This window comes from Mercenaria mercenaria, chromosome 2 (genome assembly GCF_021730395.1).
Source record: "Mercenaria mercenaria strain notata chromosome 2, MADL_Memer_1, whole genome shotgun sequence".
Taxonomy (NCBI): Eukaryota; Metazoa; Mollusca; class Bivalvia; order Venerida; family Veneridae; genus Mercenaria; species Mercenaria mercenaria.
This window is the reverse complement of record NC_069362.1, coordinates 120,285,902-120,357,990: the sequence shown is the minus strand read 5'-3', so window position 1 is coordinate 120,357,990 and position 72,089 is coordinate 120,285,902. Positions and strand designations below refer to the sequence as shown.

General features: G+C 34.3%; 2 long non-coding RNA genes across 2 annotated transcripts; one reads left to right on the top strand and one right to left on the bottom strand.

Annotated features, from left to right (window-relative positions):
* Nucleotides 1-15,196: 15,196 nt before the first annotated feature.
* Nucleotides 15,197-62,112, top strand: LOC123564805 (uncharacterized). Its single transcript, XR_008370046.1, has 7 exons — nt 15,197-15,330; nt 29,798-29,871; nt 44,172-44,252; nt 44,646-44,678; nt 46,531-46,632; nt 47,085-47,125; nt 58,638-62,112. It is a non-coding gene; the product is annotated as an uncharacterized LOC123564805 (long non-coding RNA).
* A 6,673-nt stretch (nt 62,113-68,785) lies between these two features.
* On the bottom strand, nt 68,786-69,662 carry LOC123562949 (uncharacterized). The gene is made up of 2 exons (XR_008367243.1): nt 69,570-69,662; nt 68,786-69,191 (listed from the first exon to the last, which is right to left on the bottom strand). It is a non-coding gene; the product is annotated as an uncharacterized LOC123562949 (long non-coding RNA).
* Nucleotides 69,663-72,089: the final 2,427 nt, after the last annotated feature.

Genomic DNA, 72,089 nt, shown 5'->3' with positions numbered 1-72,089 from the left:
ATTCGCATTGCATTGTTGGACTATTTACCGTTACTAAGCAACACAAATTATCGTTGTCATCTACAAAGATGTTTAAATCACTTGAACATGTTAGAGTTAACCCAGTGGTGCATATTTTGATGTTATTTTCATGTAAACATTTCATAAAATCGCCATTTTTATGATACGGCAGTATTCAGCATAGAATTTAACGTTTTAGGTCACTGTGACCGTTCGGTCACTGTGACCCGTCGGTCACTAACCATTTGGTCAATTTACCCAAAGTAACCCATTTTTACTGTTTTGGTAACCTTTTTTGGGGTCACTTTCTCTGGAAAACTATAAAAGGGCCCGATTTTGGCCATCTGCAATCACTTCAGCTCAAGCTTTCAGACCTAAAACCACGTTTGGCTTGTTTCAATAGCTTATTCAAGTGCCAGAGGTGAGCTTCAAAGCCATGTGGATCTTAACCCATAAATGAAGTAAAATTAGGCAGGCCAATGGTAACAAGTCAGAGGGAGTAAGCGTAAACTAGCACAGCAATGGTTGAGAAAACAAACGATTATAGCGGAAGTCTGACGTACTTAAGATTTCCACTGAAGAAGGAGCAGAACAGAAGAAGGCGCTGACTGGTTGAGAGAGTACATAACCAACATGATGAGCGGGACTGACTTGACTCGATGGCAATGAAGTCTTCCCTTTCAAACACATAGTGGTGCAGCGCGACATTTAGCTGTTATAACTGGGGAACTTACAGTAATCCGATGCCATGTCAAGCCCTACACTACAGAGGGTAGTAACTGGTCCTTTCTATTTCGGGCACACCTTGGGAGACAACAGGTCCTGGTGTCTAAGAGACATTCCATTTTGAAGGTTTGGTAATCAGGAACATAGAGCGATCAAAAGGGCATGAAACCAGTACATACCAATACTAGACGGACGATTGAAATGGTACAAAACCAGTACCAAAGGGCATAGATAACATCTGAAGTCAAAACAGTTGTGACATAACTTTTTGAAGGGCAGAACAAAGGAACTTGACAAATCGATGTCGATCATTTTAATAAAGCATCAAACTTCAACTTCACCTGAAATGCGCAGAACTGCAAATGTAGATCATTTTAGGACTATTTAGTACTGAGGTGCATTTAAGGGCAGGACTACTAATATCAGATATCCGAACTTTGACATACAGTGTGACATTATTTAAATATCGCGTTAATATGTAAAGTAGTTTGGTAAGGCAATCGGAGTTTTGCCTTAAAAAGAAGGGAGTATTGTAACGACTCAAACAATGGGGACTTACCATTTTCATGTTTTATAAAATAAGTCATCGATCTTGGCTGTGATCTGAACTGTTTTAGAGACATTCCCTCGCAAGCTGACAGTAACGAAACACAGAATTGTACACATATGTGTTGATCTACATAATATGACAGACCAAACTCATATTATACACCTCCATGTTCGTTTTAATCTTATCCGAACTCTGTTTACATTTACCGAGAGACATCCGTTTCGGCTGTTGCACATTTAATCCAGATTTTGTAACATTTTCCTACATGTGAATCATTATAGACTTTGCACAATTAATCTACAGTACTTAATTGTTTGTTAAAGATAAGTGTCATCCTTTTGTACAGTCTGAATTTTGCATAAATCACAATATTTTCATGATAACTCTCTGAATTTGTCACATTTCCTGACAGGATATGCATCCTTATTCGCATTGCATTGTTGGACTATTTACCGTTACTAAGCAACACAAATTATCGTTGTCATCTACAAAGATGTTTAAATCACTTGAACATGTTAGAGTTAACCCAGTGGTGCATATTTTGATGTTATTTTCATGTAAACATTTAATAAAATCGCCTTTTTTATGATACGGCAGTATTCAGCATAGAATTTAACGTTTTAGGTCACTGTGACCGTTCGGTCACTGTGACCCGTCGGTCACTAACCATTTGGTCAATTTACCCAAAGTAACCCATTTTTACTGTTTTGGTAACCTTTTTTGGGGTCACTTTCTCTGGAAAACTATAAAAGGGCCCGATTTTGGCCATCTGCAATCACTTCAGCTCAAGCTTTCAGACCTAAAACCACGTTTGGCTTGTTTCAATAGATTTTCATTAAAATGAACACTATGCTGAACATAGATGTAAGAAAGTTGCTGTGCAATCAGAATTTATATTAATTAAAAGCCATAGGTCCATAAAAGCCCCTTTTGATATAACATTTAGTAACATTTCTATGAGTTTTATTTGCACAGATGTATTTCATATTCGTTGCTTATTTAAAGTAAAGTAAATTAATGGATTTGTCTAAAGTACTGAGGATATAAGTGACTATATTTTTATAGAAGGAATTTCTATTGCTGAACAGTGTCTTTGAATCCGCATCAATATTTACAAGTTATGGAACGCCAGATCAGTCATAAATAGATTAATCTAAAAAGAGATATATATTAAATCTTGCATTTTGTACCTGTAAAAGTGCTCAGTATTGATTTGTAAAACATTTTTAAAGTTCATTGAAACTCGCTTCGCTACCTGTAAACTATGGAAAGCTGGAACAGTCTTAATCTCATTTGACAAGTTTGCACTTATACTGGCAGAATTTAACCATCAATATATGAATACATTTATTATCAAGAAGAATTTGTGACTACTTTTGTTATCAGTTAGATGTGCTTGTTTAATGTGTTGACTTCACCTGTATTTCCTGGAGTATGATATATCAACATTAATAAATTTCATTAACTGTTAACCTGAGTCTTATTAGTCTCTCTGGTTTAGTTAGTTTTACGGTACTCTGAGTCAACCTGGCTATACCCTAATTGCCTTTCCGACTACTTGAGTGAAGTTTACCAAGAGTTTTTCAGTACGCCTAGCCTACCCATCTCCGCAACACCCCTGAGTCGTAACAATATTGGTTGTCCATATTAAAAATATCATCAAGATACCTTGAGATTCCATTAAAAGCTTAAAAGCTTCAATAATTTCAAATTGTGTCTCAGTGGATAAACTAAGCATGAAATCTTGTTCATAACAGTATAAAAATAAATCAGCAATGAAGTGTGTGTGTGGGGGGAGGGGGAGGGTGGGGGGGGGGGGGGAGGGGGGGGGCAGTTGGTTCCCATCGGGATACCAATTACTTGCCTGTAAATTTTATTGCCAAATTTGATAAATATATTATCTAGTAGAAACTTTAGAGCTTCACAAACATGATCACATCTCCATAAGTTGTATCCCTTAAATGCACTTTTAGAAAAGAATGCTCTAGTTTCATTGCCAGCCAGATAATTAACGTATTGTCTTGCAAATGTTTTCTCAATTAAAGCTACTAGTCTGTTTTTAATAAGATTATGTGGTAAATTAGTATAAAGAGTAGAAAAATCATGAGTACTTATCATCGAACATTTGAAGTGTTTGTTTTTTAACTTCTTAATAACATCTCCAGATTTCTTGATGGACCAAACATATTAACACCAGAGTTCTCATAAACCTTGGAGCAATACTTCTGTACGTGGTCTTTAATTGTAGCAAGACAGGAAGTCAAAAGTACAGAAATTTTTTTTGTAGTGCATAAGGTTGAATTTGCAATGAATCGAGCTTTATATGGAGTTTTGTGAAGTTTAGGTATCCAATAAAGAGTAGGGAGCTTCATTTGACTGTCGTCAAGTGCGACATTAAAATTTATACAATGATTTGCAATAGTTTCCTCATCTAGTTGTGATAACTGGTAAGTTTTGACTAGCATTTGGCAATTGGAGTAAAATGGCTTCCGGGACAGGGTGCGGTCATGAATGTTTGTTTAAATTATGTTATTATTATTATTATTATTATTATGAGTGTAATTTTTATTAGATGACCTTTTGTTTAAATTATATTATTATCATCATAATTATTATTAAAATTATTACTATTATCATTATTATTGTTATTATTATTATTATTATTATTATCATTATGTACAACGCTATTGAATATGTAATTGTATAAAAATATGCGTTTAATCAAATTATTATGTTTCAGTTTAGGGCGGGCGACGTTTGTAGAGGCGACATAACGACGTTCGACGGGGCGACATTCGGCGGGGCGACGTTTGGTGGGGCGAGGTTCAGCAGGGCCCCACAACGACGTTTGTTGTCTTGTCGCTGCGACAGATCGAAACAACGAAATGGCACAAATCAGCCACCATAATTAAGACTTAACCATGTACACACAATATATATAGACAAATAATATTCTTTCTGGAAATATCATTTTAACTGACACAAAGAACTAAACACCGTCATATCCCTGGTTTTGCTCTACAAGTTTTGAGTATTGTGAATATCTCCAAAAGGTAGTTATTATTGAAAGTGAAAGTAGAATATGTATTATTCGGTTTATAAGTAATGATAGAAAATTACTATTTGATATATTGATTCTAAAACAGTGTTTCTCGAAATATAATATTGTCTGATAGGGACAAAATACAAACTATTCACCGTCTGCATAATATGTATATGTACTGGGTACGTTTTGCATTTTATGGTAAATTGATAGAAAACAAATTTTTTTTTCAAATAAAAAGCATGAATCAAAAGGCTTGTACATGAAGAAAAAATTAAAAAATGATAGCAGTATGTTACTTGTTTGCTAACTATGATATACGGAAATAATTTAAAGAATTCACTGATTAATAATTACAAACTTGTGTTCAAAAATGTAAATAGTGTCAAAAGAAACGATTGAACTTTTACAAATATACCATGAATATAATAATATGTCAATTACATATCGCACACTGTTCCCAGTGGCTGGGATTGATGACGTTCGTAAATGCCTTGTAAGGTTTGCCTAAATAGATAAGGCATCTGTGCTGTAGCAGCAAGCTATTGTACACGTTATCATTAATTGGCCATTTAACGAATCCGTTTGCGCTCATACACGAATATAGTTTTATAAACATTTTTATCCGGAACGTATTGAACTAGGATCGGTAGACAAGTTGCAAAACATGCATATACTAGTATCAAGGGCTTTCGCAAACCTGCAGTAGATTAAATGACGACAATATTTACTACACGTCAAATCAAGTTTTAAAATCTAGTTTACTACATGTGAAACCTCATGTCTAATATTTTTAAAATCCGATTTAATAATTTTAAAGCATTTTCTTTTATTTGCTTTATCCTGTCATGTGGAATATTGCCAACGGGTGCTAAATCGATATGCTTGTTTCAATAAAGAATGAATTATCTGATACAATAAGAATGATTTATTTTGGATTACCTTTAAAACATAATTAAATACAAACCCCGCTGTGAATATTGGAGATAATGGAAAGCATTCAAGTTTAGGATCAGATAGTAATTTAGTGTAAATATCTATTCTTTTTGAACATTGTCAAAGTATATATGATACGTTTTGGTCCATAAATTTGACATGTTAAAAACATTCTTCAATTCAATTCATTATTATTATTACACAGGTATTTAAGAAATGCCGATGGTAACTCCTACACAGACAATGATCTATAATAAACTTTTTAAATGATTTTCTAGTTTTAAATTGAGTCATTAACGAACTTGCAAGCTTTGGTTCGTTGTCACTAAAAGTATACGTTTCAATATAACTACGAAAAATACTACAAGTTTACTCTTTTTCTGGCTTTGTATGACAGAAGAGAACTAATATTTTGTTGCTAATTAGTTTCTTCCATATCCCTTTTGACGCATGTTATCTGTACCAAAATGCGCTACTGGATAAAAACTTTAAGCATCAACTAGTGGTAGAATTCAATGTAAACTTTTAAGGTATAAATTTACCTTTCCTAAAAACGGAATTTCCCGATTGGTCTGGAAGTATCCGCAAGTACTAGACCTTAAAAAAAGTGTTTTATGTTATGAATGAACTCTTTATTATTTATTAATATATATAAACGCTTTAAAATGTGCAATCAATTTAAAAGAACAACTAAAATAGTTTTGGATATTTGAAGTAACAGTTTCGTTAAACCTACTACGTATAACTTAATAATTCATGCATAAAAACGAACTTGACTAATTTAGCTGTAATATCATGACTCCACATATAAATGTTAAAACTGTTGGAGTGATTAAAATAGTTGTAGAATTTTAAAAGTACCATATTCCTAACGGTTGATTTACATGTTAAGTTTGAAAACAATAAATAGTTGCCAGTAGTTTTAAGGTTATCGTTCTATCGCTACGAGGTATGCAAGATGTCATGGCAATCCGACGGTACGATGTTGATGACACAACAGTATAATGGCATTTTGGTGATTTTTAGTGATGGTACGATGGTGATGGAGCGAATGCACGATGTTGATATGGTAGAAGGCGGCGTTACTTTGCCTTTTCAGCAACCTCATACATCACCAGCGTGTTATCGAAATGAGGCGGTATCGCGTATACTGGGTGAAATCGCGAAAAGTTTTTATCACGTCCCCTCATCATCGTGTTGTTGTGTGATCACTGCATCAGCATCACCATCGTCTCATATTACTAACATTGCTTGGCATCGCTTCGTATCAAATATACAATCCGATGACACCAAGATAGCTCAGTGATGTTGGTACAATATTACGATGGTGATGGAACGAAGTCGCAATGACAAAGACGCTAATTATCACGTCTTCGTAATCGTGTTGTCGTAGCATCAATCTATCGCACTCGTGCCAACAGGGTATTGTGTCTTCGCCATCGTTCCTTCCCTCCATCACCAAACCTTATATAATGATAATAATAATAATAATAATAATAATAATAATAATAATAATAATAATAATAATAATATTATATGGTGATTGAATACATTCAAGAACTTTAAAAACTCCTCGTCCATCTTTGCCAATAATTTCATTCTTGCAACTTATAAACAAGTAATTTGATATTCGTTTATTATTATTCATTAGAACTGATTTAATATGGTTTCTTTTGTGACACATGAAACGTGACCGCTGTAACATGTGTGCATGAGGAGCAGGAGTTGTACTTTATTTTCATTACTTGAAAACGTCGATTACAAACTCAGCAACAATTAAACGCCATTCAATTTTTTTTATATGGTCGACTCAACGAAAATATATTGGACATGCTAATATCTTTAGTCCACGTTCGATAATTTAACACAACATAAACGTTTTACGTTACTGGTCCAGTGCCTAAATCCGGAAGGTGCTTAATAATTCGGACACCGTTAAAAACACTTTACGATCATGATTTTTTACTGAAATGAATAGGATCGACGTTAAAAAACGCTTTGATGACCAGTTGTCAACAAAAGAGTATGAATGAAAGTATTTCCAGAGAAAATTACCTTCAAACATCCGTTCCATTAAAAGTAAATGTCGCAGGGGATGACGTCATACAGCGCGCGCCAGTTATTTGAGGTGCGACGAGGTACTGATTAAATAAGAAAAATATTCTTCCTTTTGCAGACGTCTCTTTTTCTTACTTGATCAAAACTGATGTAAAAACATATTGTAGAATTCTGTACTGCTCTCAATATTTATCTAAGAAATTTAACGAATTTCTGTTATATAATAATTAATTCAATAGAGAAGAAAATGCCGAGATAAAATCTGCGCGGCGTCATTATAGTGATCCTCGTAGTTGTGTCAAAAAGTATAACGACAGCGACAGAATCTGCATGTATGTAAAAATAGTTGTAAACATTAATTTTCGCTCAGATAGATTTTATTGCGTATTATATTATTGTAATGTTTGGCAGTGACACATTAAATTAGAAACTACTCCAAATGATCACATGATTAACAGGTAATAAAACTTCAATCAAACGGAGTTGTCTGCATATTTTTACAGGGCTGAATATGACTGCTTTATTTCAAACAAAGTCGTGTTCATTGTTATTTGTTAGTGCATTGATTCATTGCATTTCCTACCCAAATAGTGTCCGAATATTTAAGCACTCTGAAGGTCGATTTTGTATGGTGGCTGATTTCTGCCATTTCGCGTTTTCGCCCCGCGACCCCGCCGAGCGAAAACACGAGAATTAACAAGTTAAAATGGCGGGGGCGCGGGGCGAAAACTCGCTATTTAGCGTGGGCGCGGAGCGAAAAGTCGCTGTTTAGCGGGGTCGCGGGGCGAGATTTAGTAACTGGTATGTCGGGGGCGCGAGACGAAAACACGATAATTAGCGCTGCTTAAACGTCGAGTTTTCGCACCGCGCCCCGACATCCAGTTACTAAATCTCGCCCCGCGCCCCCGCTAATTATCGTGTTTTCGCTTCGCGCCCCCGCTAAATAGCGAGTTTTCGCCTGGCGCCCCCGCCATTTTATCTTGTTAATTTTCGTGTTTTGGCTCGGTGGGGTCGCGGGGCGAAAATTCGCTATTTAGTAGGGGCGCGAAGCGAAAACACGATAATTAGCGGTGTCGAGGGGCGAGATTTAGGAACTGGAATGTCGGGGGTGCGGTGCGAAAACTCGGCGTTTAAGCAGCGCTAATTATCGTGTTTTCGCCACGCGCCCCCGACATACCAGTTACTAACTCTCGCCCCGCGACCCCGCTAATTATCGTGTTTTCGCTCCGCACCCCCGCTAAATAGCGAGTTTTCGCCCCGCGCCCCCGCCATTTTAACTTGTTAATTCTCGTGTTTTCGCTCGGCGGGGTCGCGGGGCGAAAACGCGAAATGGCAGAAATCAGCCACCATAATTTTGACAGCTTTTACTGGCCCACTTTGGATGACATTTTTATGTTGTTTTGCATAAAGATTTAAAAAGAACCTAAAATTATACATTTGAAATTCGATGCCCGTGTGGTTTCAGAATGCAAAGTTATCGTCAAAAAACACCAAAAGTGTCCTGATTTAGGCAATGGACCAGTATGTCAATGTTTTCTCCACACTTGCGTAAATTTTATAATATTGTGAATAGAATTTCCTTGCCGAAGTTAAAATACTACGATGAGGTGTCGAAGTTCGGTCACAACCTGTACGCTCATCAGTCCACGTAGACTCAGCTCATGCGGACATTTGATTAAGGTCAGTCACTTGCAGTTAATATGTACAGGTTAAATAAAATAGGTGGGCATTTTTTGTCCAATTTTTTTGTCTTAAAATATAGTGTTCTGAAACCGATAATTTATCTATTAACAACTGATTTGGCAGACTTAAAAATGCATACGATAAGGCGCTAGGTATGATCAGATCATTGGTCGTACTTATCCCTGAAAATCATCAAGACTAGTTTTTATGATTTTTCTTGCACTAGCATTAACACGTTATTAAGTAAGTTTAAACTTACTGTCACCTGCCACCCCATCATTCAAAGTAGTCAAAATAAAAATTCAAGAAATCATACATGCTTTCACATAGGTTACGAAGGGGTATGCAATTATGAAACGCGCATCTATTGTTACGCTTCAGCTCAGACGCTATATCTGTATTCCTTGCGACATTGTATCACTCGTTTAAGTTTATGATACATTTTCCACCCGATACAAATTTTACTTATCTTTTTATCAAAAAAACTGGATTGCCAGTCGAGTTGTGTTTATAAAAAGTTTAAGCTAAAATAGAGAAAGTTAATCACTTCCAAACTGATAAAATGCAGTTGTAACACACTCAACGGATCCACACGTAGCGACACGGTGCAATATAACAGCGAATATATGTGACGCGGTCGTTGTATGTAATAACTTACCTCAAGCGGGTGCAAGAAATGACAGGTGCCAGATATCCTGTTCCCTATCATTCAGTAAGTTCTATCAATGATAGATACATTGTAATTGCGTATAGGTGTGAATAGCGTAAATTTGTGTCGCCATTGTTGACCTTTGTTTCCAGTTAAATTTACCAGCCAATATGCTAGAAGTTTCATCGGAAGAATCCGGTGTTAAAATATGTTTTTGCAACTGTTTATAGAAACGCACATAATATGTAATGTAAATATAGGGCTTACCTTTTAATGTTTTTCCCTGCGTTTCCAACTCTCCCACTCTCTCTTTATCTCCATCATAGTTCCAGCGTTGATGTCTACTGGCGACAATGCATTTGTTTGGATGTTGCCCTAGTTAATCAAACAGAGCAGCCATTCAACAAAACATACTGTGCCAATGATTTCGTCTCTACTTCCATTTAGGACTCCAAATAAGAATGTTCCTTTTCAATGTCTGCTTCCTCCTCATCTTTGGAAGTCAATAAGATATATTAATATTTGTCATGCGGCAAGCTGTTTTGATGTGGCGTCTGAATCATCAAAGTACACTTTTAAATCAATGTGCATGTATTCATCACATATACATGTAAAGCTTTCCTCAAGTTCGAATCTAAATAGGACTATTGGAAGGATAAGCAGTCACTAGCAAATTTGTCCTCCTTCATTCTTAATCGTTTTAATGCCAGCAATTTGTCTATAACGTTTACAACACAAGAACTTGTAAACGGTACACAATGTATTACTTCTAGATCTATCTGCGAGACCTAGGCAATCAGTAAATAAATGTCTTAAAGGCCAGATCTACTACTATATTATATGTGTCCCCCCTTCCAATTCCAGTAAACAATTCCCATCTTATCTGCTGCCTTTCAGCGATTATGTATGGAGGGCAATTAGCACAGCAGGGTTCCATACTAAACCATGAAGATGTGTGCCGTTATAGTAATAATAAACACAGATATAGTGAAAACTCAGTAATTTCTTTGTATTGACAAACAATATCTGCCAGTAATAATGAAAAAGTTCATACTTGTGAAAGTGATCTTACCATTATATTTATTTACAATAATTACAAAAAGAATGGGAAAAATATTTTCTCTTACCTGTAGTCACCAGTATTGGAATATATGACAGAATAAAATTATATAATATTTTGTTTATACTGAATTTTCAATTTCAATGATAAGTTATAGTGGACCTTTTTCATGCTTGACTTTTTAACGCTGAAATGCATATAAGTTTTGGAATCTTAGAAAAATGTCCAATACAGTATTCAGAAAGCAGTAAAATATTTTAGATGAGTGAATCCCCCATTTTTTAAATACATGTATTAAAATTTGTATCACTTTTAAAAGTGTGCACAATTTCCTTAAAACATAATGACATTTGTAATATATTCCTAAGTAAGTTTCTTATCATTGTAATATTATTGAACAAAGAACTTTTTTTTTTCAATAAAAATACCAAACAAAAGGGCCAAGATGGTTCTAGGCCAAAACCGCCAGAGTAACACACCATTACAGTGTAAATATATTTGACCTAGTGACCCAGTTATTGACACCATATGACCCAGTTTCAAACTTGTCCGAGTTTTCAATGAGATAAACTTTCTGACTTAGTGTGAAAATCTTCCAGTTGAAAACAGACTATACGCTTTAGTTAGCCAAAACCTGTTATTTGGTGTTACAGTTGAGAAACAATTTTCTCTACCCACAGGTTTGACAAATGTTTTATGGTCTTACTGTCAATATTGTAAAACTTGAAGTTTTATTGTAACACAATAATCTGCTGTAGAAAATAGATATTTTTAGCCAACTTTTCGAAGAAAAAAGTAGAGCTATTGCACTCATCCCGGTGTCGGCGTCGCCATTGGTTAAAGTTTTTGATAAAGTCAAATATCTCTGTTACTATCAAAGTTATTGACTTGAAACTTAAAACAGTAATTTACTATCAAGTATACAACAAGGAAAATAGTCCCCATATATGTGATTAGAATTAGACAGAGTTATGCCCCTTTTGAACTTTGAATGTTTTGGTTAAAGGTTTTGATAACATACATATGTTTGTGTAATACAATCTGACATTTATAAAATACACGCTTTTGAGTTTATTTAGGGTTCAAGCCTTTGACATCTGCACATTCATCTATTCCAAAAGTTATGTAGAGCCAGAGGCATCAAATATTTTATGCTTGTCCTACTGTTTACCCTTGTAACTTGTAAGAAATAAAGCATTGTTGACATAACTTTGATTTTAAGGAATGGTATATTCTTCTATCGGTTATGTAAAATGAACACAATTTTCCGGCGGAGAAGGGGTACGCACATGGAACTTAGTTAGGGCAAAAGAATCCTAAGAGCTTACAAACTCTCAATCCAAGAAAAAAATGCATTAAAGGCTTACCTTTTATTATTTTCAAGTAGAGTTGAAATACAAGAATATTATATCACTGTTTATATATCATTTTTTTTCTGATTTGTTTAATGTTTGTCATCAGATGAAACTGAACGTAGTAATGCGTTTATTGTTATGACTTACCTTATCAAAAATATGTCTTTCCTTATGTGCCAAAGTTAAATGTTAAACCAAAGGGCAACATAAACTGCAAAATTAGTCATTGAATTAACAAATGAATTGGGCCATCAGTGGATGATGGATTTCCTGGCATCTGGCGAAATTGCATTGAAAGTTATAAAGACACTTTAATATATAGATCATGGGTACCTAATGTACTGGTGAGGCGATTGCAGTATATATATATATAGCACAGCAATAAAAGAAGTGTGCTGCTCTTTGGTGATACAGATGTGATGTTTTATTGTCAAAACAACGGTACTGATGAATTTGAACAAATTGAGGAAGGACCTCAATATGATTAATGATTATGACGAACATAAATTGCCCATACATACAGTATTCCAGACATCATAATAGTAGCTGTGACATGAGCATGCATAAATTGTTCAGATTGCAGGAAAAGTGGGATTTCATGCTGCAAGTATTGTACATGCAGAAACTACCTGGAAATGTTTGTAAACATCCAAATGTCATCTTTTTATACCTAGGCTACTAGACTAAATTCACATAACATGAGCATCTTAATATATAACAAGAGGGCAATAATGGGTCTAGATCCCTGAGTTTCAGAGCTTAAACACGTCGTTTAAAGATATTTCTGTCTTAAGCTCTAGTGCTGGCCACTTAATTAAAAAGAAACTAGTTTAAAATCAAACATTGTCATTAGATCTATTATTTCTGACTGAGTTATATTCTTTAGTATTTTGTTGTTGTGTTTCTTGTGTATTTACAATGTATTTTATTGTTTTAGTTTTTCTCTTTGCCTTGACTGAAATGTACTGACAGTTTCCCATGGGCATAGAAGAAAATAATAAATAAATAAATAAATAAATAAACAAATAAATAAATAAATAAAAATGTATTGCTTTATATATTGTTATATATATTTCATCCACTGTAGTTAAAAACAGAAACTAGGTAAAGATGTAGAAGATATCGCAAGAATACTCAACTTGAGGGAAGTTATTAAGTAATTACAGAAGATGGTGCTGATATGTTTGCATGTGAGAACCATTAATTTCACTGACAGTCAAATGCCTGTGATAAGAAGGACACAAGCAGATATTTTCAATAATATGTTTTGATATAACAGATATTTAAATAAGGAGCATAAGGGAGAAGTGCAATAGTACATCATCAAACAAATACACACAGAATGCCTCCAAATTGCGCGAAATGGCGCACATGATTTCAAAATTGTCCTACTCCATGCCCTTTTTAGACTGCCCCATGCCCTTCTCCCCTAAAAGGGTCCAAGCTTCCGCAATTGTACAAGTATGTGGTAGGACCTTATAATTATGCTACACATCAAGTTTGATCAAGATCCACCATGCGGTTCATGAAAAGAAATGTTTTACATGTATTTTTATTTTTAGCTCTAGCAAACCCTAAAGGGACCAAGTGAATTCATTTGCTGCAGATCAACTCTGATGAATATCCATTCAGCGATTCATCCTGTTTTAGCTCTAGTGGCCCCTACTGAACAAAGTTGGTAGTGGACCTTATGCTAATGCTACAGACCAAGTTTAATGAAAATCCAAAGTGGTTCATGAGAAGAAATCATCAAGTTTTTTTCTATTTATCAGCTCTGTCGGCGCCTACAATAGACCAAGCTGAAACATTTGAACAAACCTGATAGAGGGCCATGCCAGAATGGAACTGACCAGGTTTAGTGTAGTTTCAGAGGATATGTCATCCGAAGAAAGTTTGGACGGACGGATGACGTACGGTGAGTGATCCAAATGATAATAGGTATGCTGCTCAAAAATAAGTAGAGCATGGAACATTAGAATGTCTTTACTATGTATTGTAGTGTTTACTTCTTAATTAACAGCGATTGGGTAATCTTTAAGAATGTTGTTTAAGGTCGTCTAAAATATAATACATGTAATTTAGTTACATATCTTGTCATTGAAAAATATGTAAGCACCAATTATAAAGAAAGAACGTAATTATCTCACTGTAAATTGGTTTTCAAATGCTCGTTTATCGTAAGACTTTGTATTGGTGGCATTACTCTCAGGATTTAAATAGGTGTATTTTTTATTTCTTTTGAATTTTATTTTCTACAACCTTGTGGCAATTGTAAGATATATCTATGAAAACTGAAAATAACGTAATAATCATTAAGCGAGAAAACTTACGTGATATCGGCAAAATGTCCTATTCAAAACATTTTGGCTTAAGAATGCAACTTTGCTGATTTTCTCAACCAACACTTGATCAATTTTTGACATTATATTGTAATTGTATTGTAGAAATTTGCATTTTTAAACCATTTGAATAGACGGCGTATGATTTTAATGATGTAATGTTCACATGTTCAGGATTATTCATCAAGCGGAAAGTAAGCGACATTGTCGGTTACCACACATAGTCACTAGAAATATTCTCTAGTGTGAAAAATTATCTCCAAGTGCAGACTGCTCGTCAAAACGTTAAACATAAATGACATTGAAACAAATGCATCTTGTGTAAATGGCTTGCAATGAAGCCATAAGCAATTTATTCCTCTGCTGGTGTCCTTAGAGTCTTACTTATATACAAAAATGCAGTGCCTTATCAAGCAACAGATTCTTTGTTTAGAAAGTCATGAAGACGATTGAATCTTAAATTCAAATTCCCTATCGCGAAGAATTTTCATAACACGTAGTTTGCAAGATGTAATAACATATATGAAACTCATAAGACAACAATGTTTCTCTTCGTAGGTATTGTTTTCCTTAAATTTGCATTTTCAAAAGTATTTCTTATTATCGAAGTTTCATGAAAAAATATGAAAAAGGGGTGCTGACTGTACCAATCAAAATTGAATAAATTGCCATTTAAATATGCTTGACACATTTTTGACTTCTTTTTAAATATACTTAATAATATTATATGCTTTTACATAAGAGCTTCTAAAATACGTTTATTGTCGGAAACGGAAGTAGCGCGTTAACCCGAATCGTTAAACGTAAATACTTTAGAGTAAAAAAAATCTTTGTAAAGTGCCAGTGTTCATGAAAAAAGTTGTGGAAATGGATAAGAAATAATAATAATAATAATAAACCACTTTGCTACACTTTGTCTATTTAATTATAGGTAAGAAGTAGTTAAAGATATATTTTGACATTGGTTAAAACTTCCAAAAATTAGATAGTACGCTAATCTGTCAAAGTTGAGAAATCTTAGTGATTCACTTTAATTTATTGTATTTTGTTTTCTGTACAGAAATGATTCTCTGGGGCGTCCGTGGCCGAGTGGTTAATGTCGCTGACTTCAAATCACTTGCCCCTCATCGATGTTGGTTCGAGCCTCACTCGGGGCGTTTAATTCTTCATGTGAGGAAGCCATCCAGCTGGCTTACGGAAGGTCGGTGGTTCTACCCAGGTGCCCGCTCGTGATGAAATAATGCACGGGGGGGGGGGGCACCTGGGGTCTTCCTTCACCATTAAAGCTGGAAAGTCGCCATATGACCTATCATGTGTCGGTTAAATCCAAAAAAAAAAAAAAAAAAGAAAGAAAAAAAAAAAAAGAAATGATTCTAAACTGTTTCCTGAGAACAGAAACGTTTTAAGTAACTCTTTAATTAAAAATAGAATTGTGCAGTAACAAAAATTGCAATTTGTAGAGTTGTATTTTATTGTCGTGAAAACGACAATTTATTGCAATAAGTGTTGTAAATATAGTTTGAATATATGATAGAATTCGAAGTTCCTTTGACTAATACTTTCACGTGTTTTGTAAATTTAGAAAAAGAGAAAGATTTTAATAGGTAGTAGATTTCATTATCAGGTAAAGCTACGAAAAACTCAAATAGGACGACTATCTTTCATGAGATTAACATGAGTTACAGTATGTTGTAAATTTAATTTATTAAAGAATCAGACAGTAACGTGAGTGAAAATGGCGGACTTAATATTCCACTGTCTAACAGACCTGCGTCAGTTTTAATTCACATGAGATGTTTTGAACATGTATTATATAAAATGTAACTGTTCTGTTAAAAGCTTATTTTAATGATGGTGCCTCTCGGGATGCTTTGTCTTTTGCAATGGCATCGAACACATGTGTTTTAGTTCTTAAGACTTGCTCTTTATACCATTCTCGCAAACCAGATGTCTACCACGGTACCCCGGTAGTCTCGGGTACCATGTCGAACATCTGATGAATGAGAATGTCTTTATACAAGAGCAATGCCATTTAAAATGTTACCATTGCGCAAGTTAGGGATTATACTGGCAGTGATAAATTTTATTTATACTGTGCCTTGACTTTGGAACATGTTTTTGGTTAAACGCATAAACCGGCATGGCGGTGCCCTATTGTTTTCCTTTAACTGATTTTTGTGTGATTTTCATTATTTTAATGAACTGTGTAAAATTTAAAAATACACATAAATAATAAAGAAACGCAAGTTAATTTGGCGTGTGTAATGTTCAAATTGTAGTCATGGAGATATTACAAGAATAGTCGCATGAAAGGTTCACATTAATTTCAAAGTGAATCAAAAGGTACCTAACAAAACTTACTGTTTTGTTTTATAAAACATAATACAGAAAGATTTTTTTCAGACAAGTAGTCAATTTCAGTCTGTTTATATTACGCACAACAAAGGACAAGTGAAACGTTTGAAACTTTTCTCATATTTAAATGTTTCTATTTCTGAGTATATCTTAATTCTAACAATTGCTAGAAATATAACCTAATTCATTTTTGTTACATTGTCAAACTAAGAGACAAAACATGGTGTTTAGATATATCTACTCTACGAGACGATATTTTAAATTTGATACAGGTTATTTGAAATTAATGGCAAAATATTGCATCTTGCGTTCTCATACTTTCAGTATAATAACATGAATCAATGTTATGAAAAATTACATTTGCACTTCACAGATCATTTAGCGTTACACTTACCCTTAAGCCAATTTCTAAAAAAAAACTGAATGTATATTTCTGAAATTCCCCATGCTTTAAGAACAATTTTTATTTTTAATATCTATATTTATATTTTTCTTCAAAACTATATCATCGACTGATCCCCAATAATAACGCGATTCCTGCGCAAACGCGAGGACGCGTACATTTCCTGATAACTGATGAAATGATAATTGGTATTGTTTGTACATTCATTGACATGCAAATATCAGTGTTTGTTTCATTTTAAATGTACAATTCGTATACTACATTTTTTTTTCTGATACTAAACCTTTCTTATCTGTCATATCGGCTTCAGATATTTCTCTGTCGCTGTGTCTTTGAGAAAACGTTCAATAAAAAAAAAAAAAAAAAAAAAAAAAAAGCAATCAAAATTAACTATCCTGTCGTCGCAACCCACACGGCAAAATATGTGTTGAACATACACAGTACGCTTTACCTCTGAGCTAATTTGCTATTTAGACGAAAATTAGAAATATAACGACTTTGACAAGTTACAAAAATGTTGAATTCTCTATGCTTCATTTAAATCTATTTATACGTCATGTTTGTAAACATCACGTTATCATTGGGGAATAGTATGTCATTTAATAGTCTGCTTGACGATCGGTATTCAAACTAGACAAAAGGCTTACTGATACACAACGTTGAATAATAGTACTTAACTTCTTGGTGTATAAACGTACATAAAGACCTAATTTTAACAATTAACCTTTACCCTGCTAAAGGGTTTCTAAATTGGATTCAATTTGGTCCATCATTCAATTTGGACAGTACCACTTCTTTATCAAAGGGGTATTCACTGAATAGCATACTATGAAGATCATGGTCAAAATGCACGGATGTTGGTCTACACTAGTCGCAAGGGCAGAAACACTTGCCGCCAGCAGGCTAAAGGTTAAAGTCTAATTCAACCGTTTATCTTATGTCATTTTGCTTTCACATCTCTTTCAAAGAATTTCTTGCAAGTTAGGAACTATCGCAATTAAGGGGAGATAATGCGAAAAGTGCTACGAATATGACTTGCATGTTGATTCATCTTTGTTTATTGATAGTAGTTTACCAACTCTTTTAGGCCAAATAATGGTTAGTTATTATAAAATATAAACAAAGAATCATCGAATGGCTAATATAATGCCTGCTTTATATGAATAAAAAAAGCTACCTTGAAGATACAGTTTACTAATAGAAATATGAACACTTCGTTGTTTAAAACTGGGGACACGTCAGATTTGTCTCAATACTATGAATCAAAATAAGTTACTAAAATATGCATTACTAAAAAATCTAACAAAAGTGAAAAAATACAATTTTGATTTAAGTATAAATAAAACATTTCCATCATACAGAAGACACAGAAACAAGTATAGGATACAAGTGTCACTTACCCCTATTTTGAAGTTTACATCATTTCCGTTGTTTAAAGTAAATTTGCATTAAAAACTCCTCTCTCCAAAGAACTTTATAATACATATTTGCAGAAATTTATAATCACCTATAATACAAGATAATGCTGTTAAGAACCAAAATTTGATGCTGAAAGCGAATTCGTGCACAACCGAGGTCGACAAATCTAATACCTGTAATGTCTATGTGTTTACAGTTTGACAATTGTTATGTTTTAAGCGTTTGACAATAATAGATATGTATCCTTTGGAGAAAACACACTGGTAAATTAATCCTGTGAAATGTATATTCTCTTTTTTTTTGCAAATTCTGTTTTCCCGTGTCATTCTTTGATTGGTCTTTTTTATTGAGACATGCGCAAAAAAAGCAAAAAATTAACATCCGTTTATAGTGAGATCGATACTACGTGAAGTTTACAAATATTACCGATTGCGTTTGTAGTGCAATAATTTCGTCACCCTTAAACACATCAATTATATTATTTGTTTAGAGATATGATGTACTATATCGACTTTAATTACGCGTGCCTGTATGAATAAAATATGTAAATTGTCGGTAAATTTCTTTAAAACTGAATGAATAATGTTTGATTCAAAGGTCGTAATACTGAATATTATTTTGTACCGGGTGGATCTGTTTTGTTCTAACGTATCAAAAATTGTTGGACCTCGTGGAATCTTCGCCGTTGTTCGTTTGAAAATGTGGGCTTAAGATATACGTTTTTTTGTGTGTTTATGTATCAAATAATCGATATACATGCATTTTGACGTGTGAGGTAGTGCTAGGGTAATGATACCGCACGGTTCTTTATTGCTCGTTTTGTAACGTTGATGAAAACATAAACTATGCGGAGTGTCTCTGCGATAAGAAATATTGGGACAATGTGATCGGTGCACGATGGATTTTCAGTATGCACTTAAATGAATAAGTACATTTTCCGATGGTGACCATGGTTCTCATAGTATACCTATGGGTAGGGTGTAACAGCACAGTCTTTTTTTCTTTTTGGTCTGGTGCCAGTGCCCTCGGGCCGTAACAGATGTCAATAAGAAATTTTCAAATAATTTTATAGTGTTTATTTTTAAAGAAATGTTAATAAAGGGTAATGGTTTGCATGAAAATCAATTTACAAGCAGAAAATCAAATCGAAAAGCAAGGAATCTGCAACAAAAAGCTACTATGAAACAATCGCGAATGTGAATACTAGCGCGCATTCCGATACATACAGTACATGTTAATTGAAACATTATGTAATTCACTGATTATCAATCAATTTACATATCAATAAAATTTATAAGCATCAAAGTATCCATTAACAGTCTAATATAAATTTAGACCCAACGCCAGCTTTTATGACAGTGCATTAACTACAATAAGGAGAAATTTATACTTTTATTTTATTACACCTTGTCACATGTAGGACAATATGAACACAATTTTCGTTTCTCCGTATCTAAAGTGCAATATTGCATTTTGTATATCAAAATCGATAAAAGTCGCTAACCCTAAACCAAACCCTAACTCTAATAATACTTTTCTGTTGACTTTGTCGCCGATCCCCATCCAAATCCCATAACTTTTGTTCCGGGATTGATATTGGGTGGAAACTTAATGTCGCTATTGATGTGTGTTACCTGATAATGATGCATTTTTGAGGACGGGGTAATTTTGTGAACCGCACTAACGCCTAACCTTTGACTGACTTAATCAACTTCAAACGTTAACCTTATTGGGGTATTCCAGTTCGAATGATATGGTTTTGGAATGCCAAACGTTCTTGACCTTTATCAAACTTTAGCCGGCAAAAAATTATAAATCTTTCGAAACTTTCAGGGTCCCAGAATAATACATTTTTTTCAGATCGTAAGTTTCGTTCAGTCCTATAATTATAAAATTACAGATGGACCAAATGTGGTCATGGATTTGTTATCAATGGCTTAAAATGTTCGGAAAATCCCGCATTTGTTCCGCAGTCCCAACTTTTCTTCCGACCCACAGAACCATCACTGCCGGGTGACAGATGGATATTACTCTTTATTTACTGTTTTACATTACTTCATCGACTACTTCTTTTTATCTTTTCCATTTAGTGAAAGCTTTTTTTCACTGTCAAATATTTCAAATGCAAGAAACAATTAAAAGTTTGCCAAATCTAATTAACTAGATAATGTTATAACTCTTCAACAGAGAATAGTTCGCATATACCCTGACAAGTTTTCTTAAGTTCACTTCACAGAAATGCATTTCTGTAAGTTTGGATCAGATCCCTTGAAAACTGTGAGAGAAGTTATTCGGATAAGCCAGTCATAGCATTTTGTAAAAGTATTCGAAGAGGGGGGTAATCTTGTTAAAGTTTCCTATTAATATTGACTTTATTATCTCCCTTGAAAACACATACAGTTTTTACAAATGGGGTTATACCTAACTACCAAACATCTTTACTCTTACTAAAATAAATAATAGAACCTGTTAATCTTTCATCTGTCACTATTAATGAGGGTGGGGACGGTGATCGATGCAAAGCAGGGCATTGCAGTACACGACTTTTTTTTTATTCATTTAACATGTTTACTAATCATGTTAATAATCATTTTACACTTTTCATAGTATGATAATTATCCTTTCAAAATATGCGTACCACCGATGTACCGTGTGGACTCTTGTGTAATTAACTATGCGTACGCAAAAAAAAACAACTTTTAAAAGTAGCCATAAACGATATCTGGTTTTGTCAGTAGGCCGGATACCACTCATTTATGTAATCGCAGATTTTTGTTAAGAAACTCTTGTATTTAATGTTTCAAGCTTAATATTTACATTGATATGCAACACATTATCGTACAATTTGGCACTCTTTATGAAAATTAAAACAAAAAGTTACAAAAATGACAATGAATTTTCATGCTTAATTAAGCAGTCCTTATTTCGATATGCTTACAAATGTTACTTTAAACATTTTTTTCAGACTTACAAAACTTCTAACTTTTCAAAGAAGGAAAACGTTTTAATTTCTAAGTAATTATGTTATTATTCTTACATACTCAACAAGAGTCACAGAGGGACTAATTATGAAACACTCATCTTAAAATATGATAACTATGATCTAGACAAGAAAACCTGTCATATAACCTTTGTGACATTGACCTAAATAAATGTTATAAAAGTGTCAAGACACATTGTCTCACCATGTATATGCATGGGTATTAGCAGCATGAACTCGACAAAGCATAAGGAATAAATCATACTGATTAAAGGCACTCGCTACAGTTTTTCCGGACGGGTCGATATTTACCCCAACATCGTGCCAATTTGGTTTCGATGTAGCTCACTACAGTGTTGGTGCGGTCTTCTGCGCATGCCCGGAAGTGATTATCTAATGTCGCGTACGGCAAAAATTCGCAAATTATTGTATGTTCGCATGCATTTAATGTACAAAATGTATAATATACTGATTAAAGGTTAGGGTAAGTATCACCATGGTTACAAAATATATACATTTAAAGTACTTTAGTTCATATTGCTTCAATCCGACATATACTGGAGTCTGTTATTTATACCAACGCTCCAACTCTGCATTGAGTCAAAGCTGTTTCTAATCCCGTACCGTACTCGTACCGTACATTCGTAAACTATAGGTTTTGTTAAAAAAAAAGGCGGAAACTTTCATCGTTCTATGCCACAAAATGCTTCAGAAACATCTTAAAATCCGATTATTAAAAACCTGCCGTTTGATAATTTTATATATACATTTCTAAGTCATTTGCTCAAACACTGAAAGAGTATTTCGTGCCAACCTGCGTTGTATAAATGCCCGCCACACCCCACCTCGTTGTAATTTGATTTAAGCGAAATCTGATATGGTGGCCTATCAATTTTCTTTTTGTTTTAGATTAGGTAGACATAACCAAAGGTATGTGCAGAGTTTGATTAAATTCTGTTATGTGAAACTAGATAAAATAGCAGAACTACCAACTTAAAACTGACAAAAATATGCAAAAATAGCCCTTGGGTCTGCTTAACAAATATTCCTTTCTTTACAAAATCATGTTCTTTTGATTTCTCTGAGCATGTTTCAAATAGATATATTGTTTTCCATTATAAAAATGCTTAGATAATCAAATTTATGCTGATTATTGTACTTTACTGAAATATATTTTAGGATTACAGAAATTTTGAAAAATGTTTAAAATAGCACCATATCTAGGGGCAAATTAAATTGAAACAAAGCTGGTGACCTAGTATTTTTATTTCATTTTTCAATACATCATAACATGATCTTTTAATACAAAACATTTCATCAAAATCTATTATTAAGAAAAAAAAATACGAAACTGTAGCGAGCGTCTTTAATGTTCAGATTTCCTTACATACAGGATGTAATATTAACCAGTAAATCCAAAGTAGAGAATAAACATGGAAAGTTTACATTTATAATAATGTATTGGCTACATGTATATATCAAACAAGTGGCTAGTTAATAGAGACGATCTGACCTCTTCTAGTCTTAAGATTACATGCTCGCTTTCTAGGAAATGTATGTGCAGCTCTGAGTTAAACTTCAGTTCAAGTAAAGAGTTCCATAAATTGACAAGAAATACTAAAAAAGATTACACGTGAAAAAGGCCCACACAAAGATGCTTCTGGCAAACCCGAGAAAGGTCAATCTATGTATGCCACATGCAATGTTTGGTAAAGATCAATAACAAGCAAGTGGTACAATTTAATTAAAATTAAAAAGGTTAATCTGAGGATGCTGCAGACAATATTTGGTGAAGATAATATTTAAGTTGCCAGAGTTAAGTCATTTCATAAGAAAAGTAGGTAGTAAAAGTGATGTTAGCAATAACCTACCAGCTAGTACTTAATGCATTGTTTTTAGACAACTCTGATACGTACGTTTTGATTATTTAAATGAGGGGACTACATTTTGAAAGATATTTAATTTCCAGATATACACAAGTTATGTATAACAGACTGCGCTGTGTTTTGTTGTTTTTGTTATTCAAGGGGAAAAACTCTGCCCTACAGTTTCATTGAGATCCACCATAGGTTACTTAGTTACAGTCAAAAATTCTGATGTTTTACAAAACAAGAACAAGGGGAAAACTCTGCTTTAACTGGATAAAGTGAGCAAAAGGTCATGTGCTAATAAATAACTATATGAGGTTTTGTGATTCTTGCTAAAATATGTTTTGAATTTTAAACATTTTTTTTAACAAATCAAGGACAAAACTCTGCTGCTTTTAATTGGTCAAGGGAGATAAAACAACATGTGAGCAAAGGCCATGTGCTAATTAATAATTATTGGTATGAATATACAGATTAGTTATGTCATATCCGAAGTGTTAAGAGTGTGTTTTCTGATTTTAAATCTGTTGCTTCAAGAGTCCCTCCAGAAAGTACCAATGGTTATGTAAATTAAATTGTTGACAACATTGTATTTGAATCTAGGTAAAAATTTAATGCTTAATATTTTCTACCAAATGCCAACTAAAGGAGGCTGAAGACTTTAGAATTGCTTATAATGGACATTACATGTTATCTTCAGATGCAATTAAATACCATGGTCTCATGATCTTTGTCTGGTGAAACCATGGTGAATTATATTGTGAATAAGGTCAAGTCACGACATACATTTAAACTCGACTGTTCGAAGTATATGGAGAGCTATCCTACTCACCCAAGAGTCGACGTCGGCGTCTTTTTACACTTTCTCTTTTTTTCTCCCTATCTCTGTAATTACTTGATGGATTTGTTTCAAACTTTAAAATAGTTATTTCTCATCTTCACTCACATCATATGACACAAGGGCCATAACTCTCATACCAATATTTCATGAATTATCTCCCCTTTTTATTTAGAATTTCAGGTTAAAGTTTTGATGCACTCTATCTCAATTATTACTAAACGGATTTGATTCAAACTGAAAATAGTTGTTCCTCATCATCTCCAACATCATATGATACAAGGTCCATACCTCTGGTACCAATATTTAATGAGTTATTCCCCACTTTTACTTAGAATTTTAGGTTAAAGTTTTGATGCACTTTCACTCTATTTCAGTTATTACCAAATTGATTTGATTCAAATTTAAAATTGTTGTTCAACATTATCACTCACATCATCTGACACAAGAGCTATAACTCTTGCACCAATATTTCATGAATTATCTCCCCTTTTTACTTAGAATTTCAGGTTAAAGTTTTGGTGCACTTTTGCTGTATCTCAGTTATTACTGAATGGATATGATTCAAACTTAAAATATTGTTCCAACTTATCACTCACATCATATGACACAAGGTGCATAACTCTGGCACCAAATTTTCATGAATTATGCCCTCTTTTACTTAGAATTTAAGGTTTATTTTGATGCATTTTCACTATATCGTAGTTATTGCTAAATGGATTTGATTCAAACTTGCTTGAAGTAGTTGTTCCACATCATCACCCACATCATATGACACAAGGTGCATAACTCTTGCACCAATATTTTATGAATTATGCCCCCACTTTGCTTTGAATTACACTTAGTTTGTGTTTTGATACACTTTATCTTTATCTCTTATAACTTAATATTTTTGACACAGACTGGACCTATTGTGCAATATATTCATCCACCACTGGAGTCATTAAACACTCCAGTGACAGCTCCAGCTTTCTCAGATGTGTCCAGTTTAACTATCCAGCATCGAAATAGTCGAGCGCCTGTCTCCTGTGACAGCTGTTGTTATACAGGCAAGCTAAGATTCATTTTAAAACTAGGAAATATTTATCTTTATGTTTTGCACTGATACATGTCACTTTGATTGCAGTTGTTCTTCATGGTACCCTAGCTTGAAATGAACTTCAAATTTGCCAAAAACAACTGTTTCAGATTTATCAAGAACATGGAATTCACAAAAAGATTTTATGCAGAAAGTAGAAATAGGTACTTTTAGTTAATCATGTTTTTAAAAGATTTAATAATGAATGTCCTTCCTATATGAGGGAAACCTTTGAACTGGCTAAAGATGCGCATTCATACAATATGTGTGGAAAACTGTAGAACTTTAAAGATCCACAAAGCTTCGGTAAAGAGAACATTGGTTATTACTGTCATACCAGGAAATATTAAGAAAATAGGCAGGTAAAACCTCCTTAAAACAAATGTTAGGAAATATCTACTTTACTAAACTGTCTTGAACACCCACACACCCACCCAAACTGAAAATGCTTACTAGTATTATTCAAAGAGTATTTTGGATATGAGCACTTGACCTCTTTAATTATTAAATAGCACATGACCATGCTCATTTTAGTAGTTTCCCACTTGAACCAGTAAAAGCAGAGTTTTTCCTCTTGATTAAATAAAATAGGGATTTTTGACTGTTTCTAAATAACCTATTCATGAATCTTCAAGAAACTTATTACAAATATAGATCACTTTAAGGTAGTAGTACATGCGCAAATTACGTCAGGGTTTCCCCAGTAACTGCAGAGTCATTGCCCTTTAGTTGTTGTAAGATTCATTAACAGCCACATAACAAAGTTGGATCTTGATGAAATTTAATACGAATACACAATCATGCAACTTTTGTTAGGATATCTTAACTAAGTTTGGAGTTATTGCCATTAAATTGTTTTAAACTCCTAATATTCTGAACTCCTAATATTTTGACATAAACCAAGTAGCCAATTAAAAGAATTTCATTACTTGAAGTATTTATCACGTTTGATTGTGGATATCAATTCACTGAATGTTCTTGCTTTTATTGTGATAATGTTTGAAACCACTATAAGATTATTACAACTGTATCATTATAATTTGCAATATCCATGATTCAATTATGTGATCAATTACTGTGCTCATTACATGCAAATTAGAGTTTTTGATTTTTGTGGTGTCCCTTTTATGCTAGTTTTTCTTATATGTCTTGGTCAGTTTACTGGTGACAAAGGCACCAACCAGTCATATAAAAATAGTTTTGATAAGTGTCTTGATTTAATAGTTGTTATTCAAATTTTGTAAATGTAATGACACCGCTTCTATTTATACGTCCTTCGAATGTTTTATCACTGGCTTGAAGGGTGTTTACCAGGTATACAAGAGAATTCGCAAACGTTTGCAAGTTTTTATTTCTGACGAGCTTGGAATGACTTGACTGTATGCATTGTTACCGACTGGTGTTTTCCAACAATTTAAATCCTACTCAGAACAACAAATGATTCAATAAATAGGTTTTGCCAAAATGTCTTGTCTTGAACAGTTTGGAGAAAAAAAATATATTATTACGGTTCGTTGTAAGACTTGCTGATAGCAATGTAACTATCCATACAAAGTATTTGACAGATAATCAGAACAAGTTTCAAGGGTATGCGTCACTTAAGGTAGTTCTGCACGTTTGGATCGAAACTTTTTCTACAATGTAGAATTTGATTAAACTCTGATTTTCCAAAACTTCAGAAAATACCTACAAAATTTAGCAAACAAAAATAATAGGCTAGATTTGAAAAGAAAAAATGATCTCACGCAATTTTTCATAATGGGAGTCTATTGGAAAATCATAACTTTCAAAACATGTTCGCAAATAGAATTTGTTCTAAAATGTAGATTTTGATGAAACTTCTCACAGTTGTAAATAAACATATTGCCTATAATGTGGTGAAATACAATGTTAGGTCCGTGTGCTTATTTTTGAAATATTTGACCATGATTAAAGTGAACAGAATATTTCACACTAATTGTAAGACACTATTTTAAATTATTTAACATGTCATAAGTTTTAAAATCATATTTTGACTTAAGAAATATAGTGACAGTACCATTTTAATAAACTTACTCACAAGTCATTAATTCATTAATTGAGTTTCATTTCAGTATGCTGAATCCAGTCTTTATTCTACGTTTTCCGGAATAATGACGTTACGCCATCACTTTCAAATGGGCAGAACTACCTTAAATGATTGAAAATATAACACCTACGGACCTAAATGTAAACATTACTATTTTTTCAAATTTTCTGCAACTGTGCGTGCAATGTAATAAGATGTTTATTTTGCAAAACAACAGAAGGGAAAAACGAAATTTGGGGCTTCCTGCTCAGAAAGGTATCCCAAACATTCTTATTGCGTTATGGCCAGTTTCTACAACCCTTTTACTTGTCTAAGCCTATTAAACTTATCTTAACTATTCCAGCAATCAAATAATCAAAGACTTTACGTTTATAGATAACAGACCTAGAGAATTTTTTATACACACGGATTCTTTATATCATTTTCTCAATTTCAAAAATATTAGGAAAAATCTAGTATCTGAATGAAGCATACAAAGTAGTTGCAAATGAGTAAGTGACTTTTTGTTGGACACTGTAGATTAGACTTTAAAAGAATTTCATACAAGTGCTCTTTAGATGATGCTCACCTAGATTGTTCATACTATTTGCTTCGTAAAGAACATGATCGTTTTTAGGTGACCAAAAGTATTAAAATTATTCTGATTTGTTTAAAACATGCCCACAATAGGGTAGGGTGGTCACTTTTCGCCATATGTGAAAACATGTTCATGACGGAATTTTAAATTAATTTCACACTCATGTTCCAAAAGTGACTCTCTACCTAGATTTTTCTAATTATTTGGATTCTTAAAATGCATAGCTCAATTATACCGAAATTTCTCAATAGAGACTTTAAACATTTTCTTGTCAGAAATTTCTGATCCTTAAGCAAGATTGCTTGTTCATTCCCAGTTATCAAAAGGCTTGGCTGCCAGAGCAAAGAAAACAAAAATCCTTCCAGCAATGTCTGCTCATACATGTAGATCTTTCTTCGTAGACTTTCTTACCAAAATTATCAAAATATTCTTATTCTTAAAAAAACCATGTCCAATAGAGCAAAAAATTTCATTTTTACTATGTGTATGTAGTTGGATTGTTAAAACGTTCTTGTCAAAAAGTGCTTGCTAGATTTTAAAATAATTTCAAACTACTATTAGATCGTTAATCCTTTACCAAGGATGTACAATATATTTCGGTTAATCAGATAAAAAGTAACATCGCGCAACAGTTAAAATAATTCTTGAGTGACCATCTATACAAGATATTAAAGCCATCGGAGAAGAAGCTAGTTTTTCTCATATGGCTCTATGGAAAACCCTCTGAATATGCATGCCAGATTTTAAAGAATTTTGATAGAATTTGTCTTACATAAGTCTATCAAAATAGCTACGTGATATAATTGTGATGCCACCATTATTGTTTCTTCTAACATTTTTCTTAGATATAAACACTTTTTTCAAGATGTTAAAGTAATGTTAAAATAAAAAGTAAGAGTAGTATATGTGTTTAGTCACAACCAGAATATTATGTCCACACATTTGACTTTGACATTTTAAACAAAGGCTGACAGTGAGTTAAAAGATATTACTTTACAATTACTAATATTTTTTTATGAAATTGGTTTATATGTATGAAAATAAAACATGAATGTTCATAACTTTTTGTCTTTTTATCGTATCAAGTGAAAATTAGTTCAAGGCGCTCCTCTGGCTGATTAAGGAGTTAATATGACTTTATAAGAACCTGAGATAAATCAATGACTGATTGACAATAACTTCTTATAGAGATATATAATAATGTTGCTTTGTATTTAACCAACTTTGTCATGCGTTTTAATCCAGCTTTAAAAACTTTTGTATGCAATAAAATTTGTGAAGCAATATAATAGCAGACTCGGTTTAAATGAGTTTTCCATGAGATGTTATAAAATATGCGACATCCCTCACGCCCAAAGCACAGGCGTTTGGTTTTGGTTACCGGACAAATTTCTAAGATACTAGCATAGTCAGGGTCTTAATGAGTTAATATTTGTTAATGATTCATATCAATACATGTAACATTTTATACAGGGGTCATATGCATTGTTATGATCAAATTGAGTGACAGAGAAACGACTGTACACACTAACTACACTATCAGTTGAACGGATGGTAAAAGGAAATCTGATGCTGAAAGTTTTTGTATCAAATGAAAAAATCTCCCTTTATTTTCACCTTAGAAATTCAATCCATCACGTTAAGAGACAATTATATGCTGCGTTTATTATTTTAATACCGGTATTAGAATGACTAAGTTTTAGTTAGTCAGTAAACTCTTATCTTCTTCTAGCGTAGATGTAGGTCACTAAAATTTAACATGTTGTAAAATGAAAATCTTTATAATTGTAATTATTTGTTATCCTTTTCCAGAACACAAGGTCATTCATTTTGATGAAAAGGTGTATGGAAAATATTGGAATGGCTCATATCTTCAGGGGAAGAAAGTGAGTAAATGTACCTTTAAAATAACTTACAAACATGTCTTAAGCGACCTTTGGAGGTTCCACCTTTTTTATATTCGCCGGCAAAATTTATTTAAATGACCATTTCATTCAAAATGATATTTAGCAATCAAGTTTATGAAGATTTAAAGAAGGACTTTAATGAAAGTAATAAATAAGTAATATCAGTTGACAGAATGTATCGAAAGAACATACACCGAAAAGAAAACGACTTTTTCACATTTTTCTTTTATTTTCCGCATTAGAAATATCAGTACACATTAAAGAGACTTTCCGCGTAAAACAGACTTACCTGTAAATTACACTCGACGAAGAAAAATTCAAATACGGGAAATCCCAAACAGAAATGGGTATATTTTGTTTTAATTTGGTTATTTGTATAGTCTGGGAATTAAGAAAATAATCTTCAACTATACCTACATTTAAACAAAACTTTTTTTTTCTTTTAAATTGTTTATTTTACATGAATTAGCGTTATAGTCTTGTAACTAAGACAAGTTTAGACATGTTTTATATCGATATCTAATGTTGAAAATTTTCATGTTTTGAGTTAAGCTTTTGAATACACCTTTCCTTTCTAAGAACGTTGCATTTTATGTAGCTATCAATTGATAAAATATTCATCATGAAGAAGTGCTCATTCCCAGAACTGTATGCTTCATAAATCATACGCTCCAAACAAGAATGTCACAACATGACTGTCACAACATGACAGAAAATTTGTCAAAATTTTCATCTTATATGCTGATGAAATAAGCAAATACGTTTCAACAAATTAATTTTTATTGTATTCTTCATTGCCTATTGTACATTTTACGATAAAATAGGGTTATTATAACAGTAGCGCGATCTGGGATGTTGTATTCGGCTCTCGTTGATTTTGTGGGCGGATCACACTCGGCGCTTCCGCGCCTCGTGTGATCCGCCCACAAAATCAACTCGAGCCGAATACAACATCCCAGATCAAGCTACTGTTATAATGACCCTTTTATTATATACCTCCTACATTTTACTTGTTGTTATCTTATTCAAAAGATGACCAAATACCCATCGGCAAAAATAACTATTTGTTCAGCTCGCGCAGGAATATACTATACATTGCAATCATTGATTGTCACTCGTTTAAAGTCGTGAAAGTATTGATTGCCACCTTTTGGAAATCATTATCGTTTTTCAGCTATTTTGATGAAAAAAAATGACAGAAAAAGCAAACTTACACATAATAATTGTTTAACAGCACAATAACATAAAATGGATGAAACAGTATTCGTTGTTATCGATCTGAAAATAGAACTGAGTGGGGTTTTTTGTGCGCTATTTATAGATCCTAGTCAGGTTATGCATACTAATGAAAATAGTCCGGCAACATGCAATACGGAGGGGTATAATCCGGAGTTTTGAGGTACAATCCGGGATTTGTTTTCAGCCTGTTCGTATTTCCTCGTGAAAAACAAGCTGTATTTTTTACAGAATTTATATAGGTATATAATAAAAAAGCCTATAAGTGAGATTATTAACATTGAGTATAAGGGGATGACCAATGACCTCTTCTTAATAAAATATGTGAGAAAATAATTTGGAAGCATAGAATGCAAGCAAGCAAAACAATAGCAGACTCGGTTTTACTGAGATTGTTCACGAGAGGAAATGGAAAAGTGCAACACCCCATGCCAACTAGCACCGGCTTAAGTGGAATTCTATTACACAGGTATTTAATGGATTCCATGGTCCCAGCATTATCCATATCAAAATCTTTTAAAGACAAAATCGGTTAGGGGCCGACGATTTTATGTTTTGGTGTGTTTAAGAATGTGTGTGTGTGGTGTGGAGAGGGGAGGGAGGTGGTGGGGTCTTGGATTGTTTTAACAAAACATTTCTGACTTTTGATTTGCTTAAAAAATCTGTCTTCAACATATCGAAAAAAAGTCTGACCCTAAAATCACTGAAGTAAACAATTCTGGCTCCAAATAAGATTTGAAAATAGTTAAAGGGGAAACTCCATAGGTCCCTCAACAGCATTCGATGTTTAAAAATTATGCTGAAGAAGAGTGCAAGATTGATTTGAAAGTACTAAAGCTATATGATGAAAATTCGACTGCATTATGTTATACTGATAATTTTAATAATGAACAGTAACCTATTTTACAGGAAAAAGATTAGGGGTGTTTGCGAGGGGAGTACCACCTTTTGCGTGTATATATATTTCCTTCTAATTAGTAAGACCTTACTGATAATTTTATCCTCAATACTCACTAGAATTTGAAATATTCAAAATCATCTATGGTACTACTTTCTACAAGGGTCTCACAAACTAATAAAACTTCCTATCAAATATATCTTTTTTCCAAATCTAAATTGACCTTAATTAACTTAAAGCAACCGGTTACCATATTTTCAGTGTTGAATTTATGATTTGGAATGCACAAATAGAAAAAAATCCATCAGGGGAGGACCTCTGTGCCTCTCATTTAGAAATGTTAAAACATTTTCTGAAACAGAATGATCATTTTATTGAAAACAGCTCTCTAACATAGACCAAAAATATAGATAACAATTATATTCATAACTTTTAACTCCTTATAACAAAAAAAGTAACTTACAATACTTAGGGTAGTTATTAGAATAATGACTTATTAGGGAGAGGGATAACGACAACAGGCCGCGCATGGTATTGTTATGCGCATGTGCAAATATCGTGTAAAAATAGCCATCTAAAAATAGCCATCCTAAATAAAAGTCTATTTTTAGATAAGTAGCCCGTTTTCTGTTTTCAATTAACATCATGGAATCGGATGAGGAATTCACTATGAAGAATGACTTTTATCACGGTTCATTTGTGTCTATTGAGGCAGCAAAAAACGTCATTGACGACTTGAATATTTTACTTCTTCCTCATTTTCGGAAACAAGACTGAACACGGTATATATGAGTACTTTAGATAAACATGCCCTAACTGTTGTCATTGTTTGGTAACAACAGCTGGAGCATTGTATATATCAGTACTAAAGTTAACCATGACCCTGCTGTAGTGATAGCTAGCAACAGCTTGAGCTAGGGGATATATGAGTACTATAGATAACCATGCCCCAACTGTTGTCATGGTTTGATAACAACAGCTGGAGCATAGTATATATCAGTACTATTGTTAACCATGTTTTAGCCGTTGTCGTGGTTCGGTATCAATAGCGGGAGCGCGGTATATTTGAGTACTATAGTTAACCATGACCTAACAGTTGTAATGCTCCAGTAGCAACCGCTGGAACATGGTATACATGAGTAATATAAATAATCATGCATCAACTCTTGTCCTGGTTTGATAACAACAGCATATATCTGTACATGCATTGTAGTTAACAATTTCCCAAATGTTGCTATTGTTCGATAGCAAAATCAGAAGCCCAGCTTAGTTAACACCAACTGTAGCATGGTATGTATCACTGGTATAGTTATTCACGGTAATAACAGCTGGAGCATGGTATATCTGAGTATCTTAGATAACCATACATTGACTTGCCGTGGTTAGGTTACAACAGCTAGAGTCTGCACATAACAGTACATGTACTATAGTTAATACTGTACCAATTGTTGCTTTTGCGACTGGAGCATGGTTTATATATTATATATCCATGTTCTGACTGTTGTCCCGTAAACCCAGCTGGAGAATGGTAATTACCAAAAGAATTTATATCCATTTCCAAACTGTAGTAATGATTCGGTAACAACATCTGAAACATGGTATATATCAATATTATAGTTCACAATGCCCCAGGTGGTGCATAATATATACCCGTATGAGTATTTTGGATAAATATGACATGACAGTTGAGTTGGTTTGAACCCGTCTGAAATATTTTTCCATTACAGCTTCTTTTTGTTTTGGGCCTACAATGCAAATGCGTAGCTCTGGGGCTGTGATGTATGGGTACTATAGATAACCATGTTCGACTTGTTGTCGCTGTTCGGTTAAGTACAGCTGGAGCATGGTATATATCAGTACTAGAGTTAACCATGATACAACAGTTGAACATAATGCACCAGAAGCAACAGACGAAACATGGTACACATGTTGACCATGTTCTGGCTGTTGTTGTGGTTCGATAACAACTGCTGGATGATGGTAAATATGAGTACTATAGATAACCATGCCCTAACTGTTGTCATGGTTTGGTAACAACAGGTAGAGCATGGTATTTATGAGTATTACAGATAACCATGTTCTGGCTGTTTTTGTGGTTCAGTAACAACAGTGTAAGCATGGTAAATTGTAACACTATAGATAACCATGCCCCAACTGTTGTCATGGTTTGGTAACAACAGGTAGAGCATGGTATATATCAGTATTACAGATGACCACGTTCTGACTGTTGTTGTGGTTCAGTAACAACAGTGGGAGCATGGTAAATAGTAGTATTATAGATAACCATGTCCCAACTGTTGTCATGGTTTGGTAACAACAGGAAAAGCATGGTATATATCAGTATTACATATGTCCATGTTCTGACTGTTGTTGTGGTTCAATAACAGTGGCAGCATAGTAAATATGTGTACTATAGATAACCATGCCCTAACTGTTGTCATGGTTTGGTAACAACAGGAAGAGCATGGTATATATCAGTATTACACATAACCATGGTCTGACTGCTGTTGTGGTTCAGTAACAACAGTGGGAGCATGGTAAATAGTAGTATTATAGATAACGATGCCCCAAATGTTATCATGGTTTCGTAACAACAGGAAAAGCATGGTATATATCAGTATTACAGATGACCATGTTCTGACTGTTGTTGTGGTTCGATAACAGTGGGAGCATAGTAAATATGTGTACTATAGATAACCATGCCCCAACTGTTGTCATGGTTTGGTAACAACAGGAAAAGCATGGTATATATCAGTATTACATATGTCCATTTTCTGACTGTTGTTGTGGTTTAATAACAGTGGGAGCATAGTAAATATGTGTACTATAGAAAACCATGCCCTAACTGTTGTCATGGTTTGGTATCAACAGGAAGAGCATGGTATATATCAGTATTACAAATAACCATGTTCTGACTGTTGTTGTTGTTCAATAACAGTGGAAGCATAGTAAATATGTGTACTATAGATAACCATACCCTAAGTGTTGTCATGGTTTGGTATCAACAGGAAAAGCATGGTATATATCAGTATTACAGATAACCATGTTCTGGCTGTTTCTGTGGTTCAGTAACAAAAGTGGAAGCCTGGTAAATATGAGTACTATAGATAACCATGCTCCAACGGTTGTCATGGTTTGGTAACAACAGGAAAAGCATAGTATATATCAGTATTACAGATAACCATGTCCTGACTGTTGTTGTGGTTCAGTAACAACAGTGGGAGCATGGTAAATAGTAGTATTATAGATAACCATGCCCCAACTGTTATCATGGTTTCGTAACAACAGGAAAAGCATGGTATATATCAGTATTACAGATGACCATGTTCTGACTGTTGTTGTGGTTCGATAACAGTGGGAGCATAGTAAATATGTGTACTATAGATAGCCATGCCCCAACTGTTGTCATGGTTTGGTAACAACAGGAAAAGCATGGTATATATCAGTATTACAGATGACCATTTTCTGTCTGTTGTTGTGGTTCAATAACAGTGGGAGCATAGTAAATATGTGTACTATAGATAACCATGCCCTAACTGTTGTCATGGTTTGGTATCAACAGGAAAAGCATGGTATATATCAGTATTACAGATAACCATGTTCTGACTGTTGTTGTTGTTCAATAACAGTGGGAGCATAGTAAATATGTGTACTATAGATAACCATACCCTAAGTGTTGTCATGGTTTGGTATCAACAGGAAGAGCATGGTATATATCAGTATTACAGGTAACCATGTTCTGGCTGTTTCTGTGGTTCAGTAACAACAGTGGGAGCCTGGTAAATATGAGTACTATAGATAACCATGCTCCAACGGTTGTCATGGTTTGGTAACAACAGGTAGAGCATGGTATATATCAGTATTACAGATGACCATGTTCTGACTGTTGTTGTGGTTCAGTAACAATAGTGGGAGCATGGTAAATAGTAGTAGTATAGATAACCATGCTCCAGCTGTTGTTACACAACCATGGCAACAGTTGGGGCCTGTTTATTCATAGTACTAATACAGACCATGCTCCATCTGTTCTTACCGATCCATGACAACAGCCGGAGCATTTTATCTTTTGCACTGATATAGACCATGTTCTAGCTGTTGCTACCGGACCATGGCAACAGCCGGAGCATGTTTATATATTGTACTGATACAGGCCATGCTCTAGCTGTTGTAACACATCCATGACAATAGCTGGGTCCTGGGTATCTGTAGTACTAATACAGACCATGCTCTAGTTGTTGTTACAAAACTATGAGAATAGTTGGGACTTGGTCATCTACAGAACTGATGCAGACCATGCTGTAGCTGTTGTTGGCTAACCATGACAACAGCCGTAGCTTGTTTATCTATAGTACTAATACAGACCATGCTCTAGCTGTTGTAACACAACCATGACAACAGTTTGGGCCAGGTTATCGTTAGTACTAATACAGATTATTCTCCGGCTATTGTTTCCAGACCATGGCCACAGTCAGAGCCTGTTTACCTATAGTACTGCTACAGACCATGCCCTAACTGTTGTTACACAATCATGACAACATTTGGTGTCTGATTATCTATAGTACTGATACAGTTCATGCTGTAGCTTTTGTAACACAACCATGACAACAGTTGGGGTCTGGTTATCTAAAGTAATGATGTAGACCATGCTGTACCTGTTGTAACACAACCATGACAATAATTGGGGTCGGGGTATCTAAAGTACTGATGCAGACCATGATGTAGCTGTTGTAACACAACCATGACAAATGTTTGGGCATGGTTATCTAAAGTACTGATACAGACAATACTCCAGCTAATGTAACACAGCCATAAAAGCATTTGGGCCTGGTTATATTTAGTACAGATACAGATCATGCTCTAGGTGTAGTTACACAACCATGAGAATAGTTTGGGCCTTGTTATCTACATTACTGATACAGACCATGCTGTAGCTGTTGTAACCGGACCATGACAACAGCCGGAGCATGTTCATCTATAGTACTGATACAGACCATGCTCCAGCTGTTGTTACACAACCATGACAACAGGCGGGGCCTGTTTATTCATAGTACTAATACAGACCATGCTCCATCTGTTCTTACCGATCCATGACAACAGCCGGAGCATTTTATCTTTTGCACTGATATAGACCATGCTCCAGCTGTTGTTTCCGGACCATGACAACAGCCGGAGCATGTTCATCTATAGTACTGATACAGACCATGCTCCAGCTGTTGTTTCCGGATCATAACAACAGCCGGAGCATGTTTATGTATAGTACTGATACATATCATGCTCCAGCTGTTGTAACGCAACCTTGACAATTATTGGGCCCTGTTTATCTATAGTACTAATACAGACCATGCTCTACCTGTTCTTACACAACCATGACATCAGTTAGGGCCAGGTTATCATGAGTACTGATACAGATTATGCTCCAGCTGTTGGTACCAGACCATGTCCACAGTCAGAGCATGTTTACCTACAGTACTTATACAGAACATACTCTAACTGTTGTTACCCAACCAATGACAACAGTTGAGGTCTGGTTATCTATAGTACTGATGCAGACAATGCTGCAGCTGTTGTAACACAACCATGACAACATTTGGGGTCTGGTTATCTAAAGTAATGATGCAGACCATGATGTACCTTTTTATTTTTAGTACTGATACAGACCATGCTCTAGCTGTTGTTACCGGTCAATGACAACAGCCGAAGCATATATATCAATTGGAATGATATAGACTATGCTCTAGCTATTGCTACCGGACAATGACAACAGCCTGGGCAGGTTTATCTATTGTACTGATACAGACCATGCCCTAGCTGTTGTAACACAACCATGAGAAAAGTTAGGTCGTTGGTATTTATAGCACTAATACAGACCATGCTCTAGCTGTTGTTGCACAACCATGAGAATTGTTGGGGCCTTGTTACATTACCGATACAGACCATGCTGTAGCTGTTGTAACCGGACCATGACAACAGCTGGATCATGTTCATCTATAGTACTAATACAGACCATGCTCCAGCTGTTGTTACACAACCACGACAACAGTTGGGGCCTGTGTATTTATAGTATTAATACAAACCATGCTCCATCTGTTGTTACCGGTCCATGACAACAGCCGGAGCATTTTATCTTTTGCACTGATACAGACCAAGTTCCAGCTGTTGCTACCGGACCATGACAACAACCGGAGCATGTTTATCTATTGCACTAATATATACCATACTCCAGCTGTTGTAACACAACAATGACCACATTTGGGGTCTGGTTATCTATAGCACTGATACAGAGCATGCTCTAGCTGTTGTTACCGGTCAGTGACAAAAGCCGCAGCATGTGTATCTATTGTAATGTTATAGACTATGCTCTAGCTGTTGCTACCGGACAATGACAACAGTCGGAGCAGGTTTATCTATTGTAATGATACAGATCATGCTCTAGCTGTTGTAACACAACCATGAGAAAAGTTGGGACCAGGTTATCGTTAGTACTAATGCAGATTATTCTCCGGCTATTGTTACCGGACAATGGCCACAGTCAGAGCCTGTTTACATAAAGTACTGCTACAGACCATGCCCTAACTGTTGTTACACAATCATGACAACAGTTGGGGTCTGATTATCTATAGTACTGATACAGACCATGCTGTAGCTTTTGTAACACAACCATGACAACAGTTGGGGTCTGGTTATCTAAAGTAATGATGTAGACCATGCTGTACCTGTTGTAACACAACCATGACAATAATTGGGGTCTGGGTATCTAAAGTACTGATGCAGACCATGATGTAGCTGCTGTAACACAACCATGACAAAAGTTTGGGCATGGTTATCTAAAGTACTGATACACACAATGTTCCAGCTGATGTAACATAATCATGAAAGCAGTTGGGACCTGGTTATATTTAGTACAGTTACAGATCATGCTCTAGCTGTTGTACACAACCATGACAACAGTTGGGGCCTTGTTATCTATAGTACTGATACAAACCATACCGGTCAATGACAACAGCCGGAGCAGGTTTATCTATTGTACTGATACAGACCATGCTCTAGCTGTTGTAACACAACCATAAGAAACGTTTGGTCACTGGTATCTATAGTACTAATACAGACCATGCTCTAGGCTTTGTTACACAACCACGACAACAGTTGAGGCCTTGTTATCTATAGTACTTATACACACCATGCTCTATCTGTTGTTACACAACCATGACACCAGTTGAGGCCTTGTTATCTATAGTACTTATACACACCATGCTCTATCTTTTGTTACAAAACCATGACAACAGTTCGGGCCTGGTTATCTATAGTACTTGTACAGACCTACTTTAGCTGTTGTTACCGGACCATGACATCAGTTGGAGCCTATTGATCTGTATTTATGATACAGATCTTGCTCTGACCATGACAACAGTGGGTGCATGGCTAAAGTAATTTCAAAACAGTACAAATAACGTTTGTAGAAAAAAATGTTGCAAATATGATCAAATTCTGCACAGTTAACTTTTGTGTATACCATTCGATAGCATTAATATTTCAAACGGTGCGTGCCGTAGAAAGAATTGTGATACCTTATCTTCATATACATTTGTATATGTCAAATATTGAAGCAGCCATTTCAATGTATGTTGCCACAAAATGTAAACTTATGATACCGTATTTTTTGCCTCGTAAATGACTTATAGGCTGCTCCATGAGGGATATGTCACTGGGCGAGAAAACTGTACAGCGTGACCAGGACTCGAACCCGGGGCCTTTCGCTTACTGGACGAACTCTTTTGACAGAGCCACCCGGTCCCTTACACATTTTATCCACTTCAAACATAGTTTGAATTTTAAAGAACGGCATTCATTTTTCTCGTTAGTTATCATAAGGGCAATGACTGTGAATTTAAAGGCTAAAATAACTCTAAAAGAGATATGTAAGATTAGAATTTTAATCAAATAAACATCATAATTAGGTTCAGGAAATACATGCTGTTTTGCTTCCTCTCAAGTGCATGTCTAACTAACAATTTTAACTTGAAAGCAATGATGTCTACAAAAGGAAATACTAAGTTACAGGGAGTTTTGTTGCATATGTTTTATATTGAAACATTATTTTAAATGTTGTGCTGGCGATTTTTGTTTATTTGTATGTTTGTCTACTTGCTTTACATGAAGTTAATATTTTGAACCATACCACAAAACTTTCTATTTCAAGGTAATTAATTATTTTGAACAAAATTGCATTAAACGTTGCAGTTTCATGGTGTAAGTGTAACCTATGTATATAAGAAAAAATATACGAATTCAAATTGCACTAACCAGTTCCAGTTAAATGAAACTACTACATCGTTATTTCATCCGCAGACGTGTCCACTTGATAGTTTTCAAGGCCACATAAACGGAAAAAAATGAGACAAATCAGGCTAATAATCATTTTGTTGTATGTTACATAACGTTGACAACCCTGCTAAGTCATAGTGTACGGTAGGATACGTCACAATATGGAACTTAAATAATATGTATAAATGTTGGAATTTCCGACATCTATAAAAAGTAACCAATTGACGCATGCGCATTTTGCAACCATGCGCGGCTTGTTGTCGTTATCCCTCTCCCGACTTATTAGACCCCCCCCCCCACCCCCACTCCCCCATCACCCCTATTTTGTCAGGCAGTATCAGTCTATTTTTGACCGGCTATGTCTCATGTGGCTCATTTATCTGCATATAATTTATATATATATGTATATATATTCTTGGAACCATTTTGCTTTTAGGTGTATATGACTGTGCTACAAATTATGAACTATAACTTGGGTCAAACTGAGGCTTATTCAAATATTTCATAAAAGAGACTTAAACAATTCGGATACTACAGCTTCATTTTAAGACTTAAATTTCTCTTTTTATGACAATTGTATACATACCAAAATCTTTGACAAGAGGGATAATTTTAATTTTAGAAATGTAAATTACCCCATTTGGATGGGGATGTACCCCAAGCAACATCTTATAGGTGATATATTTCTCAGTTAATTCGGTTTGCAAGAGCGTGTAGTCATTTGTCGCCAGCAGGCTGAAGGTTAAATGGCGCTTCTTCAAAAGAAAACAAAATTATAATGCTTTCTTTAAGCATTTTATACTTTTAAGCGAGATAAATGTGAAGCAAACTCAGGACATTAAAAATAAGGCAAATACTGTTATATTGAATGGTAAAAGGAATTTTATTGTAATATTGGTTAGAACATAGATGGAGAAATATGTTAATTGTCGAAAAAATATGATTTTATACTACAGTTGCAGATAAGCTTGTTAGTAAACTACCTTTTGTGGCAAATAAGTTTGGAAGCAATTTTTTTACCCTTCCAAAGGTTTTTAAAAAAAGCTTTGCTTCACATTTTGTCAAACACTTCACTCATTTCTGTACCTCTCTCACATATTATCAACTTGTCCATAATACAAGAGGTGATTCCAGATGTCTTGAAGTGTACACGGGTAGTACCCTTATTCAAAAAGAACGAAAAGACGGATGTAGGGAATTACCGTCCTGTCTCGATTTTGAATATTGTATCAAAAATTCTTGAGAGAGTTATTTTTGACCAGTCAGAGAAGTATCGTGTTCAGTATAATCTTCTGTATGATTTTCAATCAAGATTCAGACATGGTTTTTCAACAGATAATTAAAGGCCACCTTGTTGGTATGGTCATACTAGATGAACTTTGATACAGCCAGCCATTCAATTTTCTTAATGAAATTAAAAGCATTCATTTAGTTGAGTTCCGTCTTTACCTCTCCGACAGACGTCAGTTAGTTGATATATCAGGTATTTTGTCTACAAAAGCAAATATGTCTTTTGGTGTTCCCCAAGGGTCAAAATTAGGCCCTTTGCTCTTTTTAAATAATGTTTATGATATGTCTGCATTTATTAAACAAACTAATACTGTATGCAGACGACTCTGTAATCTTAGTCAGTGCCAAATATAAGAAAGATAAAGAATGTTTCTTGAGTGAAGACCTGAATACTGTTAGTGAGTGGCTTATTGCTAACAATCTTTCTTTGCACATTTGTAAAATTGAAACCATCCTGTTTGGGTCTAAAAAAGGTTAAGGTCCATATCCCAGCTCAACATAAATGCAAAGATCATAGCATTGAATCGAAAACTTCTGTCAAATATCTTGGTGCTACACTTAATCAAAGTCTGCCTTTTGAATCTATGGCATGGTCTGTTATAAGAAAATCAAATACAAGGTTAAAAGTTTTGTACAGGAAAAGTCACAGAAACTCTTCATAGTATCCCTCATACACAGCTATGCTTATTAAACGTCTTCTGCTTGGTTTCCTAATTTAACTCAAGAGTCAGATAACCAAGAATAAATTAATCAGTTTTATTTTTAATTAAAACCGCATGTCACATATTGATAAAGAACATTTTGCACGCATTGACTGGTTACCTGTAGCAAGTAGGGTCAATCAAATAACTCTGTGTCTTGTCTTTAAGTTGCACTCTTACATTGCGCCTGCATACTTAAGAGATCATTTTATTCCGGTTAGTGCAGTACATAAGTACCCCACAAGATTTAGTGTAAAAGTTAATTATGCTTTGGACAATATGGACAATTCTTATTAAAAAAATTAACGTTTTGCCATTCAAAAAGTGAAAGGTTTGGTAAACTAGATGCCTACGGGCAACATGTCGAGCCCGCCAGCTGTCAAAAGGACTGGGAGTTGCACATGACACTCCTTGTCTCATTGAGGCAAACATTTATGCCAAATAAAAAACAGATTGCAAAAAGTTACAATACAAGTTATTCAAAGTAACAACAAAGGGACGTAAAAAATGTAAGTCCACACAAAAATCCTCACCAGTAGAGATAGGTCAAAATACACTGAAAATTGGATGTAACATGCATGTTGTACTACAGAAAAGTGGTCTTGATTTTCCCTACGACCAGTAATAAAAAAGTTACAAATATAAGCTATTTATAGTAACAACAAAGGGAAGTAATTCTAGGATCTTGCGCATGACACTCCGTCTCATGATAATGAAAAGTTACATCAAAATCCCTCTATGCATCAAGAAGAAATGCTCCAGACAAAGTCATTCTTGTATCTGACTTTTGACCTCTAAGTGTGATCTTGACCTTAGACCTAGGGAACTGGTTCTTGTACATGACACTCCATCTCATGGTGATGAACAATTGTGCCAAGTTACATCAAAATCCCTCCATGCATGAAGAAGAAATTCTTCGGACAAGTTGTCATTCTTGTATCATTTGACCTCTAAGCGTGACCTTGACCTTAGACATAGGGACCTGGTTCTTGCGCATGACACTCCGTCTCATGATGGTAAATAATTGTGCCTAGTTATATCAAAATCCCTCCATGCATGAAGAAGAAATGCTCCGGAGAAAGCCATTTTTGAATTTGACATTTGACCTGTAAGTGTGACCTTGACCTTTGAGATAGGAACCTGGGGTTTGCGCTTGACACTTCGTCTCACTGAGGTTAACATTCGTGCCAAATATAAAGAAGATTGCTCCATGTATGTCAAAGTTATGGTCCGGACAAACAAATCCGGACGGACGCACGCACGCACATACACCGAGCAGCCATTTGGACAACTATGTCTTCGCTTCCGCAAGCGGGCTCGATAAAAACCACGAATATGTACATTGATTGTACACAGAAATTTATCTATGTATCGATGTAACAAATCTGAATATTGCTTTTACATATTGTATTACCTTTGGTGGGAATGAGGTCCTGAGTGCACCAAGAAACGCATTGATAGTAAATCTGTCTCTATGTAAAAGCATCAGTTATTTGATAAAATTTGATAAAAACAATGAAAAGATGGAATAGACTGTGTACACCTATGCTTAATATGCAGTGAACAATTACAGAATGAAAAATTATTTAATGCCACTAAAGTATAGACCCAACCCCAACATGGATTGTCACAAAGCAAAGACCGCGATTAAACAAAGAAACACAGTGGAAAATGCAGGGGCAAGTTGAAAAAGAGTTTAAAATGCAAAAAAAAATCTTATTCGTAAAACAATATTACGTTCATTTCCAATTGTTTGAAGACAGTAACTGACATGTAAAATCATGAAAGTTTTATAAATATAATGATTAAAACTATTTACGTTCATTTTCAAGCTGACAGAAATCGAACACAGAGATGGAGTGACAGTGCTAATCGAGCAGATGATCTACCTACAAATCCAAGCGTCAGAAATGGTTCGTGCATAAGTATTTACTAGCAGAGAGTTCCCTATTGTTACACTATTTATCTTACTTGAAAAATGACAGCCTTTTATATGTCAAAATTCTAGATGTCTAAGAAAATCTTTTAATTTAAATTTTATTTGGAATTTGCATCAATTCACAGGATACACCTGTTTTTCATTTCTAAGAATATAATACACCTATTCCATATCTAAGAATATTATTCTAACAAGATATGTCTTCTGTGACGGTGAAATTAAAAGAAAAGGAACAGAGCCTCGTTACAACATAAACAGTTACACTCAAAGAAGATATACAAAACCATTAAAACGGTCTTATATGATTTTGTCGGATGTATCTCTAAATAGAGAAATCAAATTTATTGCTGCACATTTTTTCTTACAGATTCCGATTATGGATTTTCTGTACAAGAAACAGGTACAGAAACTATATACTTCATGTCAATATTTAATTGTTTGAGCCTGATAAAAGGTATAGTGTATCTTTTGCTAAATCTTACAAGTAAAGTTATCCTGACGTCATGTATTCTCGAACTATTATGGAAATGGTCTGTATACTTTCGCATGCAACATATTCCTCACAAGTAACTACACATGAGTGTAAACATTGTGTTTGCTGTTTAAAATATGAACAGTTTACTTCGAGTCAAAGCAAGACAGTTTCAGTCTGATTTCAAATTATGTAATTAATCTAGAAAATCTTAATGTAACTTTCAACATGGTTTAAAAGTTGGTATATATCCATAAATCTTCCGTGAAGCATCAATTTCTGCACCGGAAGTCAATCAAATTAAACCTTGATGATATCAATCTGCCCAATTTCCATTATAAGAGATGTTGCCTGCGTAAAGAAGCAATGTGCGTTACGAAAAAGAACTGAAACACATCATTATTTTCTCGGATATAAGTCTTGGCTATCTGTATAGAACATATTTTTAAAGAAAAGTGTCAACTTTTAAAAGAAGTTCAGGCTATAGCCTTTTGATATTGATATGTGTAAGTTATGAAAAATATGTAGCAATTTGAGGTTTTCGAATTATTTCAGTTGTCACATAAGTTGCTGAGAAACCTTATCATTTTTGCATACCTTTTGTTTTAATTGAGAAATATTAAAAGAAATAGTTCCATTTTTGTAAATCAGGTGATATTTCCAAATTATATATTTTTGCAGTGATACAGTTTCACAACTGTGATTTTAACAGAAATGATAAAAAAAATATCAGTTTCAAAATATAGCTCGAGAGACATGACAGGTGCTTCCTGGAACTAGGAAGTAGTTCACTGATAAAATGTTTTACTGTGGACTCAACGAAAATAGATTTGTGTATTTTTTTTAAATCAGGATGATCTGGAAAGGATAAAATTTTGAGGATATGGTGATTTGAAGCATGAGTTTATCTTATTCATTTTTAAATTGTGCCTGTTTTGTTAGAATGTCGGGAACACATGATGCTAAGATACTATCAATGCCAGTTGTTTATCATATAGCTCTTTTCTTGATTAGAGGTATTTTGAAAGTATTCAATAGAATAAATTCAGTCTAGGTGAAGATAATAGAACAGAACAGAACAAAACAGAACAGAATATCTATTTAGATTTAAGCATTACAGCTTATCATCTCTTTCCATAACATATTAACAAATGACATGCAAAAAGAGAAAGAATGGCAAGTACAAATATATATACATATACATGAGAGTGTAAACAAAGTGTTGTGTCATTTATACAGGAACATTTATACTCCTATCCCTTATCTGAAATGCCTTAATGATATAATTTGATAGTCGATGTGACAGTACTTTATTATCACTATTTATCAAGTTTATAAACTTGAACATACTAGGAGAACTGATGGTAAATATTTTTTCTCAACTGTCTGTAAGCGTCACATACAAGCACAAAATGGTACTCGTCCTCTAAGTCATTTGTTACACACTGTTACACATACATATGGCACTTCCGGTCTGCTCTTGATATGTTTCGATGTCTCTTCTGCTCTATATGTAGTTTATGCGAGGAAGGTCTAAGTTTTGTTAGTGCCTGTCTGTGTTTCACACTGTCTAATATACTTATGTAGGCAGATAATTCAAGATTAGTTTTAACTTATTTATACAGTACTAGTGTCAATGCGCCGGAGTTACGTACATAACCGTTTGGACGCAAAATTTGTTAAACATCGTAAAAGAAATTAACTCATAGGAGTGACATTTGGAATGTTTTACAGCTCATACTTTATATAATGTTGGATAGAAAGATTGTCGCTATTTCAGATCCGAAAAATCCAAAGCGTTGTCGAGAAATTGCAGGCTTTCCAGAATCGAAATCTACGAATAGAAAGAGGATAAGATATATGCTAGGAAGAACTAGAAAGTGTATGTATGAAAAACTAATTGTTGCCTTCTTAGAGATCGTCACAATGTAGGTTTGATTAAAACTGAAATGTAATGTGGAAACTGATCATTGAATAATATTTGATTTCGAGTTTTAGCCCTTTAGTCGTTGCTTATAGTTAAAGGATTTGTATATTAAATTAAGACTGTACTTTCTTGTGAAATTCGGAACATTCTAAAGAAGGTTTTTTTCTGCCCATATGCCCAACCAAATGCTTCATGAGAAACTCTACGAGGTAGATTATAGGCGTTTTTCATATTTAAAAGATATGCTGAATGAATACGACTGTCGTATAAATGAAGTTTGGTGCAATAATAGATTCAAAAGTGACCTATATGATACTTCTTTTTCAGTTTATCTATTTTTGGTAGAATTTCATGTCTAAATCACTAAAACCTTGAGGAAATTCACGTAAAGAATTTTATCGTTACAGTATCTGAGGGAGCAGAAGGCAGAGAAGGATAAATGTGAAAGGTACCTTTTTCATACCATTATAATTCCAGTTCACATGTAAACTGTGATTTAGAAATATATTTTTTAACTTTTCTAAGTCATCTCTGTATTTGTCTGAATAGTCATGACCTGCGCGAGATCTGGAAAATTTCGGGATATTTATTCCAATCCTATATCAGGAAAAATGTAATTAGTCGCCGGTAGAAACCGGCAACTATATTTGATACGCTTTTGGATTCTGCAACTGGTAGGAGAAATTATTAAAATGTGACAATGAAAAAATGATATTGGAAATAAAAGAAAAATGAGGCAGTTAATAAATGGTTTACATAAAGGAATTAGGAGCTGAAAATTGCATAAGGTTTTTATTATTTAAAAAGATAACGTTTCAGGGAAATTGGGAAATGTATAAAGAACTTATCCCTATACTCCGTATCAATAGCCCTATCACGTGATCTGAAACAGGTAAATTAATATTCTCACTACACTGCTATAATGGGTTTACAACCATGTCAGATTAATAAGCACAGTTAATTTATTTCTTATCACTTGCTAGTAAATACAGATCCTCAACCTACTCAGAATCCTAATTTAATCCCAGTCTTTACAACATTCTACAGATAATTTCAGAAATGGCTTCTAGTAGTTCTTTGAATTGGAGTAAAAATTAATTGGAATTCAAAAATATTGCTGATTATACAAAAGAAAGAGGAAATAAAAGAGGGTCTTTTAAAAGGGATTTTTTATTGAAAGTTATGTACACGATGCGTTTGTTTGTAAAACAGACACATAATTTCTTCTAAAAGCAAAATGTTATCCACGTAGGAGGTAAAAAGAGAATAACATGTTACTGTCTTTTGAGAAAGGGTTTCTCAGACGGGGCTAGATATGGTCTAGGAAGGAGCGAGGCTTGCCGAGCTCCTTCCGGACCATATCTAGCCAAGTCTGAGAAATCCCTTTCTTAAAAGACAGTAACCTGGCCCCAAAGTACAATTAATTTCCCATAGGGGTTACATACAAATATATCAATGCAAGGCTTTGACACAATGTTCTGAAGACAAATGCAAATACCTTCTCTTTAGAAATCTATCCAAGAGAAACACAAAAATCACTTTGAAGTGACCTGTTGACCTGCTACTTTTCTCCTCACATCTGTCAGAATGAATACTGTTTTGCATTCTTTACAAAGTGAAGCGGTCCAGCCTACTTTTTGTACAAATCCGCAGACAGTCATTTGCACAAGAAACCATGATTTTCCAGATTTTTTTTACCCCTTTCTCTTCATTTACATCAGATCTATAAAATTTGGCTACTTTCAGAAGCTCAGAATATCTATTTACAATCAAATCCATCATGAAATGAGGGACCTCTTTTCTCTCGGATACACTTCCTTTAGTTAGGGTAACGAAGGGCAGGTAACTGTACCTTGTTACCTATTTAGACCTATTTGTCTCTTCAAACTAAAAAATATTTTACCAGTACAATTTCAGATGTATAGCAAATTAAATCTGAAAGTTACACCTTTGTTGAACTATGCACTAAAATTTGACTGCTTCCAATGTTACACATGGTATCGGTCAAATCTGAGCCAAAAAAAATTCGCATACTTTTCAGTTGAAAAAAAAACGCAAAATACTATAACTTTTTTGTTTGATGAGATTTTCACCCCAAAAAAAAAAAACAACAGCATGTTTCCTTATTATACATCTATCCAAATTAAGAGCCACTTCAAGTTTGATTACAATATCACTGTTCCAATTTTAAGGAAAACTATTCATATTACAAAAAGCACGTCAAAACGCGTAGTCTACTCACACGAAAAAGTAAAATGTGAACTAAGAAAAATCCTGTAGCTGTCAAATTTGCCCTTTTTAAGCAGCCCAGTATGTGGCAAATATGAGAATGAATAGCTTTTGTACATATATGTGTCCTATACTTTTCAGTGATCATTCATTTATGGCTACCCTAGGTAAAATGAGCCAAACAGCTCTGAAAAGTCCAATATGTGAGTTTACTAAAAAGCTTATGATGAGTCTTTTTGGAATTAATATTTCATCAAATCTTACAGTTTATAGACATTCAGTGCACTCTGTACATGAAACATACACACCATGACCATTTACACTACACAAAATCTTACATTGTGTATCACAGCTGAGCTTTCTGGCAAAAACAGCCCCTATCTCTATAAAGAATGATTTTAGTGTACATCACTGCCTGCTGAATGTTCCAAACTGGCTAAATTTCTGCAAAAACCTTAATAAATATCAACCTGAGAAACTACAACTGGTGCTCCTAATTTTTCCGGTGACTAATATCAATGGAAGTGACCCTTCGTGTGATCGAACCAGGATCTTCGGTGTGACTGGCAGGCCTGCGGCCGAACAACATCTGAAATATGAGTCAAGCTAGTCATAATTTCTTAGATTGAATGTATGTATGTGCAAACTATAATTTCAAAACAATCTGACTGCAAAGAAAGTGAGAAATGCAAAAGAAGTGCCCATCAAAGCAACTTTTCTATGGATATTTATATCACAATCTCCTTTCCCCATACTGAAAATGTCATAATCACATGATAATGTAATATAAAACCTCAAATTCAAGTTTTATACATGTAAAATGTGTCATAACAAACAATCTGAATAACAAAACTATCAATCACAAAGCAGTCTGTCCAGTTTCCTTGCTTTACTGACTGCTAGATCTGAAACAATGTTTACTGTTTTCAGGTAAAATTGGCTACAATCTGAACTGAGTATTCACACTGGGAATACAGCTTACTGCATCAACTATCATGTACAAATTCCTGTCCAATTTCATGGTAACTGATTATAAATGTGATCTCACTACCACACATGGTGTACAAAGTAGTCATTATGGCAAAACTGGCTGAGATAATGTTATTCCACTACATTTCTATTTTCTAGCTTTTTTTTTCGCTTGCGGGTGCAATTAAACGAAGTCTATTAAATTTTACAAAATCTCAGAAAGTACCTGATCTAAATTAAAAGCATCTAAAAAGGAATTATTTACCTATTCACAACACCGAACAATTGTCTTCGGTCAAATCTGAGAAGCTGTAGACATATATGTACAAAGGCGGTCAATCCCCGTCTATGCGACAAACTTCACATTGTCCGAGCGCTCTCATTTCAGGTTTTTAGGTACTAAAAGTGTAAGAAATCCAACAAAATAAGTAAATATACAACTCAGGACCCCAGATATCATGATTTATGCTCAATTAAGCATTGAGGAAACCAATATGCAAGTCTAGTGTGTGAAAATCTGCCTGTTTTCCTTCAAAATCAGTTAAAATATGCCAATTTCAGGCCTAATCTGCTCAATTTTCAGGTCCTTGAACTGATTTTTCTTGCACATATCATGATTACACATATTTCTCTATTCAGACTGTGTGTACTGTGTAAATTCAAGTGACCAAATGAGCAATTTAGTGTAAACAAGAATAGAAAAAATACATATCTGACTTTAGGTCAGATTTCCTCGGCCGCAGCTCAAATTTCTAAAAAATCAAGAAAATATCACATCGCGGCATTTGTAATACCCCATTCTGTTTTACGCATACCGGTTTCAAACAAAGAACTTATAAAAATGCATTTCATGCATGAAAACCCGCAAAATTAGAAAATATCCAGAAATATGTAAACTGAAAGTAGGATTTTTCACATTTTTCAAGTGCATGTATACTTTTTACCCAAACTGAAGCAATTTCAGCAAATGTAATGATTAATCTAAATATTTACCAGATTTCTATGCTTACCAGCCATTTACTGTCAAAATTTTAGCCATGTAGAATGAATGAATGACAAAAATATTGACAATTTACTTTCTGACAGTTTCCATTATATCAGGCCCCAAAGTACAATTAATTTCCCATAGGGTTACATACAAATATATCAATGCAAGGCTTTGACACAATGTAAATACCTTCTCTTTAGAAATCTATCCAAGAGAAACACAAAAATCACTTTGAAGTGACCTGTTGACCTGCTACTTTTCTCCTCACATCTGTCAGAATGAATACTGTATTGCATTTTTACAAAGTGAAGCGGTCCAGCCTCATTTGCACAAGAAACCATGATTTTCCAGATTTTGTTTACCCCTTTCTCTTCATTTACATCAGATCTATAAAGTTTGGCTACTTTCAGAAGCTCAGAATATCTATTTACAATCAAATCCATCATGAAATGAGAGACCTCTTTTCTCTCGGATACACTTCCTTTAGTTAACGAAGGGCAGGTAACTGTACCTTGTTACCTACCTGTTATTCTATTTATCATGCCATAATTTATTATTATAACAACTTCTATCCTACCATTATGCGAAATAAGTTCAAAAAGTAGGGGTGGACTAAAATTTCTTGTTTTGCCGGACTTCTCTTTTTTTTCTTCAAAATGACGCCATCTTATTTTTTAGAATAACTACTGAAAGACATATTTATGCGATTATATTTATAAACGCACTCTTAATAGGTACGTGAGACCATGTCACTAATGTATAGCGAATGCCTATCATATTTGCAATTACCACAAAAAAGTGTTTATAACGGAAACGCTCGTAGAAAACGGAAAATGACTCATGCAAAGTATTTGTTCAGGATTTTAGCTCTCTGCACATACATCATGGAATATTAAGTCTGGAATGGACTGTTATGGAATAAAATCAACGGTAGATGAAACGGTAGTGCCTATTTTTTCTGCCGAGCGGCGTTACGGCGTGTGTATATTTAAATCACTTCAAACGTTTGCTTGGTGAGAATGGGTATCAGTGTAGCAACTGAACTTCAGGTAACATTTCACTTGGCAAGAAATTGAAATTATTCTTTCGTGTTCAGCAGAACAGAGATGTCGGTTACAAGGCACAAGGTTAGCATTTGTTTTTTTTTTCCCGCTTTTTTATATTTTGGGATTTTAAAGACCTACTTCAGTGTCGTATGAGGGCGTATTAATTTTAAAATGCAAGATGGACACAATCTGGTGTCCTTGGATTTAATAATAGGTTTAAACAGTGCAAAGTGTTCTCAAGTCACTGACCTGAGAAAGCCTGCTTTTCTCAGACAGGCTTAATCAGGCAGTTGTTATAGTAATGGCATGATAAAATGAAATACCACATGCACTGTCCAAAAGAATCAAACGTTCTTGACGGACAATGCAGATGTATTGCTAGGTAAATAAAAAAGTGTGTACTTTCATTTAAACAACTGAAACTTAATTAAATTTAAGTGTGTTATTTATTCAAGATAATATTAGTTTATTTTTGCAAAGTGTACTTGTGGTATGTATATAAACACACTGGCTGGAAAACTCTCTGTTTACCTGTTTCGGATTACATGATAAATATTTTCGATATGAAGTATATGTATATCATTAAATTACTGATTTTGTTTTACCTTATTGTAAATTCAGTTTTCCGGCGATTTGAGGCTCTGTATCAAAATTTTACTTGTTACTTCGGGGACAATTTCAAATAGAAGAGGCGTGTGTAATAGCAGATTAAACCAATTGATGGCCTTTCATATTTTTACATTAGCCTGCTACTAGAAATGATGGATGCTTTATTCAGGACGTATCCCCTATTGGTTTTCTGAATTACAGTTCCTATATACATGTCATACGCATTATAGAAGGCATGCTTATTTGATTAAACATTTTATTACATTTTAACATTTCACTTTGGCCGCCTTACTATAACAGTGCGCTAAGTGCGATTTGTTTCAAAATATGAAGATATATTTACGTAAAGGAGAAAAGCCGAAAACTGTCCATTATGTGAAAGAATGGACAAATCGAGGCGCAACGCGCCGAGATTGTCCATTCTTTCACATAATGGATAGTTTGAGGCTTTTCTCTGACTTAAAACACGGTCCTCACGAAAAATTCAAGATTGTCGTGATATTATATAATGTCCCTAATATTGTCCTCTTTGAGGCAAAGACAATTCATTGATTTGTGTCTCTGTGCTAAGTCAAAATACCAAGTCAAATAGAGTTTAAATTAGATTGCATATAAAAATGTATTGCAATAAAAAGTGTTTTAAACACTAATGATATTCTGTGCTGATTCTTAGGAAAGTTTCGATCATATCTCGTTTTGTCTTATTTACGAATGATTTTAAGTACCTTTACAAAAAGTAAAATTTAACTTGGCCGTATGATGTATGTATCACTAGTTGTCCATGCTTTGTCCGTGCTGTGTTTGCAATTTTATATAAATGATGGGTCCAGGTGAAGACATTCTAAAATGTATGTATGTATTTTATATCATTATTACAAAGCAATCGTTCTTATCTCGTAATCATGAGATATCCTATCAATTTTATTAGAAGACAATTATACTTATTACATGGGGTATTTACTAGTTATAACTCGTATCACGTTTTTACGAGAAAATATTTTGTTATTACAACACTACACAATAAACAACATCGTTATTGTAAAAAAAAAACTGTACTGTTAAATTGAGATCATTATGGCCAAATTTTACGATAATACCGAAACATGCAGGAAAACTTTAGAGAACTTAACGTTTTTCTTATTTATTTATTTATTTTTTTTTTTTCACTTTTTTTTTTCTGTGTGCTTGTAGAAGAAAGGTGAAATTGCTCATTTCTGGGTAGGACTGCAACAAATGTCAGTTTTGGCAATAATTTAACCAATTTTACACGAACACCGCATGAGAAAGATAGGTCTGCAGCATTTGAAAAAGAAAGGAAAATTATGCTTTTTAGCTCGACTATTCAAAGAATAGGTAGTGCTATTGGACTCCAGTTTGATATTTCTGTCCATTGTTTTCTCGTTTAGGGCCCAGCCATTATTGTATCCGCTTTTCATGGAATTGCACTCTGTGCATCAATGAAGGTTCCGTGTGCACCGCCGTATGAACACATCTGCGGATGTCTCTAAATTACATTCTGGTACATGTGTAAATGTTGAGTTCTGCTCAGCCCGGGGCTAGAGGGCGCGGACGGTAGCTTGCACTTCCACTACCGTCCATGAACAGGTTCAAGCAAACCGAGCCTGCAACAATTTCGTTTATGTCGTGTTGGGTGACCTGCAGTTTTCCACTATTTTATTTCATCTATGAGTCTGCGTCGGCTTCCCGATTTGGTTAAGGTACATCAAAAGTGTTTGGAGACCATCCCTCAGGTGAATATAAATTTTGGAAATTTATATCTCACAGACCATTACCATTTATAATAAATACACTGAAATGTTCAGAGTAAGTAGGAAATACTTTAAATAATAAAAAGGGTAGATTGTTTAGGAATGTATATTTTGTTTAATATCGCGTGCACTTCGGTTGTCAACGTTCTGTTTTGTAGAAAATATGTAGAATAAACTTCTTTTTCAAACGTATTTTTCTTTGTTTGTTTTGGTTGTGTGCGCTTTTATCTGGGTACTCCCAGTAATGAAATATGGTTAACTTACATATTTTCTTAAACATAGCAGTATTTTGTCATTTTGACAGCTATACTTTCACTTTCATTTCGCAATTACTGCAACGTTTTGAAATGTACATGCTTTTAACATTTTCAACACTGGGAGTACCAGGAGAAATATGTTAGACACACAATAAGTATAGACATAATGTCAAAATATTTTTGAAAAGAAAGTTTAATATTTTCTACAATTTGACAACAGAATATGCACGAGCAAAGTACATGTGATATAAGAGAAAATTTGTTATTCCAAACATAACAATTCTCTTGAAAGACTCTTCTACATATTCTGAACAGTTTGGTATACATTTTATGAAAAACAAAGGCCTATGATGCCTAAAAACATAAAACAAAAATTCACCTGAGGGGCAGTTTCTAAACACTTTACATGAACCTTATTCAGTGATACATTGGCTTACACTGCACAGGTACCATAACTCTGGATTAAAACGTCACACACTTGTTCACTGTGATGATCTGATATGCAGTCCTCAGGTGTCATAACTCTACTTTGCATTTTCATAAAATTATGCTATTTTTTTCGACTAAGCAGTTGTTGGTAAAATGTTTTGTATATAAACTGGTATCTCAGTACCTTCTAATAGAATGGATTGAAACTTGCATAATTGTCCATTGTCATGAGCTGATATGCTTTGCACATCTTCCATAAACATTTTTGAAATTTTATACAAAATGATACCCCCTTTTCGACTTTAATATTCATTCAAATGACACGGCTGTTGAATAGTCGAGCGTTGCTGTCCTCCGACAGCTCTTGTTTTTACATTACGTTGCCTATTTTCATATCTATTTTCGACTGAAAATGCCATACCAGGTGTATATCTGCGATACTTTTCTGTTGCGATTCAGGAGTACACAAAGAGGACTTTACGACTTTCTAACGGTTGAAGATTTAAACTAACTGTCGGTATATATATGATTATTTTTGGCACATTGTTTGATTTTCATTTGACTGATAATTTGTGGGGCGATTTAGGTCAAAATCATGCGTTCCCCTTCAGGGTTATTTTATTAAAGCTACAAATTCTGAAAAAAATTGTTGCAGTTTATATTTCGAAACTTTCGGATTTCATAGGTTGATGTACTCGCACCTCTTAACGTACAAGGTTGTTACTATACCTGTCCATTATTAACCTGTATCTGTCCATTCTTAAAGTATCCATTATTTTAAGAATGGACAGTTACAGGTTAATAATGGACAGGTATAGTAAAATAACGTGTGTATAGAGCGGTATCGGTACAATAACCTATATAATGGACAAAACAAACAAAGGATTACATCACAACCGTGTTTTAATAATGAATATAATTTTTCTCAGACAAAGCTATCTTTTTATGTCCCAGTAATTAAGGTTGCAATCTCTGTTAAAGACTTTTTCAGTTATTATCTTGAACTTTCTCCACATTTCACTATTTCGCAGACGTGTTTTCCTGGTATGTCCAAGAGATAACAGTACGATGGTAAATTAATGTTTTTAGACTTTAAATCGTCACATACTGAGCTTACTTTTTTATTTTTCAAATAGCGAGTTTACTACTAGCAGCAATGGGTGATGTTTTAGTATAGGATTAACATGTCATTTTTATAGCAAAATATGTTTTTATAGTATTTCTACTTTTAATCTTAAGTTAATCACCTTAAACTAGTCATAGCATCAATAAGCTTACTTGTGTAATATGGATCACATGAATCACAAAGTCACACAGTTGCCTCTTCATGCATTTTTCACCTTACTGTTGATCGCTCTAGCTATGACCGTTTTTTATTATGCATGACAAGGTATGTTTAGTCTCTGTCAGTGCTTTGCCTTACGCTTTTATTGTTTTATGTAGAGACATGTACTTGCAAAGGCAGATAGACAGGTACAACACGACAATTGGTCACTTATGATAAATATCTGGAGCCCTTTCAGCACATGACTAAGGCATCTAAGCTTGTTATCTATTGTTATTTCCAGAATCAATTATGCTGCTTGTATATAAGAAATTTCAATTCATTTGGAGCACATGTTAGAATTGGTCAATATCCTTTTGAGTAATAAAATTTAAGAACCGTCTACAGATTGTAATAGCGGAATATCTGATTCAGGAGTAACTGCTTAGGTGATAACATTATGCGGTAAGTAATAATGCTCTGCCGATTTACTATATCAGCAGCTACCGTTGTGCCGGAAATTGCAGTACGCATATACTACCAGTAATATATTTTGTTTCTGACCTTCGTATGTCACGCAATAATTTTGATTTTCAACTGGCAAGCCCTTCAGTTAGTGTATTCTATTGTACTCGCTCTGGCGTCGGCGCCGTCGTCGTTGCATTCAGGTTAAAGTTTTATGGCAAACTTATTACTTTTTCTATATCTTCATAGCAATTGCCTCTGTAATCAACAAAATTCAAATAATGAATAATTATTAAAAAGGACAGAGATCTTTTGATTTAGGTTCACGTACAATAACACGCTTATCAATATCATCTCATAATGTTTCTTAGAACCAGTATCCATTATATTCCCACTTCAAACCGTTCCCCTATTTCTCATACCATGTCCCCAACTCCCTACTCGTTAACCTCCTTTCATCACCACCAAATGTTTTGTATTTGTGTTACCTTACCTGCTACTTCTCATATCTTATAACTCATATTGTTTCTTATTATCGCTCATCACCAACTCCAATCCCCTTTCCCCTATTCCAAAAGAGCAAAACATATCATACTTCTTTTTGAATTTTTCACACGCATCTCTTATGGATTCTTCCGTCATACCTTACCTCTACCCATACACACAAACAGTGCTACCCAACCTCCCTCCCCAACATCCAAACTTTTAAAAACATTTATCATATCTTATATAACTTATTTTATATATGGGATTTTCACATACTCCGCGCCTACATCTCGTTACACCCCTCCACCTAAAAGTAACCCATTTTATTTCTTACATTTACTTATAACGTCTTCATAAAACTGTACGAATTGCCGAACGCACAGTTTTCCGAACAGACCTTTTTCTTATAGTTATTTATATAGACTTCAAAAAAGAAATGTTATATGAAACATCAAGCAGAGTTCCAGCATAGTTATATTATCTTCAAACTTCGTGTATTTTTGTGAAATAACACTTTCAGAATAAAGAACCAAATGGCAATAATCAAGGTTTATTTCTATCTTTAAAATGGTTTACCTAAAAATGGAAAGTAAATACATGTAACATCTACCTATTAACAAATGTTATGCGTTAAGCAATTTTCAACTCGAGAGGCTTTCTACGCCAGATTTTCAACAGTGTTTAAAACATAGGATATGGGAAGCTTGGATAGAGGCAATGTTTTCTTGTAGTGTTTTTGGTTGTTTGGGTCAAGTTACTGAGGACAGAATAAATGTGGTTTGGAAGGAATTACGTTGATCAAACGCTTTATACAGATATATGTTCGTCGCATTTTGGTCACTGTTATTAGATATATAGAAGACTTGATTGTCTTTAATCTAACATTGTCATTTAAGCATTCTGATAAAGATTATACTGGAGCTTATTTATCCGAGCAGTAGCGAACCGGAAGGGGCCTCCATGGCCGAGTGGTTAAGGTCGCTGACTTCAAATCACTTGCCCCTCATCGATGTGGGTTCGAGCCTCACGCGGGACGTTGAATTGTTCATGTGAGGAAGCCATCCAGCTGGCTTACGGAAGGTCGGTGGTTCTACCCAGGTGCCCGCCCGTGATGAAATAATGCACGGAGGGGCACCTGGGGTCTTCCTCCAACATTAAAGCTGGAAAGTCGCCACATGACCTATCATGTGTCGGTGCGACGTTAAATAAAAAAAAAGCGAACCGGAGGTTATGCGGTAATTTGACGTCATAATTGACGCCATAGTGACCTCTTACCTGTCAGCGAGTCAATCTCACAATTTACATAGGTTTAGCGTCTCCTTTGTTTAGCCGGCAATCAAATCGAACCATGTTAGACTCTGTCATAATTCAAGCGAGACATGTATTAGTTGTTGTAAACAAATTTCTTGCTTTATTTCATTTACAGAACCAACTTTTGTCTATTTTCAGAGGAAGAGCACCAGGTTGTCTTAGCCACTAAATTGATTACTTAGAAGAGTGTTGAAAATAAAAGTGTTATGAAAATTGGATTTTGGCAAAGACACAGTTTCAATTTACTGGATATAGGACTCTGTTTTAATGAAACAGGTGAACGTGAATTGATTTACATTAGAGTGAACTTAGATTAACTGTTTAATATTGTTTAACAAAATGCATAATTTCTCCGAGCTGTAAAACTGGTTGCTATCAAAACACTTGTTAATAAACCCTTATTCAATGCTATGTTAGGTTCATTCTTTTTTATATATGTCTTTATATGAAAAGTTTTAGGATGTGACATTTAGTCGTTTTAAAGTGCTTAAAATGCCTTTGTCTATATTTTTCAAGAACTTTCTGCTAGCTATCGCATATTAGAATCTATAAAAGGATCTTTTCGAAGCATAGAATGCAACCAAGCAAACTGCTGTTTGATTGAGTCAGTTTATGAGAGGTTATGGAAAGTACAACACACATGACACCCCTAGCACAGACTTAAGCGAGACTCTTTTGACTTAAATCGAACTTATTTAAAGTTGCTGTGCAGGATGGACATCTTACTGTAATTATCTTGTATGACATGTTTGGCTTATGAAGTATTTTGTTTGTTTTAAATGGTATGATTCTTTTGCTGTCTTCAGCAATGGGGGTTAAGTTGTAAATGTTGTTAATAATGCTCACCCTGGTATGGTAATAGGATCATGAGGCGTCATCCATCCGTTTGTCTCTCGAGATAACTGTGCGATAGAATTCAATCAATTGTGGCTTAAAGCATTCTATAGTCTCGAGAGGATAGGATCCAGATTGGACAAAACATTGTCTTTTCATCTCATTTTCCAGGCGGCTGGGTCCCAACGTTGCACATAACATCATTTTAAGACTCCGTAACATGCGGGTGAATTTAATTTGAATCTGACGTCAACCTTGAGTATTAGGACTTCTAAATTGTACATATTTAGATCACTGCTCCCCTATTGATGGTACTCAACATAATTTTGTTGCAAGAAACCTTAAATTGTAGGAATTTCAGTTTTACAATTTGTGGTACTAGCCCATGTAGGGTTCATAGGACAGGGTCCCTTAACAGTATTCAAAAGATTTTTTAGACAAGAATATGATGCTTAATTCATGTTTTTCACGAAAACATATATAACAAAGTTACTTCCTATATTTGCTATTCGTAATGAAAGGTAGTCATTTTGCAGAAAGTTTGCTAGTATACTAAATTGAATCACTGTTTATTGTCTCCATCTCATGCATAGATAACAAACAATTGATAAAGTGTGTCTAACTATAGATGTATAATAAAAAAATCTTATTTTATCAACATGTCCATTGATATTTACAAACGTATTTTAGCAGTATTCAAATGAAGTATATCTCAAGTTGAAGTAACTTAATACAATCTATTACAGGTTTGTCTCCTCGTGATAGGTAATGAAACATGCAACATAAAAAATCCATGTCAGCGGCTTAAGTGGCAATTTTATTATACACATACACTGAATATATTCAATCATGAAAATATTACAACTTAGGCTACAAATAAAATCTTAAATGAATGAATAAATAATGCAATAATTTTCAACACTTTGTTGTAATGTTTTCATAGCTACCCTCGCCCGGAGGCTAATGATAGTTTCTGGTCGGAATGCTTTTAAAGGTTTAACTTTTGAATAACAATATCAGATATTTAATACTACAAATTAATTCTTTAGTGGCGGAGTAAATGTATAGCTATTAAGTTTAAATAGCCATCTATTTTGTGGGCGAATTTGGTTGTGATGAATGTACATTTTGTTTGACACTGAAGTTGTTGATTGCAGATTGAAAATGTTAATATATATGACGTATTCTATGTCTTTTTTATTTTTGTGTACATGTATTTAATTGTACGTTTTCAATATCTTGCATTCAATTTAGTTGGTGGTGGTTTTGCAAATTAAATGTTATTGACAACATGTTTTAGTATGTCTTTTGTAATACAAGCTTCTCACTCATAACGGACATTTTATAAAAACATAAATTAACATATGTCTTAAATTATCTTGTCATTTAGAGCCAAATATACGAGTTATTGCCCACTTCTGTTTGACGATAAATTCAAGCAGTGAATCTAGTGGCAAATAACTTAATTTGATTTAGACAGAGTTGTGTGTCTGGAATTTCATACAATATAAACACAGTTTGAGGAGAAGGAAATACATATCGAATTTGTATACATTATACATCGATATTATTTTCATATTTGACCTAAACAAGTTTTTCTACAAACATATAAAAGCTTTGCAGGTGCAAGAATATTACTGCAATAGACTTATCAAACACTTCTTTTGCCTCTGGATTGTTCAAATTATATTGAGGTAATAACTTTTTGAAACACTTAGAATGATAAAGACATAGAAGGAAATTATAACCATAGCATTCATTCTCTTTTTTTTTTAACTAGGAGAACTCTGTGAAAAAAATACGCCAGAAACTGTTCACAAATATATTTGGTCCAAACACAAAATGTTGTCAGGGTTGAAAATGTCACTGTTAACTAAATAGAAAAAGTGGAATGCCACAGGTCGCGACATAAATGAAAATGTTGCATGCTCGGTTTTCCGTAATCTAAGATCCCTTTTCTAAATTGTTCTGCCCATTGTTTTTTCTTTTAGGGCAAGCCCATTATTTTAACTTGGTTTTCATTGGATTGCACACTAGCGTATCATTGAATGTTCCATGTGCACTGCCGTATGAACACATCTGCGGATGTCTCTAAATTGTTTTTGTTACTTTTAACATGTGTAAATGTTGAGTTCTGTTCAACCCGGGGCTAGAGGGCGTAGACGGTAGCATGAATTTCTACTATCGTCCATGCACAGGCTCAATGGAAACAGAGCCTGCAACATTTTCATTTTGTCGTGTTGAGCGACCTGTAAAATTTCCACTATTTCTATTGAACTCTTTCTACATAATTGTAATCGACTGAAAATGCTTCAGCACTGATCAAGAATTGAACCCGCGACCTCTCGCACATAAGGCGGGCACTTTATCGGGTTGTTATAAAAGTCAGCTGATATAGCAATGTTGTGTAAGTGTACCACTTGTTGTAATAATTTTCCTATCAGAAATAAAGGTGCTTCTAAACGTTTAACCTTTAAATAAAAATATCAGATATTTGATATTACGAAATAATGCTTTAGTCGCGGAGAAAAAATATAGCTATTAATTTTAAATAACCATTTATTTTGTGAGCGACCTTCTTTGTGATGAATGTATATTTTGTTTGACATGGAATGTACTTTACTTTTAAATGGTGGTTGCAGATTGAAAGTGTTAATGTATATGACGCATTTTATCTCTTTTTAATTTTTGTGTATATGTATTTAATTGTATGTTTTCAATATCTTGCATTAGATGGTGATGGTTTTATATTAGTATTATAAATGTTATTGACAGCATATTTGAGTATGTCTTTTGTAATACACGCTACTCATAACGGACATCGTATGAAAAATAAATTAACATATATTTTAAATTATCCTGCTATTAAGAGCCAAATATACGAGCTATTGCCCACTTCTGTTGTTTAATAATAAATTTAAGCAGCGACTTTAATGGTAAATAATTTAATTCGATTAAGACAGAGTTGTGTGTCTAAAATTTCAAACATTATAAATACAGTTCGAGGAGAAGTACATACATTCCGCATTTGTATGCATATCGTATTGGTAATATTTTCATATTTGACCTAAAGTTTTTCCACAAACATATAAAAGCTGTGTAACTGCACAAATATTGCTGTTTTTGAGACATTGGAACAGATTTATCAAACACTACTGTTGCCTCCGGATTATTCCAATTATGTCGAGACCATGACGTTTTGAAACATTTAGAATGAATAAGACTTAGAAGGAAATCATAACCATAGCATTCATTCTAATTTTTTATCTGGAAGAACTCAGTGAGAAAAAATTACACCAGAAACTGTGCACAGATACATTTGGTCCAAACACAAAATGTTGTCAGGGTTGAAAATGTCACTGTTAACTGAATAGTAAAAGTGGAATGCCACAGGTCGCGACATAAATGAAAATGTTGCAGGCTCGGTTTTCGTAACCTCAGATTCCTTTTCTAAATTCCAGTTTATTTAGTTCTGTCCATTGTTATTTCTTTTAGGGCAAGCCCATTATTTTAACTTGGGACCATATGCCGCTTTTCATTGGATTGCACACTAGCGTATCATTGAATGTTCCATGTGCACTGCCGTATGAACACATCTGTGGATGTCTCTAAATTGTTTTTGGTACTTTAACATGTGTAAATGTTGAGTTGTGTTCAACCAGGGGCTAGAGGGCGTAGACGGTAGCGTGCATTTCTACTAACGTCCATGCACAGGCTCAATCAAACAGAGCCTGCAACATTTTCATTTTGTCGTTTTGAGCGACCTGTAGAATTTCCACTTTTTCTATTGAACTCTTTCTACATAATTGTAATCGATTGGAAATGCTTCAGCACTGATCGAGACTTGAACCCGCGAACTCTCGCACTTAAGGCGGGCACTTTACCGGTTTGCTATAAAAGCCAGCTCATATAGCAATGCTGTGTAAGTGCACCCTTATACTCTACCCTGTTAATATATCCCTCCATCTCCCATTTTAGTATTTAGCCTCGAATTCTAAGAGGTAAAACTTAGATAAAACCTTATAACTACAAAATATGATCTTAAAAGAATGAATGAATACTTCAGTTATTTTCATCATTTTGTTGTAATTATTTTTTATCAGAAATAAAAACCTACCCTCTATTCAGAATACTTCTAAACGTTTAACTTTTGAAGAAGAAAAATCTGATATTTGATATACGAAATGATGCTTTAGTGGCGGAGAAAAAAATATAGCTATTAATTTTAAATAACCATTTATTTTGTGAGCGACATTTTTTTGTGATGAATGTTTTGTTTGAGATGGTGGTTGCAGATCGAAAATAATTATATATATGACGCATTTTATCTCTTTTTTATTTTGTGTATGTATGTATTCAATTGTATGTTTTCAATAGCTTGCATTAGTTGCTGATGGTTTTGCATTAGTGTTATAAATTGTATTGACAGCATGTTTGAGTATGTCTTTTGTAACACACGCTACTATTTTATAAAAAATAAATTAACATGTGTCTTAAATTATCTTGTCATTTAGAGTCAAATATACGAGTTATTGCCCACTTCTGTTTGATGATAAATTCAAGCAGTGAATCTAGTGGTAATTTGATTTAGACAGAGTTGTGTGTCTGGAATTTCAAACATTATCAACACAGTTTGAGGAGAAGGAAATACATACCGAATTTGTATGCATAACATATTGGTAGTATTTTCATATTTGCTACAAACATAAAAACTGTGTAACTGCACGAATATTACTGTTTTTGAGACATTGGAACAGATTTATCAAACACTACTGTTACCTCCGAATTATTCCAATTATGTCGAGGCAATAACGTTTTGAAACATTTAGAATGAATAAGACTTAGAAGGAAATTATAACCATAGCATTCAATCTAATTTTTTATCTGGAAGAACTCAGTGAGAACAAGAAATATCTTTAAAAATGATGGTCGGCGAATTGTAATAAGGAAAGAAGTTTATGAATTTTTCATCTAACATTCATCTTTCATCTACCATTTTTCAAATTGCAAAACTAAACACCGCACTTTAACAATTTAAACGGTTCTCTTTTAATTTTTCGCAAAGGTTTCGCAGAGTTGCAATTTTGTTTCGTTTATCCTTAGACGAATAATTACAGCAGTAGTTTGATGAAGATTCATGAAGCGGTTCATGAGAAGAGGTCATTAAACGTGTTTGTATTTTAGCTAAATTGGTCCCTATCCTCATTTGTAACAAAATAGCAGGAGACCTTACGATATTGTGAGACATCGAGTTTGATAAAAATCCATTACATTTTAGTGGTTAATGCGAAGAAAGGCATATCTACTTTTAGCTATAGTGGTCCCTAATAGGGCCCAAGTTCCTATATAAATAAATTTGGAAGAGGACCTTATAATGATGCTCCAGACCAAGTATGACAAAGATCCACCAAGCTGTTCATCAGACGCTGTATAAAGGCATTTCTAGTTTTAGCTCTAGCAGCCCCTAAAAGGGGTTAAATGTCCCAGCTGAACAAAGTTGGCTGCATGCCTAATAAAGATGCTACAAATCAAGTTTGATTAGAATATATGAGAAAAAATCAATTAAAAGAATTTATTATTTTTTTTTATTTATTTCTAAAATAGGCCAACTGATCCCGCTTTAAGAAATTTATATTCGCTATTCATGAATCTTTGGACAATGACGTCACACCTATAAAAAAGTGAAGGTCAAGCAAAACATACAATTGTAATTATTTCAATATTCCTGTTTCATAAACAAAGCTTGACCGCAGTCATATCACATAGATAAACTGTATGAAGCGTACCTTCATTTTAGTGTAATGAGATTCAGTCATTATATAGCATATATATAATAAAACAGATTTCAACTGAGTTCAGTAGTTGCATACCATACTAAAGAAAAATATTCATATATAATAAATCAGTTAAATTATTTATAACAAATATATCAAAGCAAACAAGTACTCATTTTAATATGCAATCTGAATAAGTCACAAAAGCAAGAAACCTTTTCATATACAGACGACAATTGTAACAAGGAAAACCTTTTAAAATGCACTTATCTACATAAAAGACTCTTATCACACCCTTATTCATGTGATACGCAGACCGTATTCAGCTCTTTCTTTAATTTGATATATGTTGGTATTTGAACAGGTTTTTATCATATTTATTAAATTTACTTATCATTTTGAGATATATCAATATTCTTGCTAAATATACTGAGCCAAAGTTAGCTTTAAAACTGTAAACAGCGTCGTTTAGGATAAACGCTTTGTCTACATTTCACTCAGCGTAGCACAATCATCAGAGTGAAAGAAATTGCCACTCTCGTCCAATCAGGCAGAGTGTTGCATAAATCTTCCATTTTGATAAATTATCTATAATGCGTTATCAAGTAGTTTGATTTGCAAACTGAAGTCACGTGGCATAGGTAACGAAAACGAATTTAGACGGCGTCGCCGAAAAAATACACCAGAAACTGTGCACAGATACATTTGGTCCAAACACAAAATGTGATCAGGGGTGAAAATGTCACTGTTCCTAGAAGTTGATCCTCTGTAGGATGATATAAGGTGGTGTCCGGAGCCAAACTGAAAATACTTATGTCCTGACCGGAAAACTAATTTGCGAGGTCTAGCAGCTAACTTAAAGGCGGACATTACAACGTTGCTATGAAAGCTAGCTCATATAGTGAGGTAGTGTAAGTGCACCCTTTACTCTACCCTACTAAAAATCCCCTCCATTTTAGCATTTGTCCTCGAATTCGTTGAGTTTGAACCTCTGTGGCACTTTTTAAGGTGATGCCAATTCTTGTCTAATCGTACGTTATTTATGTCGGGCGCCATCATAACATATTGCAAATACTGAAGCCCTGGCCAGGAAAATAATCCGCGGCACTACCACATCGCTGTAAAAGCCAGCTTATTTAGCAAGGCATTATACTCTTAAATTACATAATAAGAAGGAGCCTTGTGTATTGTTTATATGTCGCTTCCGTCGTAAAGAACAGATCAGAGTATTTATTTTTGACTAAAGCATAAACATACCTAGTGGCACTGAAATGGCAAAATATCATAAATTTACACAGAAGGCAAACGTCAGGTTGGACCTTAAACACCAACATTAATAAGGTGTATTGTAGCACTTATGTCATTGTTATGACAGTCAGATTGTATAGCTAAGTCTCATGCATCAGTTTTCTTACTGGGTCAGGTTACGTCGAGACTGAAAACGATTTCAAAACAACAAGTAAATGACCACCAAACCTTACCAAGTAGGCGCCTGTTGTCGGTACTTGTCTTCTATTGTTTTGTGTTGTTTTCAGTACGTAAACGTCCTTGAAGCTGCATCTAGTTCCCGATCAGTAACTGGAGAACGTTTGGACTTATAAAGATTGTTTGCATAGATTGTAATAAGTAGATGTTTTAAAGTTCAATGTTACAGTTATCTCTCTAGAATATAAACGGTCTTCAATCAATGGTGGAAAAAGCATTGGGTCAATGATTATAGGGATTAGAATGTCTAAGGTTAATGTCACAGCTTGCTTGACACTGAAAGCTGTTTCAGAGCAGTAGTAAAATAATCCATGGGTCTTTGGCTGTTAAACTTCAAAGGATGATTGCCTTAGAACAACCGTCAAATGTGATTGCATAGGATTAGTAGATGAAAATCAAAAACTTTCGTTCTTGATCGTTGCTGCGAAGGGAAGGACAAAGCTATCCCTTAAAAAATCAAGCAAAACATATATCAGCCTTAAGAAAAGTGAACATACCTGCATTTACTATGACATCAAGCTCAGTCTAAAAATCTAAAGACATACCAACCCAAACAACAACATCGCCAACAAATGCTTTCATGTCGCGGGCAAACTCTGACACTTATTTGGAATTCATATCTCGCAATCGAATTTGCAGATAATTTTAATTCTAAGGAGTTCGATGAATTTTACATATAGAAGTTAAACAAAAGTTTTATTTTTCTGAAAATCATGAACTACTTAGAATCAATTTCTATTATATCTTGTGTAGAGAGAATTCAATTTCAGATGTTCACAAACCGTAGCATTAAAAATAAAAAAGTAGTTGAATCACAACAACGGAAAAACCATCAAAAGTCAAACGTAACTTGACCTGTAATATTACTAAATTATCATGTACGTTCTCCATAGGCTACATTTACACTTCTTTAACATAACGTAATGTTTGAGATATTGTTCTGGATTAGGTAGTCGTCGCACTTCAATTACCTTGCATTACATGAGACAGCTAGCAAATTGGTTATAGTGACTTGTAGCTGGTAGATGTAATTGTGAAAGCATTTACAAGAGTAAACGTGTAATAAAAACAGAGCAAATGTATTTATATTTCTAAGCTTTATTAGGTTTAACGTCACACCGAAATATTTATAGATCATATTGCGATTTCCATCTTTTGACCAAGGAGGAAGATCCCAGGTGCATTATTTATCACGGATGGGCACCTAGGTAGAACCGCTGACCTTCCGCAACTCCTCACATGAACTTCTTGCTGTCACTGATCTATTAGTCACATGTTACCTTTACTTTTTATTTATTTATTTTTTATCGATATCATCAAGTATGCCATAACTATTGTACGTGAATCTATTTGTTATATATATTCACAGCATAAGGCATTGTTCTACTATTTTTGCATGGTTCTTGAAAGTGCTTATAATGTATAACTACGAGTATTCCGCGATAATGGGTATAAATCTTGCGCTGACAAAAATTTCTTTATACAAGAAAAAAAGGAACTTTCTTATCCCAAATTGATAAATCCATTAATTTTGTTCCAAGGGCCCCATTTCTAAATGTAAACGATTTGGTATGCAGTGTCACAGTGTTAAGATGCAAGGTTGGTATGACGTCACTCTGAATAATAGAGTAGCAAGCTCGCTCATGTGCGCCAGTTAGCATGAAACTGGTGTTAGTATCGTTTTCAAGGGATGTTAAAGCAGGAGAATAAGGGTACTTCAACAATAGGACACAAACAAGCATAGAAGTTCAACAGAAAAAGCAACATTTAAAGAACGCATATTCCCATACTGATATAGAATATGTTTCATATATTTATGGTATAACCACCTCTCCCCAACAGTGTTAAATTGATTTCATTATAATTTGTCATTAAAATCCTCTTGTTGCACTTTGCAAGTAGAGGCTTTGGTTCGTTTAATCTAACTTCAGATTCAATGTATAATGATTATTGTCAAGACAACTCCTCGCCTTTGGCACTAACATGCTGCACTATGTATGTAGAAGGTATATCTTTCCAATACAGTACATTGTGAATATATAGGTGGTTCGGTTTGAAGTATGTGGCTTTGATTGCGAGTACTGTGCTCTAAGCTCCTAGAGATTCTAATTTCACATTATTACATTAATATTCAAAAAGGAAATCTGTGTAACAATATAATCCTTAAGACGAGAATATGAAGAAACACACATACGTGTATCACACTCGATTTATTTTCACTGCATAGATAATGTAATTATGAAATGACATGATAACAATATGAAATACCTTACATATCGCCGAAAAAAACAAGTTATCATTCGATATAAACTAATACATTTATACATTTCCGTAATATTTTCAAAGATTTCAAATCAACAACACTTTCAATATATTATTAAACATCTGGAGGAAGAAAATGTCTTGAAAATGCCTAGTATCTTCTCCTTGGGTATTGTTTAATTGGCTTCGTCGTGTACACGGGTGCCACAGGGCTGACTTGGTAAAAGGAATTGATCGCGTTGACTTGGTACCTGGCATTAACTGGGCGTACGGATGGAACTGGTCCTCCTCTGTTTATGTTATTATACCCGCAGTATATTAGTGTGCAGAGAGTGGGCTGAAAATAAATTTGGGGTAAAAATATAAACATACTCAATCTTAAAATGTGAGAAGTTAAACAGACAATGTAACATGTATAATGTATCCAAATTTATAACATGACATTACTGACCAAACTACAAATCCGCATCAAACGATAACTGACCCTGTATGACAGTTAAATGAACATCCCCCATCCTCACAAAATCAACAAACACACAGATAAAATAAACAAATAGAAACACATACAAATCAACAACGAAAAAGAACCAACACGCAGCAATGCTCGTGTTATTCGCTGACGATAACACAAACTTCGTTCATTGCTAATTCGATCACTAATTTACGAGTACAAAATTATAGTTTAATTTGATACAATAAAAATATTGAGACATACCCTGCCATATGGTCCACAAATACAAGTGTTGCAACCATCAAAGTAACTCTGTCCAGGGAAAATCGGGTGTCCCATATAGTCGTAGCAGAACACATAAAATAATCAACTTTACATTTTCGTGTCTGATATAATTTATATAGCTCTATCTTTAGTGTCATATTTCAATTAAAATCAACTGTTTTCTGTTGTTGCATAGGTTTCTTTTGTTGGGTTTAACAATTTTTAATGGTATTTAGGATAATTGCACTTAGCATATTGGTGTGGCACGCCATAGCGAGCTGAAGTTTCTATAAAGAACCAATACCCCTACCCACCCCCGCCCAAGAGCCGTACATGTCGCACCATTGAAACGCATATGATGCACTGTACGTGCCTAAATTGAAGTTTAAGTGGTTGGAAAATCGAATAAAAAGTATGAGGATGAAAACTCGAAACCATGATGATTAATAACATTGTTTCGTATTTTCATCATCGTACTTCTGATGTCTAAACGAAAATTTTTATTTGACTTATCCACATTGCATCATAACTTCCTCGTTACAGAACGCAGATGTGAATGACGAATGCATTTAATTATATCGTCTAGAAAGTTCCCTTGAAAACTTAACCGACAACACGAAAATGTTAAGACTATTCTTCCTATATCTCTTTAGCAAAGTTCCCTTTACTGGTTCGAAAATATTTGTTTCATGTTTCTGAAATAACCAAAATCTTATTTCATTTAGTGTGTGTTTGGGTTTAACGTCTTTTTCAACAATTTTTCAGTCGTATAAACGACGGTATCTACTTGTAGCAGAGAGCACAATGCCTAACTTTTAGTGCTGCCTCTCTGGAATATCAAGCCTTAGACACGTGACATGATACCCCTCCGAGTCACATTATACTGACATCGAGCTGACCAGTCCTAGTACTTTCCTCGTTATGCTGAGCGCCAAGCGAGGAAGCTACTAGTATCCTTTTTTACGTCTTTGGTATGACGCGGCCAGGGATCGAACCTACGACCTCCTGCACTAGAAGCGAGCGCTCTACCAATAAGCTACCGAGGTGGTCTCTTATTTCATTTCATTCTGGCCTTAATACATATATCTGAAGATACTAATAAAGTTATTTTCATGTTTCTACATGAATTTCTCTGACTGTTTAAAGTGAAAGTATTTATATTTCATAAAATATGTGAAAATATCCTTTGGAAACAAACAACACAATAGTAGACTCGGTTTGGCTGAATGTGTTCATGAGAGTTAATGAATATTCAATAACTATAACGCATCCTAGCAACGGCTTAAGTGGAATTCTATTACAGTAAAATCAAATGTTCTACGTATCCTAGAAGTCCAGAAAATATGACAACACTGAGTTCAAGTACAGGCCGTCATACGGCACTTAAAGACTGCGGTCGTATTATACTTAAAACACACAGATGTAAATGGTCGACACTTACCTTGCTTTCCAGAATACTTTTGTTTCCCATATGCTGAAAATGAATTTGAGCCGCATCATGAGAAAACCAACATAGTGCGTTTGCAACCAGCATAGATCCAGACCAGCCTGCGCATCCGCGCAGTCTGGTCAGGATCCATGCTGTTCACTTTCAAACCCTATTGCAATTAGAAAAACCGTTAGCGAACAGCATGGATGCTGAGCAGACTGCGCCGATGCGCAGGCTGGTCTGGATCCATGTTGGTCGCAAATGCAGTATGTTGGTTTTCTCATTGTGCGGCTCATTTAAGAAAATGAGCTCATTTAAGAAAATGAATGTTTTGAAACGAAAAAGTTATGGTTTTTATAAGTTGTACTTTGTAGCATTCAACTGGGATGTCATTAGTTGAAATCTGATATGTGATCATGTCTATCATATGTATAAGTATCCGAAATTGATATTTAAAAAAAAAAAAATATTTTCTTTTCAGTATAATATTCCTGCTTGATAGAACAAGTGTCTCTTTATAGTATGTAAGGAAAAATGTGAACTAGGGCAAATATTGAGTTATTGTGACATGAACAGACTCAATCAAACCGAGTCTGCAATTTTCTCTGTTTGCCTTGTTCTTGGTGCTTCCGAAGGATCTACTTTTCTGATTATTTTTACAAATTATGCAAGTTGGCAATTCAACATCATGTCAGATTCGCCTTATCATAAAACCCGAAACGTCAAATAACTCAAAAGCGCACTCAGAAAAGCAATATTTAGGGATAATTCATTTTTACACAAATACACAAATGTACAAAATAACACTTACTAGCATGTGATAATACTGTGCATCCCAACAACAAGCAGACGATAGCTAAAGTATTCATATTTAGTGACAGAGATATCAGTTACAGTAACATTGAAGGTTGAAAATAAATCGCTTTGGTCAAGATATTCTTGAAAACGAACATTGTCAGTTCATATTTATACTTACTAAGAGGAAGTACTGAACCATTGTTTTTCTTCTCAGTGTACAAGAAGAACACTAAATGTTTGAAGGCAATAAAGATTTTAAATGGCTTTGTTACGTGCACAGTAGCAGTTAAATC